We start from the raw sequence: 72,089 nt of genomic DNA, 5'->3' as shown, positions 1-72,089 counted from the left end.
ACTTTTACGTTTTCCTTTTGTACCGTTTACACTCCCTCGTCATCTGCCGTTACCAGGGCAGACATGATGCAACTTATTGCTCAGCTACCTGCACCGTTTTTGTTAACTGGAGACTTCAATGCCCACCATCCCCTTTGGGGTTCTCCAGCCTCCTGCCCGAGGGGCTCCTTGTTAGCAGACCTTTTCAACCAGCTCAATCTTGTCTGCCTTAATACTGGCGCCCCTACTTTTCTTTCGGACACATCTCATACCTATTCCCATTTAGACCTCTCTATATGTACTCCCCAACTTGCACGCCGGTTTGAGTGGTATGCACTTGCTGATACATATTCGAGCGACCACTTCCCGTGTGTTATCCATCTCCTGCAGCATACTCCCTCTCCGTGCTCCTCTAGTTGGACCATCTCCAAGGCAGACTGGGGGCTCTTTTCTTCCAGGGCGACCTTTCAGGATCAAACCTTCACAAGCTGCGATCGTCAGGTCGCACACCTCACGGAAGTCATTCTCGCTGCTGCTGAATATTCCATCCCTCACCCTACTTCTTCTCCACGTCGCGTACCGGTCCCCTGGTGGACCGCAGCATGTAGAGACGCTTTACGTGCTCGTCGACGTGCTTTACGCACCTTTAAACGCCACCCTACAGTGGCGAATTGTATTAATTATAAACGATTACGTGCTCAGTGTCGTCGTATTATTAAGGAAAGCAAGAAAGCCAGCTGGGCTGCTTTCACAAGCACCTTCAACAGTTTTACTCCTTCTTCTGTTGTCTGGGGTAGCCTGCGCCGGCTATCTGGCACTAAGGTCCACTCCCCAGTTTCTGGCTTGAAGGTCGCGAATGAAGTCCTTGTGGCCCCTGAGGCTGTCTCCATTGCCTTTGGCCGCTTTTTCGCCGAGGTTTCGAGCTCCGCTCATTACCACCCTGCCTTCCTCCCCCGCAAACAGGCAGAGGAGGCTAGGCCACCTGACTTTTGCTCCTCGAATTGTGAAAGTTATAATGCCCCATTCACCATGCGGGAACTCGAAACCGCACTTGGCCGATCACGGTCCTCCGCTCCAGGGCCTGATTCTATTCATATTCAGATGCTGAAGAACCTTTCTCCTGCGGGTAAAGGTTTTCTTCTTCGTACATACAATCGCATCTGGATTGAGGGACATGTTCCCGCATGCTGGCGCGAGTCTATTGTTGTCCCGATTCCTAAGCCGGGGAAGGACAAGCACTTGCCTTCCAGTTATCGACCTATCTCGCTTACCAGCTGTGTCTGTAAAGTGATGGAGCGAATGGTTAACTCTCGATTGGTTTGGCTGCTTGAGTCTCGACGCCTACTTACAAATGTACAATGTGGATTTCGTAGGCGCCGCTCTGCTGTTGACCATCTGGTTACCTTGTCGACCTTCATTATGAATAACTTCTTGCGGAAGCGCCCGACCGCGGCTGTGTTCTTTGATTTGGAGAAGGCTTACGACACCTGTTGGAGGGCGGGCATTCTCCGCACCATGCATACATGGGGCTTTCGCGGTCGCCTCCCTCTTTTTATTTGTTCCTTTTTATTGGATCGACAGTTCAGGGTACGTGTGGGTTCTGTCCTGTCCGACACCTTTCGCCAGGAGAATGGGGTGCCACAGGGCTCAGTTTTGAGCGTCGCTCTGTTCGCCATCGCGATCAATCCAATAATGGATTGCCTCCCAGCTGATGTATCAGGCTCCCTTTTTGTGGACGATTTTACCATCTATTGCAGCGCGCAGCGTACACGTGTCCTGGAGCGCTGTCTTCAGCGTTCTCTTGACCGTCTTTACTCCTGGAGTGTCGCCAATGGCTTCCGTTTTTCTGCCGAGAAGACGGTCTGTATTAACTTCTGGCGCTACAAAGAGTTTCTCCCACCGTCCTTACGACTTGGTCCCGTTGCTCTCCCAATCGTGGAGACAACCAAATTTTTAGGCCTTACCTTTGACAGGAAACTTAGCTGGTCTCCACATGTGTCATATTTGGCCGCCCGTTGTACCCGTTCTTTAAATGTCCTCCGTGTTCTCAGTGGTATGTCGTGGGGAGCGGATCGAACCGTCCTACTTCGTCTATATCGGTCGATCGTCCGCTCCAAGCTGGATTATGGGAGCTTCGTATACTCCTCTGCACGGCCATCCATCTTACGCCGCCTCAACTCCATACAACATCGGGGTTTACGACTTGCGATCGGAGCATTTTATACCAGTCCCGTAGAGAGTCTTCATGCTGACGCTGGCGAATTGCCGCTCACTTACCGGCGCGATATACTGCTTTGTCGGTATGCCTGTCGGCTACTGTCAATGCCCGACCATCCGTCTTATCGTTCCTTTTTTGACGACTCTCTTGACCGTCAATACGGGTTGTATGTCTCTGCCCTGCTACCCCCTGGAGTTCGCTTTCGTCGCCTCCTTCAACACCTTAATTTTTCACTCCCTGCAACCTTTCGAGTGGGCGAGAGCCACACGCCACCTTGGCTCCAGGCTCAGGTCCACGTTCACCTTGACCTCAGCTCGCTCCCAAAAGAGGTCACCCCCAGTTCGGTCTACCACTCCCGTTTTTTGGAACTTCGTTCGAAGTTCATCACCATGACTTTCATTTATACAGATGGCTCTAAGACCAATGACGGGGTCGGGTGTTCCTTTATAGTCGGGGCACAAAGTTTCCAATACCGGCTCCATGACCATTGTTCGGTCTTCACAGCTGAGCTCTTTGCCCTCTACCAGGCTGTTCTTTACATCTGCCGCCACCGACATTCTGCTTATGTCATCTGCTCAGATTCCCTGAGCGCCATCGAGAGCCTCAGTGATCCGTACCCAGTTCACCCTTTCGTACACCGGATCCAACGCTCTCTTCAGCGGCTGGTGGACGTCGGTCCGCCGGTTAGCTTTATGTGGGTTCCTGGCCATGTCGGTATCCCTGGGAATGAAGCTGCAGATGCCGCGGCCAAGGCTGCGGTCCTCCAGCCTCGGACAGCTTCTTGTTGTGTCCCTTCGTCCGATTTTAGCAGGGTCATTTGTCGGCGCGTTGTGTCGCTGTGGCATGCCGATTGGGCTGCACTTACCGACAACAAGCTTCGGGCCTTAAAACCTCTTCCCGTGGCTTGGACGTCCTCCTCACGCCCTTCTCGGCGGGAGGAGGTCGTTTTAGCAAGGTTAAGGATTGGACACTGCCGGTTCAGCCATCGCCATCTGCTGACGGCTGCGCCGGCGCCGTTCTGCCCATGTGGGCACTTGCTGACGGTTAGACACATTTTAATGTCCTGTCCCGATCTTAACCAACTGCGCCTCGATCTTAACCTGCCTAATACTTTCGATGACATTTTAGCGGATGACCCACGAGCAGCTGCTCGTGTTCTTTGTTTTATCAATTTGACACACCTCGCTAAGGACATTTGATGAAGTTTTTTAATCCTATGCCTGTCAGTCTGTCTTTTATTGTGTTTTTCCTTTTAGTTGTTGTTGTCAACTTGTGGCTCGCGGTGCATTTTTAGAGTAGTCAGGGCGCTAATGACCATTGAAGTTGTGCGCCCTAAAACCACAAAAAAAAAAAAAAAAAAAAAAGGGTATTCATTGGACAAATATATTATACTAGAATTGATATGTGATTACATTTTCACGCAATTTGGGTGCATAGATCCTGAGAAATCAGTACCCAGAAAAACCACCTCTGGCCGTAATAACGGCCTTGATATGCTTGGGCATTGAGTCAAACAGAGCTTGGATGGCGTGTATAGGTACAGCTGCCCATGCAGCTTCGAGGCGATACCACAGTTCATCAAGGGTAGTGACTGGCGTATTGTGGCGAAGCAGTTGCTCGGCCACCATTGACCAGACGTTTTCAAATGGTGAGAGATATGAATGTGCTGGCCAGGGCAGCAGTCGAACATTTTCTGTATCCAGAAAGGCCCGTACAGGACCTGCAATATGCGGTCGTGCACTATCCTGCTGAAATGGTTTCGCAGGGATCGAATGAAGGGTAGAGCCACGGGTCGTAACACATCTGAAATGCAACGTCCACTGTTCAAAGTGCCGTCAATGTGAACAAGAGGTGACGGAGACGTGTAACCAATGACATCCCACATCATCACGCTGGGCGATACGGCAGTATGGCGATGACGAATACACGCTTGCAGTGTGCGTTCACCGCGATGTCGCCAAACACGGACGCAACTCGAGAAGAGCAGAACCTATTCGATCATTACGAATGACGAGCCTAGATCATTCTATCAGTAGGATTCATGGCTTTCATGTCGTGCACTCTCGATTTTCTGGTTATGGTATAGTAACATCTTGGGTGTAATCTGTGTTGGCCTCACACTTGTTGCCTTACGAGAAGATGAGCAATCCGTAGGCACGAATAATGAAATTCACCATCACGTACTGAAGTCGCACAGCAGACAGTGCCGAGTGACAGTCCATAGGTCTACCAATGAATGAGTCTGACGGCCTGCCGTATGGCGGGCCAGGTTCAGCACGACATCACGGCATCCGACATCGCAGTCCACCTGATCCGGTAGGGGCTGAGTACCCCCGAAACGGAGTATAAATCAAACACATACGTCGCTGTCATCACTATCTCCAAGCAGTACTCCGGCGGGACGTGATAACCTCGCTAGCGGGCGGCAAAAGGCCGACTTCGATCCCGAGTTGAGGTAGTTTTTCCTCGGCAACCTTGAGTCCGCTGTTGGATTCCTGTTAACTTAGTCATCAGCCGTCGCAGAAGAAACGGCAACGACTTGTATTCTAAGTAATAAATTGAATACTCTTGGATACTGTTGTATTGCATCTAACGACGCCACACAGGTCTGCATCCTGACAGAACAGCAGTTGTTTCCAGCCTGGCAGCAGGCGTCCCTTAAACAGCACGGTTGATTTTTGGCCAAAGCTCGTGCACTCGGCTATTGGATATAGAACTGAGGAAGTGCTGATAGTACTTCTGAATTTTATTTGAATGTGGTTGAATAGAACTGAACACATACGAACTGTTACAGAACAAAAAAAATTCTGCACTCAGCAATCGATGGTGAAGCTTACATTTCATAATTGAAATTTTGCGTGCAAGGTGCGGGATTATTATTATTATTATTATTATTATTATTATTATTATTATTATTATTATTATTATTATTATTATTAGCGGCGGGGGGGGGGGGGGAGGGGAAGGGAAACTATGTGGTGACGTCCGAAGTACTCCATCGGCTGCAATATTTGCAATTATTAAGAGGCTCCGGAAAGGCTCAAAATCATGAAAAGTTCAATTTTTACTTTTTTGCGTTTTCTGAATCTGCAGACTATTACCTTTTAATAGATATATAATTTATTCAATTCCGAAGACCTCAACTATTTTTAAATTTTTTTTGAAATGTGTTCTACATGGGCGTGACCCACTGTGGCGCTGTTAAACTGCTGTCAAATGGTGTTATTATTAACGTCCGTGTTCATCAGGTACATTTTAGTGATGTGAGATAAAGTATGTGTTGTGGCTAACCTGTGATGGTTCAATATATATCGCTGGTGTGATTGTCGATTGTTTCGTGTTTATTTACTCTGTCGTTATCTCGAAAATATTCGTAATTAATTCTGTTTCTTGAGTCTCTGTTTTGTTGAAGTATAATAATGAGTAAAAGTAAAGTTATTAGAAATCCTCTGAAGGCTTTTAAGAAAAGGAGAAATGTTGGAAAGCCAAAGGTATGTGTTATTACTGTAAACAATAAAGACGATAGGTTCTAACATGGTAGGAGCGATGCTTGCTTTAGACAAGGAACGCCTTCGGGCTGCAGACAGGGCTGTATAGAGTCTAGAAATACAAGCAAGAGTAAACAGGAGGAGGAACAAGAGGAAGCTGGAGGAGTAGTTTGCAGAGGATGAAGATAATCCATCCTATGGACCTGGAATGCACTAAAAAGTTAATCCAATCTTTGTCGCTCGATTCCCAAAACTTTTATTTTCTCATACTAATTACATGTTTTCTAAGGATCTTCCAAACATATTTGTTTCAAACTTTCAGTAAATGTTACACAGTACCTTCTGCATAATTTAACACAGCCTTTTTCCAAAAAAAACTGTATATTTTTGAATATATAAATAAAAAATTGCAAAAAAAATGTTGTGAATTTTCATTACAATTGAAAAAAATCATCTTTAATAACTGAACTAAAATTTTGTAAAATCCCTGTGTTAAGTTGTAGCCCATATTCCAATAAATAATCTGTAAAAAGTTCAACTTCCTACCTCAAATACTTTGTGAGGAAAGATGTAATTTATAAGCGTTATTTTAACATTGCAAGTATAGGGCGTTCCGGAGCCCCTTAAACGACAAAAAGAGTAACTTTGCAACATCTGAGCACAAGATAAACACCAAACAAAGCTGCGCCAGTAATATACACTAATGTTCAATGGATGGCTTAGGAAAATAGAAATGAGTAATAACATAATGCAAAAATATCTATTCGCACCTAAACAACAGTGCACACAATTCTGTTTTCTGAGTTAGAGAAATGTTATCCAAGCACGGATCTTTGTTCTGTCTAGTTCCTAGAATCTCTGTATGCTCGAAGAGCAAGTCTCATGAAGTTCGCGAGGAGACACCGCAGATCATTCCAATATCCTTTTAGGGATCAGGAATGTTAGAGATTACATAAAATGCTTAAGTCCGAAATCTCTCTGATAATGAGTGAATGGTGATCCTATTGTCGAATAAGAGCTACATTAAAGTCTTGCTGGTACTTTTCGAGACTAATAGACTACATAAAAGAACTCGGCCTCGGCCAGTCCATTCTCCTCATCGCTTTAAGCTACGCATGTAAGACGTGAAGTATCGTTAGTGAACGATCTTAAGGAAACGGAAAAAATTGAACAAAATCTGTACTACGGGCTGTAACTGTGGATAATTGCGATACAATTTTTAGACAAAGAGGAACAACTTCATAATATCCAATAGAATGATGACCGGTGAACTTGTGAAGTCAACAGTATTATATAAATATTTAAGGCTTAAATCTAAGAAGTGAAGCGGGACGAACACATTACATTTGTGATAGGAAAGGCGAGTAGAATACTTCGAAAAGTTGAAAGGGTTCTGTAGACGTTACAACCTCATACTTCTAGCGACGATGTTTCAGAAATTTAGATATTACATTCATCTAGCATCTTTAATTCAGAGTTACTACAAAGGAAAATCTAAAATCAAGTAAGTCACTTAGCTTATATGCTCCCTGAGATCTTCTCGAAGATCATGTATATTGGCTCAAATTCGAGGAATGTTCCAGTTTTACCAGGAGTAATCAAGATTTTTGCTTATTCAGATGTTTGCTATTATTTTAAAAGCAAAATATAGCAAAGCCTTTTTGATCGTCATCAGTCATATAATTCACAGTTTCCTTAACAATTTTCAGCTTTGGGTAGTATATCACTTGAACTTGCATATAACGGAACAAAACGCATCATCATAGTACCGGGCACTACATTACAGATCAGAACAGAGTTAACACGCCGTACCTCATTACACAACAGTACAGTGATGACTCGCGAGAAAATGAGACACTAAACTGACCAGCGACGCTCAACTCGCAATACAAAGATATTTATCGCTATTTTATCGAAAACTAACTTTTAGAAAACCGTTGCTGTAATACTGTAAGGTTTATGATTGAAACATCAGACACAAATGGGATTTCGCTAAGTTTATTTGGATCAAACCTTAACCCATTTCGGATTTGTTTCAAATCCATCTTCAGATGATCGTGACACATTTCGTCGTTTTCTTGTCGGGGTCTCGTTTTATATCCGTTGTTCGTTTGCTACAATAGGACACGAAGGCTGTTTGGTAATGCTTAGGAGAGATTTAGTTCTTATGACATTTATCAAAGTATTTTTGAAATGGTTTTAGTTAGCTAAATGTGAATTGTGGTGAGAATCTCGCAGAATCAGTAACGTAACATCTTTACGACAGTAACGTCTTTGGGAACATCGTTTATATTACTCACGTGAAGCTGGGCCACGCTTTGTAAATGTGTATTGTGATGATATGCAACAGAGAATTACGAAGTGTGTAAGGTGTTTTCTAGTGAATTTAACAACTCTCGCATAGTGCATGTCCACAAATATGCTGATTTCAAAATTAACAGCAAAAACACAGGGTGATTTTGTCATACAGAATCACACGGCACGTAAGTTTTCACTATAATTCAAGCGTTAATAAATTTAAAACCATTTCATAAGCGCTGAGATAAGATGATGGGAACCAAATCTCTCGAAACTTTATCAAATAATGAACAAAAAAACTTTTTTCCTAGCCTAGTACAGCAAACCAGTAAGAGATTCCAAACGAGGCCCCAGCAAGAAAACGGCTATGTGAAAGTGGATTTGTAAGAAATCCGAAACCGTTCATGATTTGATCCAAATGAACCTTATTAAACTCGATGCTATTCAAATTGTAATCTAAAAGTATTATTATGATTATTATTATTAATTAGTAGTAGTAGTAGTAGTAGTAGTAGTAGTAGTAGTAGTAGTAGTAGTAGTAATACTAGTAGTATTGATGTTGTTATCATTATTATACCAGACGATTTCCTCAAAATTAAATCAAAATTTGTTTAACACAACTTTAGTAGTTCTACTTTTATCTTGAAATAATTTCTATCTGCACATTTTTATATTTGTGCAGAATTAGAACATTATTTAACTTTATCACAACCAAGAACCAAAATTTTTGTGACGTGAAGGATGTCAAAAAAATGGTTCAAATGGCTCTGAGCACTATGGGACTTAACTGCTGAGGTCATCAGTCCCCTAGAACTTAGAACTACGTAAACCTAACCAACCTAAGGACATCACACACATCCATGCCCGAGGCAGGATTCGAACCTGTGACCGCAGCGGTCGCGCGGTTCCAGACTGTAGCGCCTAGAACCGCTCGGCCACTCCAGCCGGCCGTGAAGGATGTCCATGTATCTAGTAATACATGCAGGATGTATCATAATTAATAGCGTAAACGCATACAGTTAAAAGTACACGATACTAGAAGCAAAAAAGCATCAGTATACATAGGGTAGAAAATGCATGCCTTAAGGCCTACGAGCAATTTTTCATCTTAGATACTATGAAGGAAATATTTTCTACTGAATTGTGAGAAATGGTAATGTGGGCCAAAACAAGAAGAAAATGTCCAGTAAACATGTGCTCCAAAATGCATACCTTAAGAGCTATGATCATGTACTCATCTTCACTACTTGGAAATACAACTCTTCTAATGAACAGATGCTCATAACTTTTAAGGTATGCGTTTATGAGCAAATGTTATTTCTTGGTTTCGTCCATACTAGTACCTCCCAAAATTTGGAAAGCAAAGAGCTTGCAGTAGAAGAGATTTGCTTCACAGTATCGAAGATGAAAAATTGCTCGTAGCTCTTAAGGTATGCATTTTCCACCCTATGTTTACGGAGACTTTCTTGCTTCTAGTATGGTGTAGTTTCAACTGTATGCGTTTACACTATTAATTATGACACACCCTGTATATGTGAGAGTATCGAACAGAACAGTACGTAGCGAAAGTAAGCCATTGACCAATTCCATTGCTAGACTGAAAGGTACAAGTAAAGAAGATCCTATACAAGACCCATTCCAGAACACATCGACTTTTATCATGTTGTGATGACAGCAGAAATTCAACAAATTGAGGAGCACGCAGATAGAATCGCAAGAGAGATGCTCAGGAAACGTAAATGGAATCTTTGCAGGAAAGAACTAAACTCCTTCTGAACTTCTGTCGGAAGACCCTAAGATTCTGACCGACCACCGTGTCATCCTTGGCGTATAGGCGTCACTGGATTCGGATATGGAGAGGCACGTAGTCAGCATACCGCTCTCCCGGACGTTTTCAGTTTTCGTGACCAGAGGCGCTACTTGTCAGTCAAGCAGCTCCTCAATTTGCCTCGCAAGGGCTGAGTTTCTGCCGCTTGCCAACAGCGCTCGGCGACGGACGGGTCACCCGTCCCAGTCTTACCCAATCCCGACAGCGCTTAACTTTGGTAATCCGATGGGAACCGGTGTTATCTCTGGGGCAAGGCTGTTGGCTTGGAAAAAAGGCGATTTTTTTATCTCTAAACCATTTTGGGTAAATGTAGAGAACAAGCATTTGACGAAAAATATGCGACAGTTCTGCTACTCCCATGTATGTGTCACGTAGTGAACATGAGAGAGATCAGGGAATGTGCAGAGGCAATAGCGACTGTATTGACACGAAGGTCCCCGCGGCCACTTGGCGGTCTTTCTGGGAGTATATGATGATGCAGGTCAAGAAATTAGGTACGTTCCTGCCAGCAGTGGTATGCAGCTTCACGTTTTGCCTTGTTAACACAGCTTATGTTCACTTAGAGCGCAAATCTGCGCACCAGGATGTCACGCGTGCTTGTTAGAACCTCCTGCACATCAATCTCACACTTCGACGCCATCAACAGCACCTATTAGCTGTCCGCGGACAGACGTCACGCTTCGATTACTGTGAACAAACATATCGGCTGCTCTTGTGTAGACACACAACAGAAAGTCAGCACTGTTGATCCGTTGAATGCTGCTGTTTACTTGTCTCCTACCAGCTGCATGAAGTCGTTTATACGGATATTTCCAAGTAAATGTTTATACTGATTATTAGCACCTTAACGTTTGCGACAGGAAGGGCATCCGGCCACCCCTTACAATTAACACGTCAAATCCGGTTAACCATAACAGCAGACTCCGCAAGTCGGTATAATTCCTTGGAAAGAGAGAGGGATTAGCAACTTGTTATTTAGTGCAAAATAAGCCTATGAAAGTTAATATTTAGAAATACATTATAAGAGAAAGTTTAATACAACAACAAGGAGTAATTAATAGTTGAGATCAAGAGAATAAACTAAATATGACTTTTATAATTTACATTTTTTTTTTTTTTTTTACTTTCCACTGAAAACGAAAACAAACTTCTTTATAAAAGAGACAGCAGCGACTGTGGTGACTCAAGAATAAAAATAAACCAAAATTAGCCGTTATTTTAATGTTTTAAGGAATTTCATCCCGAACAATGACCTTATCAGGCTTGTTAAGCAGTTGGACACAGTGAACTAAATATTAGCTTCCTGAGTGTCGACGAAAGATTGTGGTTAGATTCAAGATTTCATTAAAGTTACGAGTCCCCGTTCGTAACAGGATAGATTCAAAATATGTAAAAGTAACTTCAGGAGGACCTCAAGAGAGTGATTGGCGGCCACTATTGTTCAAAAAATATAAAAATGACATAGCGGATATCATAGGAAGTCCCATGAAACTGTGAAAGTTAACTGTATAGCTGGGAATTGTATGCTGAAACTGCGTGTAACTGAATTTCGCACTAACAATTTGTAAAATGACTTCCAAGATTCCGATTACAGATTCAGATCTAGAATCAGCGTAGCAACCCTAATTTTGAAATTAACTAATTTAGCATATTATTTTCTTGAAATGTGGTTTTAATTAGTCTGAAATGCATCTGTCACTCTGTAAATTAGATCACATAAAAGAATGATTGACAAGAACACTCAGAATGACTGTTACGTAATTTAAGTGTGCCCTATCACAAAAAGGCGTCCATTGAATTTATTTACATGAAATTCCACTAGCTGAAAACTCTCTAATATTATGTCAAAAATGTTCATTCAGGTCCTACAACAAATTCTCACCTCGCAACGGGTAACTTGACTGCTCCGGCTGTACTGCAAGTGAGATGAGCTGAAATAGATCACTGCACGGCAGGATTCCTTCTTTTCTATGTTGATATATTAGCAGATTAGTTTTTAGAGTCTCTTTTCAAAACGATTGATTATTATTAACTCAAAAATGTAAGACGTGACAGATCAAATTTTACCGAACATATTTCTTCGAATAGTGAGGGTACGATTTGTGAAATATTTGTTGTTGTTGTGGCCTCCCGTCCAAACGCTGGTTTGATGCACCCATATCCCTCTTAATCTGCTTGCTGTATTCATCTCTTGGACTCCCACGCTTCTCTCCAGTACTAAATTGGAGATCCTTTGATGTATCAGAATGTGTCATACCAACTGATCCCTTCTTTTTGTCAGGTTTTATCACAAATTTCTCTTCTTCCCCAATTCTATTCAGTACCTACCGCATTAGTTATGTGATCTAGCCATCTAATCTTCAACATTCCTCTATAGCACCACATATCAAAAGCTTCTATTCTCTCCTTATCTAAACTGTTCATCGTCCATGTTTTATTACAATACAAAGCTACACTCCATACAAATACTTTCAGAAAGGACTTCCTGATACTTAAATCTATACTCGATGGTAACAAATTTCTCTTATTCAGAGACGCTTTCCTTGCCATTGGCAGTCTATATTTTATATCCTCAGTAATTCGAGAGTCATCAGTTAATTTGCTTCCCAAACAGCAAAACTCATCTACTTTGTGTCTCATTTCCGAATCTAATCCCTCTCCTGATTTAATTCGACGACATTTCATTATCCTCGTTTTACTTTTGTTGATGTTCATCTCATATCTTCTTTTCAAGACACTGTCCATTCCGTTCAACTGCTCGTCCAAGTCCTTTGCTGTCTCTCACAGAATTACAATGTCTTCGGAAAACCTCAAGGTTTTTATTTCTTCTCTCTGGACTTTAAGTCCTACTCCAAATTTTTCTTTTGTTTCCTTTACTGCTTTCTCAATATACAGGCTGAATAACATGGGGGATAGGCTACAACCCTGTCTCACTACTATATAGCCGTAAATGACAAAAGAAAGTAATATGAAGTTCTCTTAATAACACAAAAGTGAACTATAACACGAACAATCCGCATTCTATCCTTTCTCTCTCTCTCTCTCTCTCTCTCTCTCTCTCTCTCTGTCTCTTTCCCTCTCCCTCTGCATTTTACATTGTATTACTAGATAATGCCTGCTTCTACAAAATATTTCCATTACAAAATTTGTTTTCTTCAATTCCTGATACAATATTATTTAACAAATCTAAATGGGGGAGCACTAATTAGAATACTAAACGCATGATTGATAGTTCTCCCTGACTACCAACACGTGGGTATTACCGGATGCAATTAAAGTTTTGCATAGCAGTTATTACTGAATTCGCACTTGCACGAAACGAAGTCAAAATAAGTTACCTTTATCTGAAGGGCTGTCCTTTTATACAGTCTTCTTAAAAATCACCCCCCATGTTCAGGTTACACATCATGGAAAGTCTTAAATATAAATCTCGGCTGTCGAAGCTGTTCGCTTCACCATGAAAAAACAGCCTCTCTTAACGACTCCACAAACATCGTTAGGTGTAGGGAGTGCCTATATTGTTGGCGACACCCCAAATCGCTTTCGGCTTCCCGACCAGTGTTCGGTTTATACTGCGGAGCTTTACGCTGTTCTCCAGGCTGTCCACTACATCCGCCGCCATCAACGGATACAGTACGTTATCTGCTCAGATTCTCTCAGCTCTCTCCTCAGTCTCCAAGCTCTTTACCCTGTGCACCCTCTGGTCCACCGGATTCAGGACTGTCTGCGCTTGCTCCACCTGGGGGGCGTCAAGGTGGCGTTCCTCTGGCTCCCGGGACACGCTGGTATCTGTGGGAATGAGGCGGCCGATATAGAGGCCAAGGCTGCAGTCTCTCTTCCTCGGCCAGCTATTCAGTCGCTTCCCTTCACCGATCTACGGAGCGGTTTATGTCGCAAAGTTGCTCATTTATGGCATGCGCATTGGTCAACACTTCCCCGTAATAAATTGCGGGAAGTGAAAGCCCTTCCTTGCGCTTGGACCTCTTCATCCCGAACGCGTCGTCGGGAGGAGGTAATTTTAGCTAGACTCCGGATAGGGCACTGTCTTTTTAACCATCGACATCTTTTAAGCGGTGATCCTCTCCCACTCTGTCCCCACTGCTCTCAGCTGTGGACGGTAAGACACCTTTTAATTGAATGCCCCTATTTTAATCCGTTACGCTCCCGTCTACAGCTATCGCCTGATCTATCGTCGATTTTAGCAGATGACACGCGCTCAGCCGACCGCGTTCTCCAGTTTATTAGTGACAGTGAAATGACGTCAGTCATTTGAAGCTTTTTTTGGGGACAACCACCCCCTTTCTGTAGTGGATTTTTAAGTATTCCTTCTACTTTTAGTTTCTCCAATTTTATGACTTTGTTCCCATTGCTGCTGGTTTTCAATTTCGGTTTTTTATTGTCTTAAGTCACGGGCTGGGCGCTAATGACCATAGAAGTTTTGCGCCCTAAAACCACAAAAAAAAAGACTCTACATCTATTACTGTGCAAGGCCGCCACCCGACTGGACTCGATTGTTACCTATTAGCTCGTACGCACTTTTCTCAATAATTTAACCACAGGAAACCAGACATTGTGTATCGCTCATATGTTCAGCATGCAAAGTTATTTAAAGTGGCAGTATGCGGAATAAACGGATAATTTTAATTATATCTGCATTCAAAGTTCACCAAGTGGTAATACATGAAAGTAATGGTGATTTACTAGTGTTTCATTCAGTGTACAAAATTTCCAACTGTTGCATATAGCAAAGCTAGAGAGCCAGAAAATGCTTGACAAATGCAAGAAGATTTTCAGAAGATTGACGATTGGGCATAAAGAGGCATAAATACCCACTACTCTTGGATTACAGGACTGGTGACAACTCAGTTGAAACAATAACACCTTTAAAACACTACCTGACCAAAAAAGGAAAAAAAGCGGAGCACCCAGAAGACGAGGAGTATGTGATGTAATTTCTGTGATTACATAATCGAATTAAATTTATAAAGAACTTGGCAGTATGAGCTCACTTAACAGTATAATGTTGCACCCTCTCTGGCCTAAATGTTGTCCTGATTTGGTTCGGAATGGAGTCATAAAGCCGCTGTATTCTCATCTTAGGCAAGGCGGTCCGTAACTGTTGTTGTCTCTTGGACACTGGCATTGGGACCGAGTTGATGTCAGGGTTGAAACGACTGAAGTGGGGATCTTGCTGGTCACGGGAGTACCTCAACATCAGCAGACACACCCAGGAACCAAAGAAATTGGTACGCCTCCTTAATGTAGTGTAGGGCGCTCGCGAATAAGCAGTAGTGCCGCAACACGACGTGGTATGGACTCGACTAATGTCTGAAGTAATGCTGGAGGGAACAGACACCATGAACCCTGCAGGAATATCCATACATCCGTAAGAGTACGAGGGGATGGAAATCTCTTCTGAACAGCACGTTGCAAAGCATCCCGGATATGCTCAATGATGTACATGTCTGGAGAGATTGGTGGCCAGCGGAAGTGTTTAAACTCAGAAGAGTGTTTCTGGAGCCACTCTGTAGCTATTCTGGATGTATGGTGTGTCAGTGTCCTTCTAGAATTGTCCAAGTCCGTTGGAATGCACAATGGACATTAATGGATGCACTTGATCAGATAGGATGCTTACGGTAGTGTTGGGAAGTGCGGTCCGTCTGTCAGCTCGATTTCGACGCATGCACGGAAATCTCACAGCGTCCTATATATTGCGGAACGGAGCAAATTTTCGACATATCACTCTCCTCTCCGCAGGTTACAATCCTGACCTGTGTAAAACCTCTAAAATCCTGCTTTTCCTCAAACCAAATAAATCCCCCACTGATACCTCCTTGTAGAGCCACAGCTGCCTCACCTGTGTTCAGAAAGGTCCTTGAATCCGCCCTCTACCCTTGCATCTGCCACTATTTGCTTCCATTTACTCAGTGTGGCTTCCGTCCCTCCTCCTGTGCTTACGATCAACTCACGCACTTCCAGTCACAACAGCTCAACAATGGTACATCTGCCATATGTCTCCCCTTCGACCTAGAGAAAGCATACGACCGCTTATGGCATTCTGGTTTCCTTTTCAAACCTTGTACTTATGCACTTATCATCAACTATGTCCTCCTTATTGCATCCCTCCTTTCCAACCGCACATCCTATGTCAATGTTAACACCACCAATTCACATAACCTCCATCCCACTGCCGGAGTACCCCAAGGTTATCTCCCCCTCCTTTATCTCTTATAGACTGCTAATATGCCCATACCTTTTCCCTACAATCCAGTTCCTTCAGTACGCTGATGACACTGTTTTCTTCGCTCTCTAAGCTCCAGAAATCCAAACGCTTCCTCGAAATCCACTTCACCCAGTTTACCGCCTGGTGTAAGCAAAAGCTCTTTGAGATTAACCCTTCCAAAACTCGGGCAGTAATTATGGATTGTACCACTGGCGCCTTCTGTCTCCATGACATCTACCTCACCATTTACGACCGTCCCATCCTGCTAGCTAACACACTAAAATACGTTGGACTAACCTTCAACCGACAACTAACGTGTAAAGCTCACCACCTAACCATCCAACAGAAAGCCCCCAACAGACTAAAAGTGTTAACTGGCCGAACATGGGGCTACACCCTTTCACTGTCCTCCATAATTACAAATCTCTGATCGACCCATTCTTTGCAATGCAAATGTTGCATGGATTTCCGCCTCTCCTAAGCTCCATATGTCCCTCAACCTCCTCGAACGCCATGCTCTCTCACTTCCGACATCCACATACCTTCCTACACAACAGTAACTCATTAACTTCCCACCGCTTCTCGCGCACATTGCCCGCATCTCGTGGTCGTGCGGTAGCGTTCTCGCTTCCCACGCCCGGGTTCCCGGGTTCGATTCCCGGCGGGGTCAGGGATTTTCTCTGCCTCGTGATGGCTGGGTGTTGTGTGCTGTCCTTAGGTTAGTTAGGTTTAAGTAGTTCTAAGTTCTAGGGGACTTATGACCATAGATGTTAAGTCCCATAGTGCTCAGAGCCATTTTCTCGCGCACATTGAACACCTCCATATAACCTACACCATCTATAAACTTGACTCTAGTAATCCTATTGTGCCCCCTCTTCTTTGCGATCCTGGTGTGCTGCCGCGTCTGTCCCTACACATCCCACCAACCGTACACTTGCGTATCCAGCACGCCCTCTTCCAAAGAAATTTCAACCTTGTCTCGGACTTCGAACTCGGCCCCGACGTATACCCGCCGTACAAGCTCTGAATCCACACCACACTCTCCGACCCCCCCCCCATCCTCCTCCTCCTCCTCCTCCTCGTCCTCGTCCTCTCCCCATACTACACCACCTCTTTTCCCCTTCCCTATTGCCTCCCACCCCCTTTTCCTCTCAAATCTATAGATTCCAATACCAGCTATCCCTCTCTCCCTGTCCTCCACAGCCACCTCTGTCTCATCAGCACCCCTTACCAGCCATCAATCCTCACCACCACAAATCTCCACTTTCTCTGTACTCGCCGTCCCTTACCCTTACAACCTACTGTCCTAGGGCAGTTACTGTTCCAGTTTTAGTGAATGTGCTCAGTGCTCCGTTTCTAATGGTCAGCGTATCTACTGTCATGTTCATTGTTTCTATTTCGTTTTTTAAAGCGTTTTTCAAGAGTTTCTCAAGTGGTTTTAACTACGCTGTCTGCCCACGTTTCTATCAGTGATTTTAAGCAATTAATCAAGACAGCGTTATATCACATATATTGTCCCATTAAATAAGGAATTTTAATTCATAGTACGTGTCTCTCATGGCAAGGAAAGCGTTTCTGAAGAAGAAAAATTTGTTAACATCGAGTATAGATTTAAATGTCAGGAAGTCGTTTCTTAAAGTATTTGTATGGAGTGTAGCCATGTATGGAAGTGAAACGTGGACGATAAATAGTTTAGACAAGAAGAGAATAGAAGCTTTCGAAATGTGGTGCTACAGAAGAATGCTAAAGATTAGATGGTTAGATCTCATAATTAATGAGGAGGTATTGAATAGAATTGGGGAGAAGAGGAACTTGTGGCACAACTTGACTATATGAAGGGATCGGTTGGTAGGACATGTTCCGTGACATCGAGGGATCATCAGTTTAATATTGGAGGGCAGCGTGGAGGGCAAAAATCGTAGAGGGAGACCAAAAGATGAATACACTAAGCACATTCAGAAGGATGTAGGCTGCAGTAGGTACTGGGAGATCAAGTTTGCACAGGATAGAGTAGCATGGAGAGCTGCATCAAACCAGTCTCAGGACTGAAGACCACAACAACAACAACAACAACAACAACGTGTCTCTTTGTTTTGTTTTTGTTTTACCATATACATTAGAGACATGTTAAACTGGTTGAAGAGTGGGTTGTTTGTACCACCGCCAGCCACACCTTCGTCCATATGGGGCGAGGGTATGCCAAAAACAGAGGCTCATCTGACGACGACAGGCAGATGACCAGCCGAAATATCGTTGGATGAATTAAACAGATCGCTGCAAGCCCGAAATTTGTTGGAACATCAAGTAGTTATCAACTTCGTACGGGAGGTGAGGAGTGAAGATTGTAGAGTCGGCCGGTGTTGCGGAGCGGTTCTAGGCACTTCAGTCTGGAACCGCACGACCGCTTCACAGCCATGTGAACCATTTTGAAGTTTGTAGATGGCTCCGAAAGTTGGACTTCAGCACGCAAGTTAAATGGATTTCAAATGAAATCGTTATGCAGAGGTGAAGAGGCTCGCATAGGATAGACGAGCGTGGAGAGCTGCATCGGAGCAGTCTTCTAGCTGACGACGAAGACGATTATGACAAAAAAAACCAATACTTGCGGTATTTTGCCGCTTATGATTTATCTGCATGTAGACATATAAGCAACAAGCAAGGCGTTTATTGCCTCAGATTGAATACTTTTACGATCCACAGTTTAATTCAGTAATGAAGAAGTGAATGAGCCTCAGATCTCACTTGACACACGCGGAGGTTTGTTTGCCGTACGCTCCGATGCAAATAAGGGACGTCGGCACGCCGAGTCAAAACAGGATTGGAATGTAAATGAGATAATACGCGCTACGGGAAAGATTCCGGAGTAAACAGATTAGTTACTGTTTTCAGAAAGAACGTGTACGTGACTTCGGAACCGGTAAAAAGCCGCTTCATCAATGACAACACGGAAAACACTAGCCGGAAAGTCAAGGCCAAATCTTCAGGCGGATAGGTGGAGTATATCAGCTGTTAAGCGGCAGGCATGATGTCAATTTCTGGCCTCGAGTAGTTGAGATGAACACGCGACTTATTGCTTTCAGTAAAGTACACCGTGCTTCGTCTCTACTCTGCGCAATACTTATACATACCTCTGTTGATGATAGTTTTGATTACCTAATAAAAGCGAATCTCCTTCAAGGGTCGTAGATCATATCAACACACAGTAAAGACTCAACTGCCAAGATTATGTTTAATACAAGTAGTCGCTGCGTCGTATACAGCTACTTACAGGGTGTCCAGCGGAGTCTTTGATTTCAAAATTAAATACGAGGGTTGTCGAGAAAGTAAGTTCCGATCAGTCGTGAAACGGAAACCACAGTGAAAACCAGAAACTGTTTTATTTGCAACAGTTAGGTACACCTTCCACCTACTTCTCTAGTCGTCGCTCCAACTTCGAATGTTGTCGTAGTGTTGTATCAACTTTCCAATGTCCTCATCATAGAAAGCAGCCGCCTGTGCTTTCGGCCACTTATCTGCAGCTCGTAGTCTGTGGAAAAATTTTGTCTTCATAGCCAGCGGTTCTTGTGAGCAGAGATGAGACTCAGGGGGAGCCAATTACGGACTGTATTGTGGGTGATCAAACACTTGTCATAGGAAACGTTGCAGGAGCGTCTTCATTGCCCCTGCAGTGTGCGGCCGAGAACTGGCATCAAGAGGGAACTGCTCCGTAGTTTTGTTATGTGGGCTGCATGACACAGGCGAAATCTCTAACCAGGCCCTCATACTTGGCGGGAGACGCTATTCCCTATGAATCTTTACGTGCTCACTCTTCACTCAAAACTAAAAAGAGCGACGCGACACGATCGACGGGCATACTACTGATACTGCCCAACACATCTGTGCAAAGTTTTACCGGATTTTCGCAATGGTTTCCATTTCGCGACCGATCGGAACTTACTTTCTGCACAACCCTCGTATTTCGAAAACTAAGACAGACGAATGCTACAAAAGGTCTGTTTACTGTGAAAACTGTCAGAATTTTATACAGGAGTTATACAGAAGTTTCGAAATAGTTCGAGAAGTTGCTAACATGGGGACACAGTTTGCTGAGCAGTTCGTGCAGTGTCAGCTGGGAAAATTAAACTCGCCTTCTGCAAGTAGTCTTTGCAATCACATCGAAACCTTTCGGAATGTTCACCACTCCCAGTACGGAGGTGGTGCAAACGAACAATGAAATTTGCCATTACGTCCTGTAGTATCTCAGCGGAAATGAATTCCGATGCCACACAGTTCGCCGATTCAGGCTCGTCCAGCGCGGTGGGATGGTTCCGGTAGACAATGACTTTAATGTGCCCCGCAGAAAGTAGTCACAAGGAGTCAGAACGGGCGAATCTGGAGGCCAATCCATCCCTGTGCCAGAAAATTTCCAATTATACGACGCAATGAGTCTGTTCCCGAAATCTTCATCAAGAAAGCGGAACATGTGCCATATGCTCCGGCCCCTTCTTTTAATGAACCACTCGGTGCCTGGTAGATGTTCCAACGCTAGCTGTGTGGCGATAAACTCTTCCAAAACTGCAACATAACGTTCACTAATTTTGGATACCGCAGCCCGAACAGTAACTTCGGGTAAATGCAGTGGTTTCGCTTCAACACATAGGGGTTTTCGGATCCCCAGAATCGCCAGTTTTGTTTATTGACAACTACACTGAGGTCGAAGTGGTACGTTATCCGTGAATCATATGCAACCAAGGTGGTATTTCATTATCAATCATTATGAGAACATGGTTTGCAGAGTGGGTGTCTTGTCGCGCACTTCATACAGGTATGACCTGGTGACTTCGAATTTTGAATAGAAAGATGTGTAGTCTCTGTCTCAACATTCTCTGCATACTGGACTGCTTCAAAGTAGTCTCTGCTGCAATTCTTTTGACAGATTTCCTCGGAATTGCTGAAACCGTGGCGACATTTTCAGGAGTAACTATAGCGGGAACTGTTGGCCCAGGAAAACTACATCATCAGACAGGCTGCCTGTCCATTGGAGTTTGGCGAAGAACTTGCGAATAGTTTTCGCATCGTCTTTTTGGAACACTAAATTGTGATTGCGCCTTGTTGCCATAGGGCTGGTACCGGAAACCCACGTCGTTCACTGGAATACGTGGTTTCAACCTCTTCTTTCGGTACGCTAACCTTCTTTCACCTTTCTACTATGGAACTGGTCTCTCTGAACTGCGACGCACTCATTGTAGACACTACCTATTGCGATTACAGCGCCTTCTGTTAGCAACTTTTCCAACTATTTCGAAATATCTGTATAAAATTCTTACAGCTTTTAGAGTAAACATACAGTTTGTTGCACTTGTCTATCGATCTTAGTTTTCGAGTTATTTAATTTTTAAATCAGGGTTTCCAGAACACACACTACAAAGTGTGCAGGAGAGCGCTTTGAACTACTGACAGTAAACTTCCTGGGCGAAATACGAGGGGCGTCCGTTAAATAAAGTAACATTGTCTTTCTGAAAGCAGGTTGGTTTTATTCAGTGTTTCAATACACCGTGTTGTTATTCCCCACTCTTTTGGCCACAAAATCCAATTTTTCAACACAATCTACGTTCAATGAAACGGCCTTTCGCCGCCTTGCTGGGAGGGACTGTATACCTGTATAGTGCTACTCTACTGGTCGACTTCGGAACCAGCGTCGTGCTGCAGCAATAACCTCCCAATTATCCACTTACTGCTTCCCGAAGAGTGCACCCTTCATTGTGCCAAGTAGATAGAAGTCGGAAAGAGAGAGATTCAGTCTATAGGGTGCGTGAGGAAGAACAATCCAGTGATGTTTTGTGAGCTGCTCTCGGGTGTACAGGGTGTGTAGGTTCAAATGGCTCTGAGCACTATGGGACTTAACAGCTGTGGTCATCAGTCCCCTAGAACTTAGAACTACTTAAACCTAACTAACCTAAGGACATCACACACATTCATGCCCGAGGCAGGATTCGAACCTGCGACCGTAGCAGTCGCGCGGTTCCGGAATGCGCGCCTAGAACCGAACGGCGACCGCGGCCGGCACAGGCTTGTGTAGGCTTTGCACCGTCACGCAGAAGTTCTTTTGCATTTTTGTGGCAACGAACAGGCTGAAGTCGTTTCTTTAATGTCTTGATGGTAGTACAATACACCTCAGAGTTGATCGTTGCACCGTGAGAGAAGACACCAAACAAAACAACCCATTCAGAGTCCCAGAAGATCGTCGCCATGAAGTTAGCGGCTGAGGCTGCGGCTTTGAACATTTTCCTCGGAGAAGAGGTGGTATGGTATCACTACACGGATTGCCGTTTTATTTGCATTCGAAGTTATGAACTCATGTTTCATCGCCTGTTGTCGCATCTGTAGTTTCCTGCGAGCGGATCAGGATGGGAGCTAGACGCTAAATCCAGTAATGAGGTGGCTCGTCCAACTCGACGTCCTGGTGCTGGAAAACAAGCTGGAAATTCTTTGCAGATAAGGGAACTCGGTGGGATAAAGGACTTACACTTCTGATGAAATAACTGAGATGAAACACGAGGTAGGATAAGTCCACTGTCGAACCCTAAGGGGCACCAATACATTGAATGTAAGTTGGGCAGTCCTGCATGTACCCTGTGCAGCTAAGTGCTACGAGAAACTAAGTTAGGCTGACGTTAGGTTGCTTTCCTACACGTTCATCTTATGCAATAATGTATTTCTACTCACATCCTCGACCCATTTGCGACACTGTGACGATGTTGGACAAAAAATTGTCACGGCCAGCTTCCTAACGCTCAAAGTACTCGGCACAGATGTTCCTTCGTTGCTCTTTGTGATCCTTTGTCAGGTGGCGAGGTACCCAGTGGACACGCACCTTTTTGGTACCCCAAATAGTGGACGAGTGAGTCAGCACTACCAGTACAGATGTTCAGCTGAGCAGGGAGGTATTTCATTGTGATCCGTTAATCACTTCGAATGAGTGTTGCATGGGGGCTTAATTAAATATTATGCAAATAATTTTAATTTTTAGTCGCTGTCTGTCCGGCTACGCAGTCTCGTAACCGGTTGGCCCTGACTAGTATTAGTACGCAATCTGACTGCATAGAATAGCAACAAAGAATGAAAGAAAACTTCCGTTAACGCAATTAATTAATTAAGTCCCCAGCAGCTATAATAGCTACGAAACAACAAAGCACAAGTGTAACTGTTCTGTGTGTCGAAGTGTGATTCAACGTACACATCTGGCACGGTTCTTCCTCAATAAGACAAGGTATTTTAAGCACCATTTACACTGAAGTAATTAAAAAAAACAGAAATACTATAATTGCATATAGAAACCAGAATAGCACTCTAATACATGAACTCAAGCCAGATGCTTTGTTGACTGAACCTGTGACCAAGAGACATTGTTATTTAGGACATTTGAGATAAAAATAAAAAAAATTTCTTTATCTTCAGATATATTGACGAAAAATACACTCTGATCATTACAACATCCGCAATCGAACAGCATCGGCTGTGTAGCCCATCAGAACAACTGCACACATGCTCACAACTAGTACTGCAACTACGGCTACCTCAGAACTACAACTGCCCACGGCAACTTCTCAACAAGCACTCTCCACGACGACTTCTCAACAAGCACTGCCAGTGGAGGCGGCTGAATAATACTCTTTGGCGCAATCTCTGGCGCTGTGACTCAGTGTAGCCACCTTTCAGTGTGTCCGCACGTCCCAACTGCGTACGATCGGCCGAAAACCAGGTCAGCGCGACCTTATTGCGACGATGAAAGACGCCACGCCCAACGGCTCACCGTGCTTTTGTTCACTGCCATGTCTCCGTAGACATTTTGCAAGCGCCTTTGAATGTCTGAGATTCTTTGGCTTTCTGCTAAGAGAAACTCGGTGACACCTCTCTACCAGGGACGCACCGCCGTTACGGACGTAGTTTTGAAGGCTACGTACAGCGCTGCCACTCATCGGAACTCCTTCAAATTATAGGGGTTGACGCGGAAATATTGTGTGTCACAACAAATTCTACGTTTTTTTCCAGTCGAAACTGGCCGAGAAAAAAAAGGTCCTCGTGTTAGTCAACTCCATACGAAAGCACACTAGTCAGTATGGAGCGCTGTAGATGGTGCAGAACTGGTATCAATCTGTCACGTGACCCTCCACTGCTAACGTATGTCACGGCACTGAAGTGGAGCGTATGTGCCAGTCGGATATATAAATCACAGCAGGGTGATGGGTCGACGTGGAAACGTTTCGGAATGGCAGAATGACCATAACCACATTGCGAATGGATTTTCCCGGTTTGTTGGTGTGAATAATGTACGAAGACTCGCAGCCAAGTAACACGGCAAAAGAGCAGTGATCGTAAAATGAAACTAACTGCTAGGGACTGAAGTCGAGTAAACTGAAATGTCGGTGACAGCAAGTTTGAAACCAGGTAGGACTTGCAGCTCTCAGGGGCTGCACTTCGATCACAGTCAGTTTCCGAGTGAACAATGCAAAGGCAGATGCAGGCAATGAAGATTTGAAGGAAGATGTCTTGGGTCACAATAGTATATTAATTTGCAATCTTGAGTTGGTCAGACAACACAGAAACCGAGCAGCGTATGTCTGGAGGTGTGGAGTATAGTCTGATGCGTCACTACATTGTCTCTTTCCAAATGATACAAGATGCAGAGTGCACCGACAGCTCATTGAAGCATATAATCGGTAGTCTGTCTGGAGGGTGCGTTTAAGACCAGACATGGTCCTATGATGTCTTGTGGGTGTTGTTCGTACCTTGACTCGAGCCAACTAATTTATGTTACAGTGAACAGATGCTAGCAAGTCTATTTCAACATTATAGGTGACCAGGTGAGTCCTTCTCCTACAGATTCGTAGTGAAGATGCTATTGACACTCCCGTGTACGGTGGCCGCGGTGGCCGTGCGGTTCTAGGCGCTTCAGTCCGGAACCGCGCGACTACTACTGTCGCAGGTTCGAATCCTGCCTCGGGCATGGATGTGTGTGATGTCCTTAGGTTAGTTAGGTTTAAGTAGATCTAAGTTCTAGGGGACTGATGACCTCAGAAGTTAGTCCCATAGTGCTCAGAGCCATTTGAACCATTTGAACTCCCGTGTTCCAATACGACAATTGATGAGTTCACAGGGTTGCACTCATACATTTCTGATCCGACGACCTCTCTGGCACCCTACTGGACCTCTACTCATCCGCTAAATCGCACGACCTTAACCTGATAGAAAATCTCTGAGATTACATTGGTGAAACGTATCAATTTACATTCCCGCTATTCGGAAGCTCTATTGGATCTAAAAGCGATGTGATTTTGCTATTTTGTTGGCAAAATGACTGACTATGGACGAAGTAGAGAGGATAAAAAAATCAGAGTGGCTATAGCACGATAAACATTGCTGAAAAAGAGGAATTTGTCAACGTGTAGTACAGGCTTATGGAAGGCTCTTCTGAAGATACACTGTCCAGTCACGTTATTGTGACCACATGTCAAAAGTCCGAATAACCATTTTTTTGCAGCGTGGACTGCTGCGAAACGTGCAGGAAGAGTGTTAGTGAGGTTCTGGAAGCTACCGACTGGGCTGTGGAATCATGCCGACTCCACTGCTGTGGTCAGCTGCGCTAGGTTTCTCGTTTGAGGATCCATGGCGTGAACAGCCCGATCGAGGTGGTCCCACCAGTTCTCGACTGGCTTTAAATCCGGGAAGCTTTTTGGCCAGGAGAATACGGTACGCTCACCATCCTGCCGTTCGAACCACGTACACACACTGCGAGCTGTGACACGGGACATTGTCCTACTGATAGGTGCCGTCGTGCAAAGGATAAACAAACTGCACTTAGGGGTGGACATGGTCCCCATGGACAGATGCAGACTCGAGTAGATATACACTCCTGGAAATGGAAAAAAGAACACATGGACACCGGTGTGTCAGACCCACCATACTTGCTCCGGACACTGCGAGAGGGCTGTACAAGCAATGATCACACGCACGGCACAGCGGACACACCAGGAACCGCGGTGTTGGCCGTCGAATGGCGCTAGCTGCGCAGCATTTGTGCACTGCCGCCGTCAGTGTCAGCCAGTTTGCCGTGGCATACGGAGCTCCAACGCAGTCTTTAACACTGGTAGCATGCCGCGACAGCGTGGACGTGAACCGTATGTGCAGTTGACGGACTTTGAGCGAGGGCGTATAGTGGGCATGCGGGATGCCGGGTGGACGTACCGCCGAATTGCTCAACACGTGGGGCGTGAGGTCTCCACAGTACATCGATGTTGTCGCCAGTGGTCGGCGGAAGGTGCACGTGCCCGTCGACTTGGGACCGGACCGCAGCGACGCACGGATGCACGCCAAGACCGTAGGATCCTACGCAGTGCCGTAGGGGACCGCCCGCCACTTCCCAGCAAATTAGGGACACTGTTGCTCCTGGGGTATCGGCGAGGACCATTCGCAACCGTCTCCATGAAGCTGGGCTACGGTCCCGCACACCGTTAGGCCGTCTTCTGCTCACGCCCCAACATCGTGCAGCCCGCCTCCAGTGGTGTCGCGACAGGCGTGAATGGAGGGACGAATGGAGACGTGTCGTCTACAGCGATGAGAGTCGCTTCTGCCTTGGTGCCAATGATGGTCGTATGCGTGTTTGGCGCCGTGCAGGTGAGCGCCACAATCAGGACTGCATACGACCGAGGCACACAGGGCCAACACCCGGCATCATGGTGTGGGGAGCGATCTCCTACACTGGCCGTACACCACTGGTGATCGTCGAGGGGACACTGAATAGTGCACGGTACATCCAAACCGTCATCGAACCCATCGATCTACCATTCCTAGACCGGCAAGGGAACTTGCTGTTCCAACAGGACAATGCACGTCCGCATGTATCCCGTGCCACCCAACGTGCTCTAGAAGGTGTAAGTCAACTACCCTGGCCAGCAAGATCTCCGGATCTGTCCCCCATTGAGCATGTTTGGGACTGGATGAAGCGTCGTCTCACGCGGTCTGCACGTCCAGCACGAACGCTGGTCCAACTGCGGCGCCAGGTGGAAATGGCATGGCAAGCCGTTCCACAGGACTACATCCAGCATCTCTACGATCGTCTCCATGGGAGAATAGCAGCCTGCATTGCTGCGAAAGGTGGATATACACTGTACTAGTGCCGACATTGTGCATGCTCTGTTGCCTGTGTCTATGTGCCTGTGGTTCTGTCAGTGTGATCATGTGATGTATCTGACCCCAGGAATGTGTCAGTAAAGTTTCCCCTTCCTGGGACAATGAATTCACGGTGTTCTTATTTCAATTTCCAGGAGTGTATTACGCCATCCAGAATGACGAGATCGCATAGGGAATGCTACGAAAACATTACACAGACCATAACGCTCCCTCCTCCGTCCTACCGACGATTGTTGCAGGGCAGCACACGCCGAAGTCAACTGTCCTATAGAGCATAAAATGTGACTCATGTGTAAAGGCCACCTGTGGACGTCCATTTGTGGTACTAGCCTGCAAATGTCAGCCTTCATCGCCGATGGATAGCAGTCGGCATTGATGCATGAACCAAGCGCCGGCCCATACGAGGCAGCGTTCGCTGAACGGTCGTTGAGGAGACATTGTTGGTAGCCCTTTGGTCCGCCTGGGCGGTTCAGCTGCTCAGCAGTTGCACGTCTCTTCCCCTGCACACATCTCCACTGCCGATGTTCACCCCTGTTATTTACGACCCGTGGAAAACCAAAGATGGCTTGGCGCAGTTCGGGATAGCGCAATTCTGTAAATAAATGTCGTATGACAAGGGCCTCTAGTCGGGTAGACCGTTCGCCGGGTGGAAGTCTTTGGACATGACGCCACTTCGGTGACTTGTGCGTCGATGGGGATGAAATGATGATGATTAAGACAACACCCAGTCTCAGATTTAGCCGGGAATCGAACCGGGGCCCTTAGGATTGACATTCTTCGCTCTGACCACTCAGATACCAGGGGCGGACGCCATTCTGTCATTCACGGTATACTTTAACCCCGATGCTGTGTCACGCGAATACTTCACAAAGTTAGCCATTTCGGAATGCTTCCATCCTTGGTCCGAAAACCAATGATCATCCTCTTTTGGACGTCCGTTTCCGTATTACGACAACGTCTGCACGATTTACACACCCTCCACTGCTGCCACATGCCATCTGTGACTGGTCACTGCACGTGGACGTCGAATGTAGGCAGTGGTCACATTAATGAGTCCGGATCATGTTTGTCTGGAGTGTACTCTTGTGAGGAAATGAAACGTGAACGAGTCAACAGTTCAGATAGGATGAAAATAGAAGCTTTTGAAAAACGGTGCTTCAGTCAAGTGCTGAAGATTAGATGTGTAGATCGAGTAAATAATGAAGAGGTTAGAGAAAGACGAATTGGTGGAAAACGAAATTTGTGGCACAACTCGACTAAGAGAAGGGATCACGTGATAGGACAATGTTTGAGGCATGAAGGATTCGTCGGTTTGATAACGGAAGGAAATGTGCATGGCAAAAGTTGTAGACGGAGACCAAGGGATGATTAACCAGTTTCATGTGAATTGTAGATAGTCGGAGTTGAGGAGTCTTGCACTGGACGTACCCGAATAAACTTGTGGGCCCTCTTCTTCGCTGAATGGAAACCATTACCAACGTCAAAGGTGGTTTTAGAGTGATGTCTTCTGATGAGGGGCGACTAATTGCAAGGTGGGATTACGTAATTAAATTTCCTCTCGAAAATGTAACAAAGAGAACAACATTGCTCTGAATGAGACCTACCCTCCTCCTTTCTACTCTTACGGTTTATACGCTACACTAATATTGGAGGCAGTAGAGTCGTTTGCAGTCTGTTGCCGCTACTGAATCTCTAAACTTCCTCAACGTCGTTTCATCAAAAGATGTTCTTCTTTCCTTCGGGGATACCCAACTAAGCTCGCGGACCAACGTTCACGCTGAACAAAGCGGCGTTACTACAGTAGCACTACAATTTTGAATTGCTTAGATGGCTCTGTTTAATCCGACCATTTCTGGCTGCAGCACTCTTGGAAATGGGATGCACAAGAGTCTTGCATGCAGAATCGGTTATTGGTGACATTCATTTTCCCAGCTCATAGTCTGTAATGAACATGCTGTCAGTGTAGCCGTTACATCAGTATACAGAACTTGCTAAACTTAGGAGTGCGACACACGTACGACTACTTACCTACATTCACACTGCGCAGAGCCACCAAAAGAGTGTAGCTGAGGGTTCTGTGTGCTAATACCACTCAGTGAATTATTATCGAGTCTGTGTCATCACGTCTGTCTCGTCACGTTGATGTCACTTTTCTTCTACTTTCTCATGGTCTTGATTTTTCTATGGTATCTTTTTCCAGGTTTATTCCGTCTTGCTTCATTAAATCACTCTTTTTTGTGAACTTCGAGTCTATTTTTCCCCCCTTTTAAAAAAAGATCGCGTACATTATATTAAACAAACACTGGCTCTATTTTTTGTAATTGTTTCAATTCATTTGGTAAGACTTATATTTTACTGCTTCTGTATGATCTACGTTCTGTAGAGGAATGCGCTGCTAAATCACGTATACCAGTTTCTGAGAAGACTGTGTGTGTGTGTGTGTGTGTGTGTGTGTGTGTGTGTGTGTGTGTGTGTGTTACTGTCGTTTTAATAAATTTCTTTGAAAACTCTTCATTATTTGTTCTGTGAATAATGATATAAAGAAACATGTGGTATCAGTAATCATAAATTAAAAAAAATAATACTCAAAAGAATTACAGACCTTGGCTGCGAGTGGGCATCCATTGCAATCAGTGAGGTAAGGTGAAAATTTGTGCCTACTGGCATTCGACCCCAGGTCTCCTGCATACTAGGCAAATACTGTGACCACTGAGGCATTCGGACACAGTGGTCATTGCAGTTGTACGGGCTACCCTAGCACGCCTCCACTCAGACCCAAATTCTCAACTTACCCACACACTACAAACGTAGTGCCCCATCACCCTCATTACTCGCGGCATTTCACCTAGTTCCATAATGGCTGCTGGGCCACAAACAAAAAAAGAAGTGTCTGTTCTGTCGGAATGTTTCGTAAACGTTATTGAAACTTTTTTTTCTTTGATATTTCTACGAAATCGAGTTTACTTTTATCAAGCTTGTCCCGTGGAATTTGACTAAACCGGAATATTTTTATGGATGTTAATCTAGGTCAGACATAAACGTAATTGTATGGTCTAAACTGATTAAAACATCGATAGTTGACTACGTGAAGAGCCATTTATTTTGGTGCGGTACACGTGACTTACGAACCCACACACGGAATCTTTGTGGAACACCGCACATCAGAGAACACTACAAAGAACTACATTGGAACGCCTAAAGCCATGCACGGCGGCAACCCGCAACCACGCACTGCTCTGTGGTATCTCAACTTGTAGGCGAGAGCTGTCAAACTTTTACTGTTAGACGTTTGCTGCAGTTTGCTTATACAGGGTGATGTTATGAGCCATACGCTAAATAAAAATAAATAAATAACAGGGTGTTCGGAAATTCCCGTTACAAACTTCTAGGACTTGTTGATTGGAGTGAGTAGGTAATATTCCGAACTGGAACCCATGTCCAGAAATGTATCGTTTCCGTGCTACAACGATTTGAAAACATGTTGGTAATGTGACCACTTTTACAAGTAATTGATTAGGCGTGACGCAGCACATCAGTCGTTTCACTTGTTTCACAAATAAATGGCTCTAAGCACTATGGGACTTAACATCTGAGGTCATCAGACCCCTAGACTTAGAGCTACTTAAACCTAGCTGACCTAACTACATCGCACACATCCATGCCCGAGGCAGGATTCGAACCTGCGACCGTAGCAGCAGCGCGGTTCCAGACTGAAGCGCCTAGAACCGCTCGGCCACCGCGGCCGGCAGTTGTTTCACAGTTCCACTCATTAATAGGGAAACAAATTACTCGTGTACCATCTATTCAATGTCTTCCAGTTCGGGTGTGCGGCGTCTCCTTGGAAGACCACAGTCAAGCCTGTTGACGGTGAAGGTATCCCTTCTTGAAGCCGTTGTGTAATTGCGGCGAAAACGGTATGCGATGGAGTGGGACGTTGTGGAGAAATTTCTTAATAAAGGCGAGCTTAGCAGTTCAAAAGGATCATGTCGGTGTATTTTGCAAAGATATACTCAACCATGTTCCACTAACACTCACAGACGCGGGAATGAAGGTCGACCCAGGTCAGAGATGTAGGACAGACGTCAAATGACATCAGCCGATCCGACATAACCACTCCTCACCATGACTACACTGCTGGAAAACCTCCCTAGCAAACATGTTTTCGCGGTGGTCTAGCGCTTCTGGCGCTGTAGTCCGGAACCGCGGGACTGCTACGGTCGCAGGTTCGAATCCTGCCTCGGGCATGGTTGTGTGTGCTGTCCTTAGGTTAGTTAGGTTTAAGTAGTTTTAAGTTCTAGGGGACTTATGACCTAAGATGTTGAGTCCCATAGTGCTCAGAGCCATTTGAACCATTTTTGAAACATGTTTTCAAACGGCTGTAACACAGAAGTAGTACTTTCTGGATACGGGTTCCTATACAAAATATTATGTACTCACTCTCCTCTACTGTTTCACAGTTTCCCCACAGTATTTCTTTTCAGATAGTAAATACCATGTTGTAACGGGAATTTCAAAACGACCTGCGATTTACAAAACTACAGCTTCTACGTCCATGAAGATATAAGCGTAGGATAAGATACATTTTAAGTTGTGCATAGATCTACAAAGTTATTTCCGCGAGAATGACCCAATTTCGTAACTGTATATATTTTACGTGCTGGCACATATAGTTTTGGGATATTTTTGCAACTACGTTTAACATAAAATTTTTGAGAAACGCTCAATGTGGCCATACACAGGATGCACGGCAAACATCCAGTCAAAATAGGTCCTACATTTTCACCAGCTTGTCTGTACTTACTATTTTTGCGATGAGGTATAGCAATACAACAAACGTCTTTGAAAGGGGAAGCACGTAGACACAGTGTTTCATAAAGACCTACAGATAAAAGGATGAGATCTGGCGACCTAGGAGGTCAGTGGAGTAATGAGAGATCCGTACGCCCTTTGTGGCTGATCCACGGTTCAGGCAGGTTATCGTTAAGAAATACTCTTACGTACAAGTGCCAGTGTGGTGGTTCGTCCGTCTCTTGGAAACTGAAATTTTCGGCATGTTCTCGCAGTTACGGAAAACCCGCAATGACACAACGAGCAAGGAGGCTAACAACAATAGAAAGACCATAACCAGCAACCGCATGAACTGGAACTTATAGCTGGCACCAAAGTAAACTTCTATTTCAGACGTACCTGGAATTTCCCGGATACATATTTATTTGCTTTCTATTAGTCCAACTTCTCCCCCCTAACTTTCTCTTTCTGCCCAGCTCTTCGTCCATCTACCATTACCCTCTTTCCTTGTCAATCTGTTCCTCTCCGCCACTCTCTATCCACCTCCTCCTACCCCCTCCCTCTGCACATCTCCGTTTGTCCCATTCTCTGTCCATCTTTTTCTGCCCCCCCCCCCATCTCTCTGTCCTCCTCCTCCTCCTCCTCCTCCTCCTCCTCCTCCTCTTCCCACCCCCCCTCCATATCTGTATCCATGACTATCTTCCCCCTCTTGCCTATCCGTATTTTCCTCCGCCTTCTCTTTACTTTATCACCCCCACAGTTGCTAGTTCTTGCCGCCACAGTATTTCTTTCCAGATAGTAAATAATACGTGCATCATGTTTGGTTGAAGTCGATCCAGGGGCTTAGGAGTTTTTACCTGGGGTTTTGCCCACATGCGCACATCTCATATACAGGGTACGTCGCTAACTATTGTCACCAAGAATAACTCCGAAAGTATGATTGGAGCTGACACGTTTGTGGGACAAAAGTTGCATGGGACAATGGGGGCCATAATATGACGTTGGTCTTTTTGTTGCTAGGTGTGGTCGCTTCAGAGACATGAAAGTCAACTTTATTTTTTAAAATGGGATGCTGTAGTTTGGTCCTTATTTTCTGATAGCGGCTATCGAGACGAATCCAATGATGTGTAACAGTAAGATCTTTGAAGCCACAAAGGTGCATGAAAATCCATTTACAGAAGGTGTTCGAAGTGATGACCGTTGGTATCAATGCAGTGCTGCAATCTTCTTATCATGGAATGAGTGGCATTCCTTATCACATCAGCACTTATCGAAGCACATGCTCTGACAATTCTCTCTCGCATATCTTCAGGTGTAGTTGGAACATCTTTATAAATAATGTCTTTTACGAATGCCCACAAGAAAAAAATCCAGAGGCGTCAAGTCTGGCGAACGAGCCGGTCATGATACATCTCCTCAGCGTCCAATCCAACGATTTGGAAGTTCTCATTTATAGCCATCAGCGAAAAATGTGACGGTCACCCATCGTGTTGATACCACATTCTGTTCCTTGTTCCTAAAGGTATTTCTTCCAATAACAGACATAATGTTTCTTGCAGGAATGTGGTGTACTTCCTACCATTAAGATTTCCTTCGGGCCGACAATCCTGTTCCCCAGAATCCCACGCTATACATTCACCGACCACGGTTTTCGCAGCCAACATGGATTTTCAGTTGCCCAATAATGCATGTTATACAAATTAACATTTCCATGGTTCGTGAACGTAGCCTCATGAGGAAATAAATTCAAGTTAATAAATAATAACTGTGTCATCGCTCTGAATCTGAAGTTGAGCCCATCGGCAGAATTCAATATGACGCATATAATCAGTACCAGTTAATTCTTGGTGGAGACTGATATGTTAAGGATGATATTCATGGCGATGCAGAACACGAACATCCCTACTCTGGCTCTTGCCAAATTCCCTTGCGATTTGATGCGAACTAACACAAGGATCTCGAACCACAGTGGCAAGAGTGCCACTTTCCGTTTCCTCGTTAGTAACTTTCCTTTGCCGGATACGTTTCCGATGCGTTACAGATCCAGTTGGTCTCAATTTATCATGATAATGATGATGATGATGTCCCATACTCAGAGGAGCATAGGGGACGATGCGGGAGACCCGCACCGCCTTACTAGGCAAGGTCCTAGTGGAGGTGGTTTTCCATTGCCTTCCTCCAACCGAATGATGACGATGCAGACGACACAACAACACCCAGTCATCTCGAGGCAGGAAAAATCACTGACCCCGCTGGGAATCGAATCCGGGACCCCGTGCGCGGTAAGCGTGAACGCTACCGCAAGACCACGAGCTGCGGACAAATTTATCACACACACATTTAAATGTACGACGTGTAGGGTGAGTACGTTGAGAATATGTTTCAGACTGTAAGTCTCTAGCTCTCACTGAATTTCGTTGGCATTCTCCGTAAATGACTAGCATATCTACTTTTTCTTCGAAGTAGTACATCATTCACATTTGCTCAATTCAACGACACCAGTCTTACCGTTCCTATTAGTGTAGTATTGCGAAACCATCGAATGGTGTTTACATGTCAGTGGCACGTTACATGGATACGCCGTATTCGGCGAATATTTACTATTTGCACAATATACGAGAGAGAATTGTCAGAGCATGTTCTTCGATAAGTGTCGAAGTGATGAGGAATACCGCTCAATCCATGATAAGATTGCAGCACTGCATTGGTACGTTCATGCCACGTTTTTGAGCTTCGTTGACCTTCAAAGACCTTACTGTTACACCAAATTGGATTCATCTCCATAGCCGCTATCAGAAAATAAATACCAAACTATAGCATCCCATTAAAAAAAAAGTTTATAACACTTCCGTCTGCTACTGCTATACCATAACCTCGGAACTGGAGGCAGTTTGCAAACAGAATTATTTTGTTAGAGTAATAATGGTATAAAGCAACAGAGCAGTGCTACCCTCTGAGAGGAATTTTGTTAGGTTGACCATGTTGTACCTAACGGGAATGGCTTATCGGAAATGAAAGTCAAAATTACGTAAATATTCGAACAGTAACAAACAAAATGTTGCCTATCTGCACTGTTCAACAGATAAAGAAAACGGTCGCCAGCCTAACTAGGCAAGAGAATGATTAACATTCTCGTTCAAGAAAATAGTTATTAGTAACTTTAATGGGTAAACACAACCTATACTTTGTCACGCGAGTGCAGTGAACTCTGACACATACATATGTTTACGGTAAGAATGAAACTAACAGAGCAGCACAAACTATTTGCAAAATTATAACAGATACCGAAACACACTATTACTTTCAGGGCTTACACAAAGTGAATGGTCTTTATAACATTACTATTAATATGCACTTCTAATACACAAGAGAGACAAACACTTAGCGATCATGAACATATAATTTTCTACTATTGCAGTTTCCCACTTTTATTACAGCGAAACACAAAATTAACATATATGTAAGATACTGACTCACCTTCTGCGATTTACAACAGGCAGTAATGTGATCATTTACTAAGCAAAACTTTATAAGCCTCAGTCTTAAGAACTTTTAATTTTGAAGTTGGCAACAGCACTTTAATAAGCAGTTTTAATAGGAATACTTTCAGCAAACAACATTTACTTTAACTCACTCTCTTGCCACATTAACTTTAACTTTCTTTTTACTATGTTGAAGAGGCATTAATGAGCAAAATACTGGGCTTTAACGTTCTTTTAGTAAGGACACTCGGATATCACTTTAGCTCAAACGGAGAGGAACCTGAGAGGTGTTATGATGAGGAGAAAAATCAGGGTAGGTACATAAATTCAGATATAAATTACCTTATATTTGAGCACACTAACACATCCATTAAGCTGATCCTTCACTGTACATCATTGTAGTATTCCGATGCAATGATTGCGCAATGTGGTGGCAACTGCATGTTGTTAGGTGGAATTGCAGGTAGAATTGCGTCCACTCTGTCATTTCTTGGTGGCGATGATAGATAAAAATTCCAGAATAGTTCCAGCTATTTATCCATCCATCCGAGGCATTGGAAGGTAGCAGAAAAAGCCTCTCTCGGAACCAGCACAATATGCATCCTTTACATGGCAGTGCACAGTTTGGTAGCTTGTCCACGACTCGTAGCTCGTCCCCGACTCGTAGCTCGTCTCGTCCCCCACTCGTAGCTCGTCCCCGACTGACTATCAGTTCCACCTTTTCTACCTAGGCCAACCACAATTTGCGCGCGCTACACAGTTCCGTTCCCGAGGGGAACCACTACACCTTTTACATACAAATTAACTAAGTGAAGGTCAGCAGTTTACATAACAGCAAACAAACACATTAAATAAAACAGAACATTTTCACATATTGACACTTATACAAAAAATTATTCACACAAAATTACAATCATATACAGTGAGTTTTGTCCCCTCCAAATGGGACAAAGCATTTAAATGACAGATACACTAATTTGCATAGAAACAAACCATGACATCAAAGTTTGTACAAAGAAAGGAGTATACAATTTAATGTTATCGATTCAAACAAACACATTTACAGAAGCACAGCAATGTAACATTAAATGAAACAAAAGCAAAATAAATCAGTACAGCATTAGAGCTATGGTGTTAAAAGTTGACCTTCATATCTCTGACGCGACCCCATCTAGCAACAAAACACCGTCGTATTATGGCCCTCGTTGTCCCATACAACATTTGCCCCACAGACGTTTCAGCTACTATCATACTTTCGGAGTGAATCTAGGTGGCAATAGTTAGTGACTCAGGCTGTATATTTCACAAATATCAAATATGATTCACACATATTTGTACAAATGTTTCATCTGTATCTCCAGCGAATTTCGCCCAGAAGTTTCGTTTTACACGCACCTCAGTGTTTATGCCCTCAAATCTCTTGAACTGTGTGTCGTATAGTGATATAAATTTTGTAGGTTCAGCAGCATATGCGTATACTGCATGCGAAATGTGTGGCGAATAGAGAAGGTAGCAAAGAAGGAATAAATTTAAACATGGTACATGATGTGACATTTTTCTGCACGAACAAGGAAAATATAGTAAGCGATAGACTTTCATCCTTCCATCATTTTGTGGAGGTCGCTAGCGGAGAAAAAATTAGTAAAGAAACTAAATTACGTATAAAGTTTGCTGCAAGTCACTAAATTCTCTCATTTTCAAATACTCCAGGAATAAATTCTAGGTATGCGCTTGTGGTGAGTTACACTTCTTCTCACGCCACCCTACACCGTTGATAGGTAGGTGTTTCTTACCACCACAGCGTTTCTTTCCAGACAGTAAGTGATACGTGTACCAAATTTGGTTAAAACCAGTCCACTGGTGTAGGAATTGATGCGGAACATACAGGCGTATATTTTTATGTGCCCATGGATTTCATTTCTATCTTCATTCATGTAGAAGACAGAGTCTTGAGAAATCAGAGGAATGATTTTGGAACACCCTGCAGTTAGAACATTGAACTGTCTTTTGTGCATACTACTTAGGCTACAAATGGCAACCATTTTACTACCCCAAATATCTTTTCGATTAGTTATCAAATCTGTTTTCAATCTCTGTTGTTCGAGAATTACGAAACGCAAGTAAATTCAATAATCTTCCTATTTACTACAAAATAGATTCGTTTTTTAGACGTTTGCCTATTAGTTACTGTTTGTAATTAGTGAACTACAATCTAAACGCTTTGTCTTTTTGTCTGTTTCAGAAACCGATTCACGGTAGCATCTGCGAAGGTTTTTGTTCCAAGTAACGTCGTGAGAAACCAGGAAGTAGCAGGTGACAATCACAGAAGACACGTCGCTGGATTTCATTCAAGGCGACAACTACTGTAGGAAGTATCTTCGTCAGCCCAACAAAAAAGTTCGATAGACACACTGAGAAAATTACAGAAGTATCAATTACAACACAGTACACTTGCCTAACTGAAGCTTGCTTTACTTTTCACAGACTTATTCAAGTATTTGATCACTTTGACTTTTATGTTTTACATCATATATCTTGGTAGAATTATTCGTCAGAAAAGAATTCTAGTATCAAGAGGTTTCACAGTGTTTCATAAATTTCCTTTATGATAATTTTATGTTTCTTCAGAATGGCCTTTTATCCTTAAAAATTTGAGTGTCATTAGAGAGGAGAAATTCTAAAATTTCTAGCTACTTACGGAGCAGGAAAAATTTCTTAGAAAAAGAAATAAAATAAGCAAATATATCTGAAGGAGACTCTGTAAAGACACAGATCAACACACGTCTCTTGCGTAAAGTTCCTGTTATTGCAGTATTCATAGTTTAATATAATAGTTCCTTTTGTTTCAGTATTACTTGTGTTTAAAAGCATAGTATGTATGGTTCGTACTTGTATACAGTATTGTATTGCAACGCCGACATTTACTGACAGGAATCGAGTGAATTTTCCAAGAAGTATATTTTCAGTTTGATAATACATTCTGAGGTATAAACAGAGGAACAGTGAAATAAAGTTGAAACCATCGTCACGAAAACGTAGGAAGAATTACCCAGATTGTGCGAACCAGCCCAGCTGCACTCAGAAGAAAATTACAGAAAAAAGAAGTAAAGAATAGTGTGAAGAAACTGTAGAAAGGAACTGAACGTTTGGAACCGTTACCAGATTTAAGGAATCTGAGTTCAGATAACTCCAGGTTGCCACAGATTGTTTCCATAGCTGTTCAGGAAAATGGGCGGATTGTACTCAAAACATGGACCACAGCGCGACACGTGCGTGACCACTAGTGCCCTGGCAGACCGCCAGGGGCAGCACCAGTGCTCCGCTGCCACGGCCGGCCTGGACTACGCAAAGCCCCCGCCAGAGGTCATCAGTGTGCGTTGTCCGCCAACTCTCGCCGATGGCCAGAAGACGCCACGGAGTGATGACGATATACCGGTGGATCCTTGCTGCGAGATCATCGTTCATGGTACGTGTCCGTAAAAATTTTAGTACAAAGATTTTAGGAGGTGGTGGTATAGATTAATTCAAGTAAAGGTGTCAAATTTTTATTGGTCGTTTCTTCCACAACACTACACCATCCGTACTCCTTCCTGTGCCCTCCACTGCTCTTATAACCCTCTCCTCTGGCCATAGGTCAAGTAGCAATTGGCCATCGAAGGATCACCTCTGTTTGGACAAAATAGTTGCTCAACAATCCCTTTGAGCACCTTATCTTTGGCCTCTTCTTCAAAGCCCTAACTGTTACCTGTGCTACTATCTACATCTGAGCTAATAATCCCATCCTCCATGATTTCCCCACCCACATCAGCTCTCCTATATTATTACTGCTGATCACAATATCCATAACAGATCCTGTGCAGAACTCCAGTGGTGGCTTCAGTTTACAGATTCCCTCCAAGGTGACATTGTCCCTGTACTACAGCACACATGTTCTGAAAGCAACATCACCCTAATGTCACCCTAGCATCTCCCAACCTCCTTGGACACCTCACTGCAGAGAACCTCATTCGACTTGAAAGTGAGCGCCTACCTGTCCTCACCATATCCTACACACTACCCCGTCCCCACACACCCCATCCCAATCTTCATCTAAAAGCTGTTCACAACTACTCCTATGCCTACTGAGAATCCATAGATACCCAGATAGGAAATCCTAATCCAGTGATATTCTCCATTTCACAGCCTTCCTGCAGCACACATTATAAGATGCTATCCCTGCCTATATCCATACGAAAGCCATGCATCTTCGTCACCCCACTCTCACACCACAAGCTGCACTCCTTCGCTGTGAATCCAGTCAATTATATCGCTCCTTCCCATGCGCTCATGACCATGATGCACTCACATGCCACCAGCAAATACAGTGAGACATTAGAAATTTACCCAATGCCAGAAAACACTGGGACTGGCGCCAGACATGCTTCAGACTCACTACTACACTCCCAGTTACATCTTTCAAGTACTGGAAAGCAGTCCACTGACTTACTACCACCCATCCAATTCCCCACTACCCAATCCTTCACAACACAGGTCCCTTACCTGCCCACTGGAGCAAAGCCAATCACTTTGCATCCTATCTCTCCAACCTCCTCTCAATCCTCAATGATCCTCACTTTGACTATCCCAAATTCCCTGCTGTCTACAAAGGCACAGTTACCACAGTCCTATGTGCCATAAAACAAAAAAAAAACAGACCACAGTCCTACCCCTGGCTCCCAGCTTGGGTACCTGAACAAAACATCAGAAACAGAATTAAATAGCCAATCACAGCACAAGTCATGAAACAAGTATTTCACAGAAAACACAACACATGCCCTGTTCCCGAGCATATTAACTATCGACACCTCAAAGAATGCCTTATCTCCTGTCTCATCAACCTTGCAATACCGTATCACTATCCTCTGCACAGGCTACTACCTCGGCCTGTAGAAAACCTCCAAAATCATACTTTTCCTTAAACTAAATAAACTTGTCCCTCCAATCTGCCTCATCTCAATGTTTAGTGAGGTCTTTGAATCCACCCTCTCCTGAACCATCCACTGACATATGCACCATCTGCTTCCTGCTACCCAGTGTGGCTTCTGTCCCTCCTTCTCAGCTGATGAGCTGATGATCAAATTCTGAATCTCGCCCATCTCCTATCCCAACAGCTGTTAATCTGCCATACTTGTCTCCCTTGATCTAGAGAATGCATAAAACTGCATTGGCATTCCAGTCTTCTTTTCAAACTCCAGACTTATGCACTTCTAGTCAACCATATCCACCTTATAAAATCCTTCCTACTCAACCATTCATCCTATGTCATTGTTAACACCTCCAACTACCATACTTTCTATGCCACTGCAGGCATGCCCCAAGGTTCCTCCATCTCATCCCCCACTATCTGATGCTTCACACCATCCCTTACCTGAGACCTGAGCAAAGCCAGTCCAGCGGAAAGTCCACATAGACTAAAACTGCTAAAACGACTAAGTTGCTGAACATAGAGGTTACACTCCTTCACTGTCCTTCATGCATACAAACCCTGAATCTACCCCACCGTTTGCTATGCAGATGTTGCATGGAAATCTGCCCCACTCGAGTTCTGTAAATCCCTTTAGATCCTGGAATGCCATGTACTCCGGCCCACTTTAAGCATGCTGTTGCCTTTCATCACAAGGATCCTCTATTAACTCCTCAAATTCCCACCTCTCCTCACTCACACTGAACACACATGAGTAAACTACACCATCTGCAGACTCAACCACAACCACCCCTATTGTGTCCCCTCTTCTTTCTAATCCTAGTGTGCTGCCACTCCTCTGCGTTCTCAGCATCCTCCGAATTTCTTCACTGAACCATAGTGGGTCGTTTCCATCCTTTATCCTCTCACTAGGCACATAACTCTCCACACTATGATTTACAATCTGCTTAAACTTTGCCCATAATTCCTCTACATTCATCTTACTGGAACTAAGTGACCTCAGTTCACTGTCTAAGTGAGATGTTAATAAATGTTAATCTGCTCTATCTAGCAGAAACACTCTCCTAGCATTTTTGACTGATTTATTAACTTTCGTAATCGTAGTTGCTACAATAACATCACGATCGCTATTCCCCCTTTCTATACTGACTCTGCTGGTATAGTCCGGCTTATTTTTAACTAATCATCTTAATATTACTTTCGGTCAGAATAATTAGCCAACTATTCTTCTTCCTTTAATTAAAATGAATAAAACTTCCGTTTTTTTATAGTTGGTAATGAAATGGTACACATAAACTAGTTGATCAATTTTCAGTAAAACACGTGATCACTAATTATTCACGGCACTTTGTACGCTCATGTTGTGTCATGCTGAAATGCTGTTGACTGTGAACTATTTAACAGCCAAGACACACTCCACAAAATAAATGGCTGTGTAATGCAAGACTCAAATCTGGACTGAATACAATTTTACAATCTAACGATATTTACAGTATCCGTTCAGTTTTGATATTTTCACATCTCAATGCTCATAGCATGTTTTGAGTAGCTTCGTTTTCTGCCAAAGAGCTATGATTTGCATCTGGTTGACGTATAATGCTCAAGCAGCGTGAAATTTAGTTGTCTGGTCTTCTCAGATCTCCACGAGCTTATGGGCAACAAGTGACACAAACACTTTGTATTACATATTAAACAAATAATATTACGCTACTGGCCATTAAAATTGCTACACCACGAAGATGACGTGCTACAGACGAGAAATTTAACCGACAGGAAGAAGATTCTGCGATATGCAAATGATTAGCTTTTCAGAGCTTCCACACAAGGTTGGGGTCGACAGAAACGTCCGATCCCACGCGTCGGCTTTGACCCGTGCTGTAAGGGTGTTGTCGTGTGTGACGTCATGACGGCGTGGAGTTTGGTTTGAGTGTGGCTGTCTCCAGTTCTGTTTTATCTTATTTTATTTACTTTTCTGATCTGTTCGTTCTATCTCGTGAGATTTTTTTTAAATTTAAAAACACTTATTACTTATTTTAATTATCTGTTTCCTCCAATTTCTGTTTTAGTTTACTATATTTATCTTTCTGATCTGTTCGTTCTATCCCGTGAGATTTAAAAAAAAAAAAAAAACACTAATCAGCTACTGAAGCATCTTTATCTTCTATGGGTTGCAGGGGTTACGACCCCTGAGGAGGTGGGTGGGTATTCATGCATGGCTGTCTTCACTTAAACGTTGTAGCTACGCAAGGCATCTAAATTTGTTTGTATTTAGTTTGCCCCCCACCCAAAACACCCCATTTCCCACACTTGTCCCGTTAGTGTCATTAGGCTTCTTGTGGAAAGTGTGTGTGTGTGTGTGTGTGTGTGTGTGTGTGTGTGTGTGTGTGTGTGTGTGTGTGTTTTTTTCTTTCCGCCATATTTGTGACGTCATGGGTCAAAGCAAACGGGCGGAATCGGACGCTTCCGTATTTCCCAAGGTTGGCGCGGGTGGCGACACCTACAACGTGCTGACATGAGGAAAGTTTCCAACCGATTTCTCATACACAAACAGCAGTTGACCGGCGTTGCCTGGTGAAACGTTGTTGTGATGCCTCGTGTGAGGAGGAGAAATGCGTACCATCACGTTTCCGACTATGATAAAGGTCGGATTGTAGCCTATCGCGATTGCTGTTTATCGTATCGTGACACTGCTGCTCACGTTCGTCGGGATCCAATGACTGTTAGCAGAATATGGAATCGGTGGGTTCAGGAGGGTAATACGGAACGCCGTGCTGGATCCCAGCTGCCTCGTATCACTAGCAGTCGAGATGACAGGCATCTTATCCGCATGGCTGTAACGAATCGTGCAGCCACGTCTCGATCCCTGCCTGAGTCAACAGATGGGGACGTTTGCAAGACAACAACCATCTGCACGAACAGTTCGATGACGTTTGCAGGAGCATGGACTATCAGCTCGGAGACCATGGCTGCGGTTACCCTTGACACTGCATCACAGACAGGAGCGCCTGCGATGGTGTACTCAACGACGAGCCTGGGTGCACGAATGGCAAAACGTCATTTTTGCGGATGAATCCAGGTTCTGTTTACAGCATCATGATGGTTTGGAAGCGAGTATTCATCATTGCCATAGTGGCGTATCACCCGTCGTGATGGTATTTGGCGTGCCTTTGGTTACACGTTTCGGTCCCCTCTTGTTCGCATTGACGGCACTTTGAACAGTGGACGTTACATTTCAGATGTGTTATGACCTGTGGCTGTACCCTTCATTCGATCCCTGCAAAGCCCTACACCTCAGCAAGATAATGTTAGGCGCCCCAGTGGTCCCGGTCGCCTACAGTGGCCTAGATGGCCGAGCCGCGACCTCTCCAGTTGTCAGGATGCTAGGAAATGTCTGTGGACGCGTCAGAAACGCCAAAGAAACATTATTAATTCATAACACCTTTATTCCTGCCGAGTACAATGTGGCTTGGTGATACCAACGACCTTCCCCGAGTCCTCGGACTGGTAGCGATGACACTAGCTCCAGGTCGCACAGTCTTGCTAGTGCAGCGCCGCATGCTGTGACGTAGTGAAGGAATGTCCTTACTTCGTACTTCAGCCGCGCGTGGCTGGTGGCGCGCAGCTGGCCAGCCAGCCCGGCTGCAGACAGCTAGCCGCTGCACGTAGGAGGCTCCGGGTTGGAGTCCAGGTGCTGTCGGCACGAGAGGCGTTCTCGTAGTGCTGAGTGGACTCCATCCCACCCCATCTTCTCCCCTGCTCCTCCTGGTGGCTCGCCCGCGGTGGACGGACGGAACGGGCTGCAGTCCCCCAGCGTCGTCGGCTCACCCGGTTGTGACGGAGGATGCACAGGGTGTAGGCCCCGCACGATCTCGACGAAGGCTCACTGATGTGGTCAGCATTGGCGGCGAGCGAGTCTGCTAATCCTGGGTTGATGATTGACAGCGGCAGTAGAGAGGACCAGAGGTGGTACTGTCCCCTCACGTCTGCTGCTGGATGGGCCGCCCTTACTGCAACATCTCCTTAATAAAGATTAACGTGTCGATCACCGAGCTGAGCGCTACGCAGCGACCCAGTACACATCTAACTTCAAGTCTAACTGCGATTGCCCTGTTGCCGAGGCTATCAAAGCTGGCGTATTTAAAGGAAGCACGAGCGACGCCCTGACGTCGTGCTCGTTTGTAATGAACGCATTCGTTCCACTTATACTGCTGATTCATCTGTCGTACTCGCCCCTTAGGTGTTCTTGCGACAGAGTTACGTGTTGTTACGGCAGACTTAACGTGAAGTTGTGAAATGCAGTACAGCTGATGCTATACCTCTGTCTTACACTCTACGAAAGTCTCTGCCTGACACAAACCCCTGTGCTAAGCAATTCTCTCTTGCCTGTTGTGTGTAACCAGGCCATTGCCCCTGCGTGACGTCGCATTCCGATATATGTGCAATTCTCCTACCTCTTGGCTAACCTACTGCCTCTGGCTCTCGGCATAGGCAACGAAACTTTGACAATATTCCACGTTTCCAACTCTTTACTATTCCGCGAAACTACAATAATGCACGACCGCATGTTGCAGGTCCCGTACGGGCCTTTCTGGATACTGAAAATGTTCGACTGCTGCTCTGGCCAGCACATTCTCCAGATTTCTCACCACTTGAAAAGGTCAGGTCAATGGTGGCCGAGCAACTGGCTCGTCACAATACGCCAGTCACTACTCTTAATGAACTGTGGTATAGTGTTGAAAATGCATGGGCAGCTGTATCTGTACACGCCATCCAAGCTCTGTTTGTCTCAATGCCCAGGCGTATCAAGGCCGTTATTACGGCCAGAGGTGGTTGTCCTGGGTACTGATTTCTCAGGATCTATACACCCAAATTGCGTGAAAATGTAATCACATATCAGTTCTAGTATAATATTTGTCCAATGAATACCCGTTTATCATCTGCATTTCTTCTTGGTGTAGCAATTTTAATGGCCAGTAGTGTATTACAAATGTAAACCAAATACAGTTCCTGAAAAAAAGTAAAGCACTCAGGAAGGGATGGGAAAAGGAAATGAAACTTCACGGATTGTGAGAACATATGTGAGTTTAATTCAGTTACTTCGATTTCAAGTCAAATTTTTATAGAAATTGGCAATATGAGCCCAATTAACAGTTTCACTTTGGATCCACCGTGGCCTGGATGCATGTACTGATTAGACTGGGGAAGGTGTCATACAGTCATTCTATCTTCTCCTGGATACTCGCTGGTACTGCACAGTGCCACCAGGGGCATCCAACATCGCGGAAGGCAGTGTTCACGATGTTTTGCCTTATCAGTGTGTAGTGTAATATAATGCTTGGCGGATTCCAGGAAACGAACGTGTCGATCGGTTGGCCAAGCAGGCCATCACTTCGCCACCCCTTGAGCTTGGTCTCGTGGAAAGAGACCTCCGGTCAGCCCTACATCGCAATGTGCGCGATGTCTGGAGCTCTGAATGGTCTGTCTTGAACACGCCAAATAAGCTCCGCATGGTCAAGTCGTCCACGGCCGTATGGGACTCATCCTTGAGGGGCACGCGTAGGGACTCAGTGGTTCTCTGCCGTCTCCGAATTGGACATACGCGGTTGACCCACAGCTATCTCCTCCGTCGTGAGAACCCGTCCAAGTGTCGCTGTGATGCAGGGCTGACAGTGGTCAAACTTCTGATATACTGCCCCCTTTTAGCCCCCTTGCGGCAGTCCTTTGATTTACCAGCTGCACTTCCTTTAGTTCTACGTGACGATGCCTCTATAGGACTCAGTTTTACGTTTTATCCGTGTAGCTGGATTTTATCACTCGCTCTAGTGTGGGTGCTCTCGCATGATTTCTCAGACTACGTCCACTCCAGTGCCTTTTAATTGTGACGTGGATACCAAAATAGTGTCTTTTATGGTAACAAGTTGTGTTGGTACCTCTATCAACGCTTTCCAGCTGTTCTTCATTTGTAGTTGAGAGGTTGACCTTTTATCTGATCTATCAACCACTGTAGTCTGTTTTACTCTGGTCAACTATTTGCTCTGCTCCTTTTAAGTGTCCTCTATTTTGTATTACTGCGGTGTTCATTTTAGCTCTGTAGCCCTTGGTGTTCCCTCCCTCTGGGTGCAGAGGTTACGCGTTTACTGTATAGGCCTTTTACAAGTGTGTCTGTTTGGAACTGGGGACTGATGACCTCGATGCTTAACCCCAATAAAACCCCAAAACCACCCACCCACCCAATGCTTGGCGATACGATATAATCCCTTTGTCAGTGCAGTGTTCACAACTCGCTACAAAAACTTTGCGTGCTGCAGGTGTGACGACGGCGTTCCGGCGGCACCCCGGGACGGGCTACCCGTTCGGGCAGCTGTCGCCCCAGCGCATGCTGGTGGTGTTCTGCGCCGAGCTGCTGGGCACGGCTCTGCTCCTGTTCATGGGCTGCATGGGCGGCGTCGCAGGGCTCGCCGGCCCGACGCACCAGCCGCACCCGCTGCAGGGGCCGCTCGTCTTCGGCATGACCGTCGCCTCCATCATACAGGTCGGTGGCGTCGTCCACATCGCACTCGCGCAAACGACATGCCCGTTATAAACTGCAATACCATCGAGACAACATACAATAAGCGTCAAACTGTACTGAAATGCAGGAGGATCTGCAACGAATTGACGCACGGTTCAGTGAATGGCAATTGAATCTCAGTGTAGACAAGTTTAATGTGCTGCGAATACATAGAAAGAAAGATCCTTTATCATTTAGCTACAATATAGCAGGTCAGCAACTGGAAGCAGTTAATTCCATAAATTATCTGGGAGTAGGCATTAGGAGTGATTTAAAATGGAATTATCATATAAAATTGATCGTCGGTAAAGCAGATGCCAGATTGAGGTTCATTGGAAGAATCCTAAGGAAATGCAATCCGAAAACAAAGGAAGTAGGTTACAGTACACGTGTTCGTCTACTGCTTGAATATTGCTCACCAGTGTGGGATCCGTGCCAGATAGGGTTGATAGAAGAGATTTTACTAATCATGAAAGCGTTACGGAAATGATAGATAAACTCCAGTGGAATGCTCTGCAGGAGAGACGCGCAGTAGCTAGGTACGGACTTTAGTTGAAGTTTCGAGAACACCTTCACAGAGGAGTCAATCAGTGTATTGCTCCCTCCTACGTATATCTCGCGAAGAGACCATGGGGATAACATCAGATAGATTAGAGCCCACACAGAGGCATACCGACAATCTTTCTTTCCACGAACAGTACGAGACTGGAATAGAACGGATGAACCGATAGAGGTACTCAAATGCCCTCCGCCACGCACCGTCGGGTGGCTTGCGGAGTATGGATGTAGATGTAGAAACTGGCTCAAAGTGTACTACAAGCCTTGAGGATGGGGGGAGGGTGCAAATTTTAGCAATTCAATGCAACTGCACAACGTAGGAAAGAGTAATGCCATGACGCGCTGTACATTCCGTATAAAAGGAAAGACTACGCAGCGGGTTTCAGATTCAGAAGAGGCATTTGAATTGTTGGTTGGTGGAAACATCGTCTTACGTATCTAGTGACAAGAACAAATGACTATGAACACCAAAGTTTTAAACATGGCAACATGTGGCTGTGCAGGTATGAGTAGCCCTTAGAGGCTCGCCTTCACACATTCCTTTTGAATTTTCGTGACTAAACCCCTTCTGGCTTGTTATTTATGTTACACTTGATACGTGAATACTGTCTCTGTCTAGTTTTGTCAGTACTTCCACTTTTCTATCTATAAAAATTTTTCTTCCATAAATTTGTTATTATGTTATAAACCACTCTTAGAAGCGTTGAAACCTGGTCAATTAGACTACAGAAAGTGTGACCGAGGGCTCATTTGTTTCATTTTCGACAGTTTGATAGCATCAAGATCCTGGCCTGTCGAGAATGGAGTTAACTGTTCTAGATACTGGAGTTTGGGTTGCCATGTGTATTTGATATCAATGCGTTTAGGAGGGCTATAGTTAATGTCATGCACAGTATTCACTGTCCAAGGTGACTAGCGCTCGAGAGGACGTTCTTTTCTCCCAACTGTGCAATATCATACATTGAATCAGGAAATGAGCTTGTTTGTAGGAAGCTTCCCTTGACACGGCAGCAGAGAGAGGCGCTGGTAGTGGTTCAGCCACCGACAACACTGGAAACAACAGTGGCATACCGTCCCTTCAGATCAGTCCCACTTCTGCGATCAATGTGCTGTGCGCCAAAGTAAACGTTATTGGATTACATTCCTCTTTGTTATTGAAACGTAATACACAGTCACAATCTGTGTCACTTAACTTGGGCAGCACACCCACGAATGTCCCATCTCGTTGCACGCCATTATTTCAGTTTCTGATAGATGCATCTTACGTCAGTGGGAGACTGGATGGTTGCAGGTGTCGGACAACAAACTACGATCGCTCAAACCGACCACAAAAGCTTGGCGGACTTCGTGTCAGCCTCGCCCCTGGAAGGAGATTTTGCTTACCAGACTGCGCATCGGGCATAGCCCTTTCACACATGGCTTCCTCCTCCGGGGAGAGGATCCACCTTCCTGTGAAGTTTGTGGCGTGCCGCTTTCAGTTCAGCATACTGTGGCTACGTGTGTCCTGTAACTGATATTAGGGCAGCCCTTGGTCTCGCTGGAGATCTACCCACCGTCCTCGCAGATACCGATACCAGTGTTAAGAGTGGAGAAAATTTGTGAACTATCAGATCTCATCCCTAAACTGGTGGGGAAGGACGGCAGACTTTAGTACGTTATAATATGCTCTGCATGTGGGGACAGCCTTCGTCCCAACCCATGTGATTTCATGTCGACTTTTCGTCAGGGCGCTGATGACCGTGATTCGAGCGCTCCCCCAACCCAACTCATCATCATCATCATCATCATCTTGGACAGCACATGTTACATTTGTGACGTGTTAAGGGCAGTGGCTGACCCCTAGCTTTAAGGTCTGCATGCTGTTGTCTTTCAGCAAGATAATGCAAGACCGTACCTTGCCCGTGTTGTCCTGGCCAATCACGATGCAAAGGTTGTTTGACTGCTGCCCTGGCCAGCACACTCTTCAGGTCTCCAAGAACTTCAAGTCACGGGTTGCCGAGAGGCTTACACGCCACCACTTTCCATCTACTACGACATGAAATTGAAACAGTATGGAATGAATTACCTATATGTGTCATCCAAACTCAATTCGACTCAGTGCCAATACACTGTCACTACCAAAATCAGCAGGATTTTGTACTATATTTTACAGCTATTCTATCATAAAATCATCAGAAAATATAATCATTTATTCGTTGTAATATACACAAATAATAAACAAAATTTCGTTACTTCAATGATTCTTGATGCTGCAGTGGGCCAGAAGCGTACCAGACACCATTTTCATCCCTGATCTGCTAATACGTCACCATTTCGACCAGTTCATGTAATGTTATGCATGTTTTCGTGTTAAACCATTAATGATATGTGGTTAGATTAATGGTCATAAAATTGGCAAGCGGAATAAGTGCATAAATAAATAACATCGATGTTTATTGGACGCTGCTTGCTCCACCTACGTAGTGTTGTGCCCGGCTGTGAATGTCTTTCACATACGTTTGTGAGTCTGACATGCTCCCCCGCAACAAGAGGCAGCGCTGTAGCCTGGTGGTGTTGTGTGACGTCAGATGGTGGGCCACATCTCGGTGGCGCACCTCAACCCCGCGGTGACGCTGTGCGCCGTGCTCAGGGGTGACCTCACCGTGCCCGCCGCCGCCCTCTACGTCATCGCACAGCTCAGCGGCGCCCTGCTCGGCTTCCGCCTGCTGCTGGTGAGTACTGCTTTCGCAAATGTGTTGGCGTTGGCACTAGTCCGATGATGGGTTTCGTGCGGCTCCTCAAGGCAGGCTATCCTCTGCGAGCCACCTCTTCCCTTCACAACCTGTACGTTCCACGAGTGCTTCTACACTGTACTCAATTCTTCCTCTTCCTCTAAAGTTGTTTACCGCCCCCACCACTCTAAACTTTCCTCTGATTACAAAATTGACAACTACTTTGATGTCTCCATACGTCCTATCAACAGATCCTCAGATTTACTCCAGCTGTGCTATAAATTTATTTTCTCACTAATTCGGTTCAGTATATAGTCACTAATTATCAAATCTTCTCATCTGATCTTCACTATTCTCCTGTAGCACCTCATTTCAAAACCTTCAATTTTGTTCTTCCCTGAACTTTTTATCGGCCAAATTTCACTTCCGTACAAGGCTACACTTAATAATAATACTAATAATAATAAGAATAATAAGATCCCAATACCACAACGGATAAATGCAGACTTTTCAGACAACAAATAGAAACAGCAGATCACATAACAAGCGGATGTACAATACTAGCAAATACAGACTACCCCAGAAGACATGACAATGTAGCAAAAATAATACACAACAACTTGCCATACAACATAAACTAATAAAACAACACGTTCCCACATACAAGTATGCACCACAAAATGTACTGGAGAATGATGAATACAAATTATACTGGAACAGAACCATTATAACAGATAAAACAACACCACATAACAAACCTGACGTCATACTCACCAATAAAAAGAAGAAATCAACACAACTAATTGAAATATCCATACCCAACACAACAAATATACAGAAGAAAACAGGAGAAAAAAATTGAAAAATACATCCAACTGGCTGAGGAAGTCAAGGACATGTGGCATCAGGATAAAGTTGACATTATACCAATTATACTATCAACTACAGGAGTCATACCTCACAATATCCACCAGTACATCAATGCAATACAGCTACATCCAAACAAATATATACAACTACAAAAATCTGTAATTATTGATACATGTTCAATGACCCGAAAGTTCCTAAATGCAATATAACATATACCGTACAGTTAAAAGGAAGTCACGCTTGATCAAGGTCCGCGTCACTGCCCATTTCTGACCTGACATAACGTCTGAGAATAGAAAGAAATAATAATAATAATAATAATAATAATAATAATAATAATAATAATAAACCAAAAGAGATTTTACCAAACAATGGATAACACACACATTAAAATAGACAATCCACCAAACATAACAGACATGGAACACTTCTGGAGCAGCATATGGTCAAACCCGGTACAACATAACAGGCATGCACGGTGGATACAAGCAGAAACAGACACATACAAGATGATTCCACAAATGCCTGAAGTGATAATTTTGCAACATGAAGTCACCCGAGCAATTAATTCTACACACAATTGGAAAGCCCCTGGAAATGATAAAATAGCAAATTACTGGCTAAAGAAGTTCACCTCAACACATTCACATCTAACTAAATTATTTAACAGTTACATTGCAGACCCATACACATTCCCTGATACACTTGCACATGGAATAACCTATCTGAAACCTAAAGATCAAGCAGACACAGCAAACCCAGCTAAATATCGCCCCATAACATGCCTACCAACAATATACAAAATATTAACTTCAGTCATCACACAGAAATTAATGACACATACAACACAGAACAAAATCATAAATGAAGAACAAAAAGGCTGCTGCAGAGGAGCACGAGGATGTAAAGAGCAACTGATAATAGATGCAGAGGTGACATATCAAGCGAAAACTAAACAAAGGTCCCTACACTACGCATACATTGATTACCAAAAAGCCTTTGATAGTGTACCCCATTCATGGTTACTACAGATTTTGGAAATATACAAAGTAGATCCTAAATTGATACAGTTTCTAAACACAGTAATGAAAAACTGGAAAACCACACTTAATATCCAAACAAATTCTGATAACATCACATCACAGCCAATACAGATTAAGCGTGGAATATACCAAGGAGACTCATTAAGTCCTTTCTGGTTCTGTCTTGCTCTGAACCCACTATCCAACATGCTAAATAATACAAATTATGGATACAATATTACTGGAACATACCCACACAAAATCACACATTTGCTATACATGGATGATCTAAAACTACTGGCAGCAACAAATCAACAACTCAACCAATTACTAAAGATAACAGAAGTATTCAGCAATGATATAAATATGGCTTTTGGAACAGACAAATGTAAGAAAAATAGCATAGTCAAGGGCAAACACACTAAACAAGAAGATTACATATTGGATAACCACAGCGACTGCATAGAAGCGATGGAAAAAACAGATGCCTATAAATACCTAGGATACAGACAAAAAATAGGAATAGATAATACAAATATTAAAGAAGAACTAAAAGAAAAATATAGACAAAGACTAACAAAAATACTGAAAACAGAATTGACAGCAAGAAACAAGACAAAAGCTATAAATACTTATGCTATACCAGTATTGACCTACTCATTTGGAGTAGTGAAATGGAGTGACACAGACCTAGAAGCACTCAATACACTTACACGATCACAATGCCACAAATATAGAATACATCACATACATTCAGCAACAGAAAGATTCACATTAAGCAGAAAGGAAGGTGGAAGGGGATTTATAGACATAAAAAACCTACATTATGGACAGGTAGACAATTTAAGAAAATTCTTTCTAGAACGAGCAGAAACTAGCAAAATACACAAAGCAATCACTCATATAAATACATCAGCTACACCATTGCAATTTCATAACCACTTCTACAACCCTTTAGATCACATAACATCAACAGATACAAAGAAAGTAAATTGGAAAAAGAAAACACTACACGGCAAGCACCCGTATCATCTAACACAGCCACACATAGATCAAGACGCATCCAACGCATGGCTAAGAAACGGCAATATATACAGTGAGACGGAAGGATTCATGATCGCAATACAGGATCAAACAATAAACACCAGATATTACAGCAAGCATATTATTAAAAATCCCAATACCACAACAGATAAATGCAGACTTTGCAAACAACAAATAGAAACAGTAGATCACATCACAAGCGGATGTACAATACTAGCAAATACAGAATACCCCAGAAGACACGACAATGTAGCAAAAATAATACATCAACAACTTGCCATAAAACATAAACTAATAAAACAACACGTTCCCACATACAAGTACACACCACAAAATATACTGGAGAATGATGAATACAAATTATACTGGAACAGAACGATTATAACAGATAAAACAACACCACATAACAAACCTGACATCATACTCACCAATAAAAAGAAGAAATTAACACAACTAATTGAAATATCCATACCCAACACAACAAATATACAGAAGAAAACAGGAGAAAAAAATTGAAAAATACATCCAACTGGCTGAGGAAGTCAAGGACATGTGGCATCAGGATAAAGTCGACATTATCCCAATTATACTATCAACTACAGGAGTCATACCTCACAATATTCACCAGTACATCAATGCAATACAGCTACATCCAAACATATATATACAACTACAAAAATCTATAATTATTGATACATGTTCAATTACCCGAAAGTTCCTAAATGCAATATAACATATACCATACAGTTACAAGGAAGTCACGCTTGACCGAGGTCCGCGTCACGTTCCATTTTTAACCAGACTTAAGTCTGAGAAAAAAAAAGTCAATAATAATAATAATAATAATAATAATAATAATCCCCGTGGAGGCCCGGGAGAAGAATAGGCCTCCGGTATGTTCTGCCAGTCGTAAAAGGAGACGAAAAGAACAAACCACTAATAGGGCTAACCCCCCTTTTAGTGTGATTATTTGGTTCAGGACAGAACTAAAGAAGCCTTGGACAAGTGCCGTCATGGTCGGGGACGACGCTTGAACCCTATGCCCGCCCACAATGGTAACGACACTGCTAGCCAACTGGAAAAGGATTTAAATCCGAATAGAGGTGTTTTGCAGGATATGCTTCCTGCAACCACCCTAGAAGGAAAACAAAGACAGAGGATGAGATGGTCAGATGAAGTTAATCGACACCTCATGTTCTGTTATTACCAAGCAACAAACCTAGGAACCAACACAACTGGATACAGATCACAAGTATACACAACATTTATTACCAGATACCCAGAATTAAAATTTTTAATAGAACAAAGACTAGCTGATCAGATCTGTGTAATAATCAAAAATAACAGGATACCCCAGTCAGAATTAGAAAACATCAAACAACAAGTACAACAAATACTGGAACAAAATAATGTGCAATTAGAAGAAGAAGAAGATGAAGAAGAAAATGCAGTAATGAACTCAAACATCCCAGTGAAAACAAACAAAGAACAAAACGCGTCAGTTAAACAATCAGAGGAAAACGAAATCTTAAGACAGCCACCAGAACAAGTGCAAATAGAACATGAAGTGACACACATGTTAGATATAGAAGAAAAACTTCAGTTGACATATATAGAATACAAAGACACAAATACAGACATTAGACCATTCTTGCATAGACCACCAAATAACCCACAAGTCGAAACAACAATAACAACTATCAACACAATCATACACAACAAAATAAATGAAAACACAACCATGGAAGAGTTACAACTACTGGTTTATGTAGGAGCACTCACTACACTAAATATACACACTAGGCAGAGATCAGAACCAACCAATACACAGAAGAAACCCACAAAACCAGCATGGCAACACAGGCTACAGATCAGAATAGAAAAACTGAGAAAAGACATCGGACAGCTAACACAATTTATAAGAAATGAAATATCAGACAAAAAACGAAAAAGGTTAGGTAAAATCTCACAACAAGAAGCAAAAGAGCAATTAGATGAAAAGAAGCAGAAATTACAAGCATTGGCCAAACGACTTAGAAGATACAAAAAAAGTGAAAATAGAAGGAAACAAAACCAAACACTCAACACAAACCAAAAGAAATTTTACCAAACAATAGATAACACACACATTAAAATAGACAATCCACCAAACATAACAGACATGGAACATCTCTGGAGCAACATATGGTCGAACCCGGTACAACATAACAGGCATGCACGGTGGATACAAGCAGAAACAGACTCATACAAGATGATACCACAAATGCCTGAAGTGATAATTTTGCAACATGTAGTCACTCGAGCAATTAATTCTATGCACAATTGGAAAGCCCATGGAAATGATAAAATAGCAAATTTCTGGCTAAAGAAGTTTATCTCAACACATTCACATCTAACTAAATTATTTAACAGTTACATTGCAGAACCATACACATTCCCTGATACACTTACACATGGAATAACCTATCTGAAACCTAAAGATCAAGCAGACACAGCAAACCCAGCTAAATATCGCCCCATAACATGCCTACCAACAATCTACAAAATATTAACTTCATTCATTACACAGAAATTAATGACACATATAACACACAACAAAATTATAAATGAAGAACAAAAAGGCTGTTGCAAAGGAGCACGAGGATGTAAAGAGCAACTGATAATAGATGCAGAGGTGACATATCAAGCTAAAACTAAACAAAAGTCGCTACACTACGCATACATTGATTACCAAAAAGCTTTTGATAGTGTACCCCACTCATAGTTACTACAGATATTGGAAATATACAAAGTAGATCCTAAATTGATACAGTTCCTAAACATAGTAATGAAAACCTGGAAAACCACACTTAATATCCAAACAAATTCAGATGATATCAGATCACTGCCAATACAGATTAAGCGTGGAATATAGCAAGGAGACTCATTAAGTCCTTTCTGGTTCTATCTTGCTCTGAACCCACTATCCAACATGCTAAATAATACAAATTATGGATATAATATTACTGGAACATACCCACACAAAATCACACATTTGCTATACATGGATGATCTAAAACTACTGGCAGCAACCAATCAACAACTCAACCAATTACTAAAGATAATAGAAGTATTCAGCAATGATATAAATATGGATTTTGGAACAGACAAATGTAAGAAAAATAGCATAGTCAAGAGAAAACACACTAAACAAGAAGATTACATATTAAATAACCACAGTGACTCCATAGAAGTGATGGAAGAAACAGATGCCTATAAATATCTAGGATACAGACAAAAAATAGGAATAGATAATACAAATATTAAAGAAGAACTAAAAGAAAAATATAGATAAAGACTAACAAAAATACTGGAAACAGAATTGACAGCAAGAAACAAGACAAAAGCTATAAATACTTATGCTATACCAATATTGACCTACTCATTTGGAGTAGTGAAATGGAGTAACACAGACCTAGAAGCACTCAATACACTTACACGTTCACTATGCCACAAATATAGAATACATCACATACATTCAGCAACAGAAAGTTTCACATTAAGCAGAAAGGAAGGAGGAAGGGGATTCATCGACATAAAAAACCTACATTATGGACAGGTAGACAATTTAAGAAAATTCTTTCTAGAACGAGCAGAAACTAGCAAAATACACAAAGCAATCACTCATATAAATATATCGGCTACACCACTGCATTTTCATAACCACTTCTACAACCTTTTAGATCACATAACATCAACAGATACAAAGAAAGTAAATTGGAAAAAGAAAACACTACATGGCAAGCACTCATATCATCTAACACAGCCACACATCGATCAAGACGCATCCAACATATGGCTAAGAAAAGGCAATATATACAGTGAGACGGAAGGATTCATGACTGCAATACAGGATGAAACAATAAACACCAGATATTACAGCAAGCATATTATTAAAGATCCCAATACCACAACAGATAAATGCAGACTTTGCAAACAACAAATAGAAACAGTAGATCACATCACGAGTGGATGTACAATACTAGCAAATACAGAATACCCCAGAAGACATGACAATGTAGCAAAAATAATACATCAACAGCTTGCCTTACAACATAAACTTATAAAACAACACGTTCCCACATACGAGTATGCACCACAAAATGTACTGGAGAATGATGAATACAAATTATACTGGAACAGAACCATTATAACAGATAAAACAACACCATATAACAAACCTGACATCATACTCACCAATAAAAAGAAGAAATTAACACAAGTAATCGAAATATCCATACCCAATACAACAAATACACAAAAGAAAACAGGAGAAAAAATTGAAAAATACATCCAACTGGCTGAGGAAGTCAAGGACATGTGGCATCAGGATAAAGTTGACATTATACCAATTATACTATCAACTACAGGAGTCATACCTCACAATATCCACCAGTACATCAATGCAATACAGCTACATCCAAACTTATATATACAACTACAGAAATCCGTAATTATTGATACATGTTCAATGACCCGAAAGTTCCTAAATGCAATATAACATATACCGTACAATTAAAAGGAAGTCACGCTTGATCAAGGTCCATGTCACTTTCCATTTTTGACCAGACATAACGTCTGAGGAAAGAAAGAAAGAAAGAAAGAAAGAAAGAAAGAGAAAGAAATAATAATAATAATAATAATAATATACAGTTTTCATTTAGGCGTCCTTGCCTGTCCCAATTTCAGGTAGAATGCTGCTGATGTTTCCATCTCTTCTTCTGACGGTCATGATTCCTTTTCCCTTGAAGCGTATATTTGTTTCTCATTTCAGGTATTCGTTCTTCTGACATGGTATTCGTTCTTCTAACATGCTTCGAATGTACACACACGCGAAAGAACCACTCCCCCATCACACACAGAGACATAAATAATGAACAGAATTCGTCGTAATTCGCGCTACAGTTTTTCATAGGCTTTCTCGTCACATGCGATACGACTCTCACGACACGTACGAACAGCAAGATCGCGAAATATTCTGGATCAGAAACAAAATGCGAAAGTTTTGTTTTTCTGTGTCTAAAAGCAGCCACATACCATCTAACGAACGATAGTACACGAATAGCTAAGCAACAGCTCAGTACACACCAAATAACTGCTTTCCACAACACTACCACAACCCCAAGTATATACTGATGACATACGAAGTTCACCTTTTAGTATTTGATTACTAATAGCCGCTCACATGGTTGCAGATGACATGATGCTCGCTAAGTAAAAAGAGGGCAACAGAAAAAAAGAGCACAGAAAATATGCCTTAAAACATGCTGTAACATACAATAAATAAGGTAGTATGAAAGTATCAATAGAAAACTATATTTCAAATGACGAATTGTAAAAATGTAATAATGTTTTACTGTGTTTGTATAACCATGCCATTTTCTGCATGTTTTAGATTGAAAAAAACCACTGATGATGGTGATATTTATCGCCGAAACTAGTTTGGGATGAAAAACAAATAAACGAATAACAAGGTGTTTTGCATCAAGGCGGACTCAATTTCTGATATTACTGTTTTTCTGTGCAAACACGGACCAAATGGAAGAGTTCCAAGATAATATTATTATTTCTTTCTGCACTCTGAAGTATGCTTTTAACACCCAGTTCATTTCTTGTTTCACTATCTTTTATCCGATTAATGAGTTCGTAGCAAGCTAGAAGACCTAGGAGTTTCATATCTGGTGCCTCAATCCTCCTCCTTTGACTGGCGGTTCGAGTGCAAGTCTCTGACCCATACATTAAAACTGGCACTGTCATCACATTGAAAAATTTTAGTATTGTCCCATTTCTAACTTTATTGAGGAGAGTGCTATTTGTAGGACCTTTTAACTGCTGGAATTTTTGCAGTTTGTCTTGACCATTGTGTGTGATACATTAGACCTCACGTCCCTGGTATTTAAAAGCATTTATTTATTCTAATGCCTTATTATCAATTGTTTTTTTGCTCTTAATTGCTCATTACCATGGAACGCCAAAATCTTACTTGTTTTAGATATTGTCATATTACAATCATTTGCCACTTTGTGAAACAACCAAATTGTTCTCTGCAATTAATCTTCTGAGTCTAGTTTCTTCTGTCATGTCTTTATGACGTCTATGTACATTTTAAATAAAGTGAGGGATACAGAACCCCTTTGTCAAACTCCTTGAGAGATATTTCTCGCAAACGGATTTCCTTTTTGTGCTTTGATTTTAAGTACATATTTCGAATTGTAGTTATTAGATGATGGGGCATGCCATTCTTTTCCAGAACTTGCCATAATTTAATTGTTAACTTTATCAAAAGCTTTCTCACAGACAATAAAGGCCATGTATGTGGGATGACTGTATTCTGTTTCTCATTAATCTGGCAGAATGAAGAAACACTCTAAACAAGATCTTGCCATCCGAAGCCCATTTAGTTCTTTCCGAATGTACCTTTATTCTATTTGTTATTGGTTTTGCATACATTCTTTATTCAGTTGTCACATTTCCTGCTATCCTCCTTTATTTTTAATAATGGGATGCTGTTTGCCTATCCTCTGGTATGTCGCTGTATTTCCAACAAGCATTTGCAAAACGCAGTAGCTGTATGAGTAATGATTGCGAAGCATATTTAAATAATTACACATTGAGGTTGTTCCACGCGGGGATTTTCTGTTTTTTAACAAATCCTTTAGTTCTTCCGTAGATATAATATCAACATGCTCGTCATTATCTGCATTTTTCATATTGTAACACCAAAATAAGTGAATTTACATGACTAAAAATGGTGCAAAAACAAATCTCCACACTACCTGACATAATATTGTATAATTAAATCAATCTTTATGCAAGTAATTAATCTCTGCTCCGACAACTGCATGCCTGTAAAAACAATATGGGTCGACACATTTATTTTCAGTCTTATGAGCACGTTCTGTGTCCTGATTTCCATTTCTCACCCTTCATGAAAGCGTGTGGTCAAGTGTGAATGAATTAAATGAAGTAGCAGACGGACCAGAGAAGTGGTGGGTTTCCTAATCTTCTACCAACTTAAACGGTGTCGGTGGAAGGCAGATAGCAGGAACAGGAGGGCTTGGCCAAAGATGAGTAAAGCAAAAACGTTTTTCGTAGCAGAAGTTGGTCTCCCCCACCACCTTCAGAACGTCTGCGTCGAATGAAGGACAAAAAGCTATTTGAATGCCTTAATAATTTTTAATCTCACTTCTCCTAGCTATTTTGAATCACCATTTAGGTTCTGGTTACAATTTTGGTTCAGTTAATCAGTGGCATAATAAGATGATTTCCGTTAGTCGCGACCATGCGGTCTCTAGATTCAAATCGTAGCCCAAGCCTTAACAATTTCGACTTGCCATATTATTTTATTTGTGGTGAACTTTTAAATTATCAGTAAAATTGCATCGAGCGTACATTTGGCAAAGAATGAATAGATTTGATTCGAAGCGCTTCACGCAAGGGTATGCAGCCACGCAAAATCCTTCTCGATGCCAATCACGAGGTACATACAACTTACAAAAATGCTATCAACATTTTGTTCGGAATGTGGATTTCGTGCACGTGAGTGTTTGTGTTTCGAATCTGAGCAGTGACCACAGCTACTGGTTGTTGCCTCAGAGGCCTACAGCGACTCTGTGGAAATGCTCTATGAATTTCCATTTCACACAAGAGTGCTAGTAGATAATAATTCGTTTCTTTTAGTGGGTCGGCAGTAAATTAGTGGAGAGTTTCTCCACATGTTTAGCAGTGAATGAATGCCTGTAATTTTACAACACATTGTGGATACTGATGGTGGGTGACGTTTCGGCAGAGTGTGACGCCATCTTCAGCGGTGTGTGACTGCACGACGACGCCGGCAGCGGGGCTGTCTACAACGCAGGCGCTGCTCGTGGAGACGGGGGCGACGGCGATGCTGATACTCCTGTGCCACGGCTCGTGGGACGCGCGCAACTGCCACAACTCGGACTCCACGCCGCTCAAGTTCGGCTCCTACATCACCGGCATCTCCATCGCTGCGGTGAGTCCAGCACAGAGACTGCTGTTATTTCCACTCTTGTGGCATCAGTTTCGTGTTTACTGGTCGCCGTAAACTATTGCTGACGTAGCTTGCTGTTTATGCCGAAATCATACTGACTGAGGTGACAAAAGTCATGGGATAGTGATACAGACATATACAGACGGCGGTAGCATAGCTTACACAAGGTATGAAAGGGCATTGTATTGGAGGCGATGTTATTTGTACTCTGATGATTCGTGTGAAAAGGTTTCCTATGTGATCATGACCGCGCACCGGGAATTAACAACTTCGAAAGCAAAATGGTAGTTGGAGATCGACGCATGAGAACTCCCATTTCGAAAATCGTAGGGAATTCAGTATTTTGAGATCTACAGTGTCAAGGGTGTGCCGAGAATATCAAATTTTAGGCATTATCTCTCACCATGGACAACGTAGTGACTGAAGGCTTCACTTAACGACCGAGAGCACCGGCGTTTACCTACAGCTGTCAGTGCTAACAGACAAACCAGATGCCTCACCCCCACAGAAATCAATCTCGGACGTACGACGACAGTGCAGCGAAATTTGGCATTAATGGGCTGTGGCAGCAGACGATTGACGCGAATACCTCAGCTAATAGCACGACACCTGTCCTGGGCTCGTGACCACATCGATTGGACTGGAAAACCTTGGACTGGTCAGGTGAGACCCGATTTTAGTTGGTAAGAGTGTGACGCAGATCCCACAAACCCAGGAACCCAAGTCGTCAACAAGGCACTGTGCAAGCTGGTGGTGACTCCATTATGGCGAGAGCTATGTTTACTTGGAATGGACTGGGTCCTCTGGTCCATCTGAACCGATCATTGACTGTAAATGATAATGTTTGGATACCTGAAGACCATTTGCAGCCATTCGTGGACATCATCTTCCCAAACAGGATCACAATGCACCGTGTCAGGGATGACAATGCACCACGTCAGCAAGCCGCAATTGTTCGCGATTGGTTTGAGAACATTCTGGACTACTGGAGCGAATGATTTTCCATCCACATAAAATTTTTATAACATAATCGAGGTATCAGTTTGTGTACAAATCTTGCAACGCAACACTTTCGCTATTTTTGATGTCTATGCCGGCCGGGATGGCCGAGCGGTTCTAGGCGCTACAGTCTGGAACCGCCCGACCGCTACAGTCGCAGGTTCGAATCCTGCCTCGGGCATGGATGTGTGTGATGTCTTTAGGTAGGTTAGGTTTAAGTAGTTCTAAGTTCTAGGGGACTGCTGACGTCAGAAGTTAAGTCCCATAGTGCTCAGAGCCATTTGACCCATTGATGCCTATAGAGGCTCAATATTTCTGCAGGAGGCTTCCAAGACTTTTTGAGTCCATGCCACTTCCAGCTGTTGCTCCAAATGGAGGTACGAAATGATGTTAGGACGAATCCTGTGACTTTTGTCACCTCATGGTACTCTTATCTCTAATATAGCTGAAATACAATAATTTCTTTCACACTGTGCCTGCCATGTTCGGACATTGTGTCTAACGTGATCAGTCCTCTCACTGGACTTACGCCCAACTAAACGTACATGAGAGACATTACGTGAAGGACTGCAACGATTACTGACCATTTTACCCTTCTGAAAGTCATCTGTTGAACGATGGTATGGTGGGTGGCCTGATCCATGGTTAATTCCCTGTTACTGTTTCGAGGCACTGCTCCCCGTTATGGCGGTCTAGATGCTATAATTGCCACGCACGGCAAATAGTTGTCTGCCCAGTGCACCTTGAAGCCACATTACTACGGATCATGTTATAATATTTTCAAAGTATGTTTGGTCACATTATGGCCATGTCTCATGTTCTTTCGTTGCCTCTGAAATCACTAAATTTTAAGACAAAAGTGGCTAAATGGAAACTATTTGACGCACTGATAAGATACGTGTGGTTCAGTTCCTTATGTGGCAGTTATTATTTAATAATTTCTTGATTTCTCTAAATTATTTCATGAGAATACTGAGATGGTACTTCCAACAATGACACAAGTGGTTCTTTCCCCATCTGCAAATGGCTCTGAGCACTATGGGACTCAACTGCTGTGGTCATAAGTCCCCTAGAACTTAGAACTACTTAAACCTAACTAACCTAAGGACATCACACACATCCATGCCCGAGGCAGGATTCGAACCTGCGACCGTAGCGGTCGTGCGGTTCCAGACTGTAGCGCCTTTAACCGCTCGGCCACTCCGGCCGGCCCCCCATCTGCAATAGAGTTGATAATAGTGACTGTATTAACACTGACGGCCTTACTCTAAATGTATGTTAATAATATCACTAACACTCTTCCTTCCATATTCTGAGTGAAATGATCCTGCAGCAGAGGTCATTGGCACAGTGAAACGGTTATCTTACAGACAGTATGCGATCAATTCTGGTGGTGTTTCTGTTGTTCAGTTAAATTAATTACTCTGTTATCCATTTAAAAATCAGTAATACCTGAACCAAATCTCTTCATTTTGTAAAAATGCCAGAATAAAAAATATGTCTTTCGCAGATATTTCTAAGTTAAGAATTCTTGATCGTGGTAGCTATTAGAAATTATAATAATTATTATTGTAAAAAGTTTTTTGGTGAATAATAATTAGATTTACAGTGACTGTAGCAGCATCTTCTTAGTAGTTTGGTTAGTGTACACTGTTACATCTTGGTGATATTTTACTGATTACGCTTCTTAATATCATCGCAGGGTCCTTTCACTGGAGCCAGCATGAACCCTGCCAGGACACTTGCTCCAGCGCTCTGGAAGGGTGTTTGGAAATGCCACTGGGTACGTCTCCTGAGAATTTTATGCAATCATGTAACAGTGAAACTGACATCTGTATATGTTGTATGAAGATTGCCAGGAAATTTTTGTCACATGCAGTAAAAGGGATTTGTTGTGCAGTGTGAAGGACGATTTTGCAATGAGTGACATTATTCGCAGTGGGGTGACTTTGCTTAACCTCTGTTTTCATGAATGTGTTAATGCAGGCACCACGAATTTTTATGCACTAAAGTTAAGAGAATTATTTCATTGCGAATGCACTGCATGCATTGTTTTTACCTTACTGCGATGCTTTAACTTGTGCGTGAATATACTCATAATCGAGAGATATTCTTCAAATACTCTACCAGAAATACATTTATAGATTTTATGTTATTGTTTTTTTGTGTTTATGATGATGGCTCAGATGAGGTTTGTTCAAAAAATAACGGAAATTTCGTTTTCGAAGAAGAATGTTACTTATTAGTTTCCATTGATATCCCCTTAAAAAATCCCAATTCGTTGCTAAACATTTTTGACGGGATGTTTTCTAGGCAAGGAAATACTTCACTAACTCGGTCTTCAGGATAGCTCTTAGCTATCTGATGTGTTTTTAATCCATCCTTCTAAAACGAGTGTGCTTCATGGATTTCTTTATTTTTGGGAACAGAGAAAAGTTACAAGAGGCTGGAGCATCATTCAAATATTGTTTTTGATAAAAACTGACATCTAATCTACGAAGTTTGAATAGGTGAATTAACGTAGTGAAAAGCACAAAAAAAAACAGTTTTATGCAGATTACTTTACGCAAACGGTGAACCTGTACGTAATATGTAATCTTTACTGCTCGTTCGACCTTATGGGAAGAACTCATGTTGTTCTACACCATTAGAACTGAAGAACACAGTGAGAATAGCCTTCACGTTTGACCGCACTTGTCGAGATTTCCATTGTCTTGGAGAATTAGAACGACTGGAACGAATGAGCACTACTTTCGATGATACATCCACAAAAATCATGGTTTATCACCTGTTATGAAGTTCTGCATTGTTATTGACTTCATCTAGCGTCTCCTTAGCAACCTGCGTTTGCCACTGTTTTTGTTAAAAATTCAACAATTCAAAAAACATCCGAAAATGTTTCATGGAATGACTGAAATCAATGTATCATTATCAGGTTAATGATTCACCTGACTGATAATGATTCACCTGACTGATAATGATTCGGCACTCGTTCATAATCATTTCCTCCATTGTTTCCATAATTTTCTAGGGGGTTCAGGACGCTGGTCACCATCTTCCGCATGGCCTTCTTAGGAACGCAGATGCCACTCGTAAACCTACCTTTTAGTCGTATAAGGTTGACAGAAAATAATGTTTATAAGAGTTCGCTGCATTTTATCCCGTACTTAAAGAAATATTTGACACACGTTTCGGATCCATTTTGACACCAAATGAAGAAAGACATATAATATGGAAACACATGAAACATTTTTCACAGCAGACAACAACTGAATATCCGATATGACATTTTTGTAAAAAAAAAAAAAAAAAAAAAAAAAAAAAAAAAAAAAAAAACGAAAAATATCGCGCGCTCCGGACTAATAAAACGTGCGAAATTACAAAATCGCTTTAGTTTTTGAACATGCTTTATATACAGACTTGGTGAAAGTCTGTGTATTTGCAGTGTAAATTTATGAGAACTTTTGAATTTGTACGACGCAAGTTTCTGATTGATATTTGTTGTCAAATAATAATACCACAGGTGGTACTTTGAGGGGTATTGACACTGCGAATCAAGAAAATTGTTTCCTTTGTCCACGCTTTCCAAGCAATGTGCCCTGTAATGAATATCTACACGAGGCACTGGGTATCGTAGAACGAATGTTCTTAAGATATGTGATGATTTAAGATGAAACAGACTTCTGCCGCAGCGGGAGTGGTCCAGTTGCAACTTACGAATGGTTTGAAGTATTGTACACGTCAGCTTTCTCGTGTTGCGAGTAAAATTCTACTGAAGAAATTTGTTATTTGAACCGAAGCCATTCCATAGGATTGCCACAGGGTATACCGTGATTCGTTAAATCATTCGTCACTGTCCAACACACTCGCTCTTTACACCATCTCAAGCGTTGCTTACCACTGACTGCGGAAATGTATGGGTAATGAGGAGGTGCTCGAGGCACGGTACCCCATTCTTCTTAACTCCCTACACAGTGTCATTGAGCCGACTAGACTTCTGGTACCATTTTGTAAGTCACGAATGATTCCTTGCTCTGATTTTGAACTAGTTTTTACAACCTTCCTCCGCATTGCTCAACAGTCTTTGTCCACCAGTAGATGGGTCCTATCTGGTTTTGTTTTAGCTGTAATTGTTACTTCGCGTTTACGATTCACAATGACGTCACCAGTGGTCGCCTTGGGTAGCTCTAGAAGTGTAAATATGCCCCTGATGAATGTGGTACTTAGGTAACATTCATTGACCAGCCCAGGTTCGAAAGGACTAAACACTCCTGACGGACCCATTCTGTTGTTACTGCATCTCTACTGACGACATTGTACTCCCAGCATCCATGTATAATGGCGGGTCAGGTTCTCATGACATCAAGTGGCCAATTTCGCATTACATAAAGTTGACCAGATACTTTTGATCCAATAGTGTACATTGGTGGCTGTACGATAATTCTGTAGTCTGTATGTTCTGTAAACTTTCTTGGCAGCGTGTCACGAAAAGAGCGTCTAATTTTCTCCAAGGATTTTCATTTGCTTTCCGAGCATTTCCGTAATACTCGGGTATTGTTACAAATCTAGGAGTTGAATTGCTTCGATGTTTTCATATGATCGGACTGGAGCGGAACCCATCCTTTCGAGCAGTACTCAAGAAATGGTCTGACAAGTGTTTTGTACACGTGAGGCATTACAAATGAGCTACAATTTCTCACACTTCTCCCAATAAACCAAAGTCGACCATCCTACAACCTACCTTATGTGCTAGTACTGTTTCATGTCCCTCAGCAATGCTACTCTCAGATATGTTTACTGATGGGTCAATGTATGTTGGGAATTACCGAGAGAGACAGGTAAATCAGCAGATGGATGAGGGAACACGTAGAAGTGGAAGATATAGTTACACATGTACGTGTCAAAAATGAAATGTAAGGAGAGCGGGTGGTAGGTGGTTGATGGACGTAGTTCTGAATTGCAAGAGATAAGGTGTCCTAATGGAAGAATGGTGGAGAAAATTAAGAAAACATGCAGAATTAGGAGATACATACAGAGGTTGGACAAAAATATGGAAATACCGTGAGAAATGCATGCTTCGATGTAACTAGATAGTAGCCGAGCCTGGAGGTTGTGCTATTGCATTTGGACACAACGCTGCCCGTGTAATGTCCGCAATACATTGCAAGTGTCACTCGTGGTCGGAACGATGTTCTGTGTACTTTAAAGCGCATTATATCGGAGCTATGTAAATTCGATCGTGAGCAAACAGCTGGTGTTTGTGTGGTGGGTGCTTTCGTAGCTAAGGGAGCCGAAATGTTCGGTATTCAGAGAGACATCATATCAAATTTTTATACCGCATACAGGAAAGCAGAAAATCATCGGCCAAATCACAACATGGACGAAAGTGTGTGTTGAGTGACCGAAACAGACGTTCATTGAAGAGGATCGTGACAATGGTAACGGGAAGACGGCTGCAAAAGTCGCTGTAGAGCTGAATGTCACATTTGCGAGTCCCACCAGCACCAAAACAGTATGAAGGGAGTTTCTAGACAAAGAATTTCACTGAGATCTGGGATTTCAAACCACCAATGCGTGATGCAAAGGCTAGTAACAGGAAAACTTGGTACTCGGGTCGTAAGGCTTGGACTATGGAGCAGTGGGGAAAAAATCATTTAGTCGAATGAGCCTTGTTTCAGACTGTCTCCAGCTTCTCTGAGTTTATGTCAACAGAGTGAAACTTGCTTCGTTGGTAATTTGGACAGCCATATCGTGGTGCTACATGGTACCCATGGTTACTCTGGAAGGTTGTGCTACTGCCAATGATTACGTCAGCAGTTTGGCTGATCAGGTCGATCCCATGGTACAATGTTCTCCAATGATGATGCTGTGTTCCCAGTCCACACAGATCGCATCGTCCAGGACTGGTGTTGTGAGCAAAAGGATAAACTGTCTCATCTAGCCATGCCATTACAGTCACCAGATCCCGGTGACGACATTTTCCACTTTTGCGTATTAATTTTATTTGCTCACATCTAGTTTCAGCAGTCTAGGTCATTTCCAAGCTGTTAAACCAGCAACACAGCGTTTAATATCCACGCAGAACAGACACCTAAGGCACACTTTTCAATTGGAGAACCATAAAAACACTTGCAAATGGCCTGCAAACCGGAAACTAGTTGGCGTCAAATAAAATTAAAACAGCAAAAGTGGAAAATGACATCTTCCTTTAATAAATTGATTACTGTGGCACCTGATATGAAAAAAAAAAGATTCGAATATTATTGAGCTTGCACGGAGAATGGTATAGGATTCCCTCGAAGACCACGCATGATCTGTATTTATCCATTGTGAGACGACTGGAGTTGTTTCAAATGCTAACGGTTTTCCTACACCACATCAGGCTTGGTAATATGTTGTCTTTTTGGTGTTTCCACATTTTTAACCAACTCCTTTTAGTCGGATATGTTAGTGCATAGAGTTTGCGGAAACTGGCTAATGATGAAAGTCTAATAAATGTTCCAGAGAAATAAAAAAAAACGATTTTGTAATATTTTGGTGTCATAATGTGCTCATATCCCTCTCAGAAAATTTTATACTAACTCCAGTGGGTAATAACCCCCGCAGATTGGGAAGCACTGCTTTAATAATGTCTAAACCATAAGTATATGTTATTAAATGTGTACTGAGCGTGCCTTCTGCCTAAGTCTGCACCACGTGTTTTGGTTGCAAGTGTGGAATGTAGACTCTTCAGCTGTTACTATTCCGTGTGTTTGTGTTGTTCCGAGCGTACTATGTTGTGAGTATCCATTTAAAGAAATAGCTTTAGCCAGCACTACACCATTTGTTTGTACTGATGTGCATCCACGCGGTGGGCTATTTAACAAACTCCACAGCACATGTTTGAGTTGTTGGAGGTTTGCTATGTGTTTAACAGGTTATAGACAGTGTGTGTTGGTTTGTGTGACTGTGTTATTGCAGAGGCGGAGCACTAATATGAGAACATGTAGACACGGAGGTCATTTCAGTAGGCTCTATACGGCATGTGTGTGTTGTTGCAGGTGTACTGGGCTGGTCCTTTAGGAGGCTCCGTCCTGGCTACTGTGATGTACATGTCGGTGTTCACAGAGAAAACAACTAGATCAGCTGCCACAGAAGACAACAGCTCTGTAGACAAGTTCAAAGCAGACGTCGACGTCGTGGAAAGCATAGAAAAGTTCCCATTCAGCCAGCTGCCAGACAACTGTCGTCAATGTCATCCAGTGCATTCCCAGCCAGAGATTTACAAACAGACTCTGCCTTGAAGCTGATGCTACACCACTGAAGCAGTAATCCGATACTTACACATTTTATTTACTGGTGGCAGTCGTAACAAAATGTGCTGAAGACATTTAGCTCTGAAATAGCGGTATACGTCTGCAGTGTTGCATTTGAGTGAACTGTTTACAATAGTTATATGTGCAGTGTTGAATAGGTCGCATGGACATGAAAATAATTCTAAAGATTGAACCTGGAATTGTTTTAGCAGCAGTCATGTGATAACTAAAAACTAGCACCATAGCTAACCGATAGTGTCTCAAAGACCAGGTACGTGAAAACGCTTGACAGTTGTTTACAACGTTCGTTTCAGTGTGCAGGTTTATAGGACCAATGCAATCAGTTTATTGAGAAGGAGAAAGAACAGCAAGCGACACTTCTCTGTAGAAAAGTGGACATTGTGTACAATGGGATATCCCAATCGTTACTATCGTTGGAATGTGAACGAAATTCGATTTCCACTGCCAAACAGACTGAAAAGGGTGGCGACACAGACTAGTTTAAAAATGAAAAGTTAATTGTGACATGCTTTTTTTTAAAAAAGAGCTGTGGTGTTGTCAGTATTAGATAAGTGCCCTAAGTATGAGATCTGCGTGTTAGCAGTATGTGGTAAATAATGTGGTGAATATAGATTTATACACGTTGAAGCGGGTTCTCGCAGATTTTGTACTGTGCCATGAAAGTTAATAGCGAATAGTGTGTTTCCACCAATGACTTTAATACCGGACTTGCAGAGTTTGTAGGCAACGTCTTTGTGAATGGAGCTAACTCGCAACATTTGGTTGTGTCTTGGTCCTAATTTTCCAATTTTGGGCTCCAAACTGGTCTTGGTTTAGAATAATGAAAGATAATATCACAGGTGGGAAAGAATTTACGGTTTACCAGTGCTTGTTTAGGAAAAAGTAGTGTTGAGGATAGGAGTGTCTAACTCTTGTTTATACTTTATTCATCCATGAATAAAAGTAGCAATTCAGGAGCGGGGAAACAGTGGTGGAAACGACATATGGAGTCAACATTACAAACCTACAGCTGGCATGGAAAATGTTAAGAAATATGTTACGTGCTCGCCTTAACATGTTTGTCAGTCGAAAACAATGCTAGCCTGGCGGTTGCAACCATCATTACATTCCCAGGAGATTAGCGTGCTACAAGAATTGTATTTACACGCAAGTCTTCAGCCATGCTGTCATGGTCAGCATGCGTAGAAGGAGGCAGATATGTACTTTGATTCCTCTTGGAGAAATGCTCTCGAGAACTTAACGTTCAACTGGCACCCAAGCACTTTCCTGTAGTGTCTCCTTCCAGACGTTGTTGAACATCTCAGAAACACACTCGGTCTGCTTATACAGATCCTTTCTGAAAAGTACCTTTTTGTTTCTTTCATTCAGCCCCCTGAGAACATCATAATCAGTAACAATACTGAAGAATCTTTCAGAAGGACTCTTTGTGTGATTTACATTTCATTAACATTCTGGTTTGGCATCTCCCTTACACACAACTAGATTTATCACCAAATCACATTGTAATCTACAATGAACGTTTCCTTACTATGCCTCTGAATGTTACTAAGGAAATGAACAACGATAGCACTGTATTCAGCTTGTCACAAGATTTTCCCAAGAGCTGTTTCTCTATCTCGAACTTCATTTGTTATCACAATAACCATAAACATCTGGAAAATAAGTTAAGTCAGTCCCATTGTGAATCCTGAATCGGCTCCAGTAATTGAAACATAGTTGAAGAAGTAGCTAGCTACACTGCTCATATAAATGTTACTACATTTTTTAACAGTCTATTTCTTAACAACACCAATAACAGTACTTCGGTGATAGAATGGCAATGTGACACTCAAATATTGCACTTATATCCTCGATTTACACAATTTTCTCGCTCGGGTTTTATTTAGACTGTGTCCTACTAGCGATTTACTTATTCTATAGATACAGTTTTAGTGTTTGATGTTGTGGCTCTGCATATATTTGAGAGACTGACGTCATGAAAGTTCCTGTTCGTTTGTAGTAGTTTTCTCTGCCTTGTAAGCTGGAGTCTACTTTTTAAAACGCTATGTTTATGGAAAAATGTTAAGTTACATGTTTCTTCGGTGTCTACTTCAAAACATATGTTGCACTCTAATGACTGTCAATAAATCAGAAGGAAGACAAAAGCACACACTATACTTAGTAGCACCACATCAGTAAAGCATGGTGGTATTCATACTAGCCTTACGCTTCGTAACTATTTTACTGCAGATTTTTTTCCTGTTTCCCACAAAAAAATCATTATCATTTCGTTCATATCCACGCACTTAACTTTCTGTTGTCAGTCTCCTGTCCTTCGAAATACATTCAGATATATTCTATAAAAAAGTTTCTCATCTAATTTCGCACTCTTTTTTTGTCATGTTGACATGCTTTACTGAACTATACGCATTAAAAGATATGTAATTCTCTCTCTCTCTCTTTCTCTCCCCCTCCCTCCCTCCCTCCCTCCCTCCCTCCCTCCCTCCCTCCCTCCCTCCCTCCCTCCCTCCACATACGTCATATATGAGTA

General features: G+C 42.9%; 1 protein-coding gene across 1 annotated transcript; it reads left to right on the top strand.

The window, feature by feature from the left end:
- The first annotated feature begins 38,701 nt into the window (after nt 1–38,701).
- LOC126101463 (aquaporin AQPAn.G-like) lies at nt 38,702–71,873 on the top strand. The gene is made up of 6 exons (XM_049912115.1): nt 38,702–38,939; nt 46,745–46,968; nt 50,112–50,255; nt 61,020–61,226; nt 63,946–64,026; nt 69,284–71,873. The coding sequence occupies exons 1-6, from the start codon at nt 38,702–38,704 to the stop codon at nt 69,524–69,526; spliced, it is 1,137 nt and encodes a 378-aa protein (XP_049768072.1). The 3' UTR covers nt 69,527–71,873.
- Nucleotides 71,874–72,089: the final 216 nt, after the last annotated feature.

The sequence above is a fragment of the Schistocerca cancellata genome, chromosome 9 (genome assembly GCF_023864275.1).
Source record: "Schistocerca cancellata isolate TAMUIC-IGC-003103 chromosome 9, iqSchCanc2.1, whole genome shotgun sequence".
Taxonomy (NCBI): domain Eukaryota; kingdom Metazoa; phylum Arthropoda; class Insecta; order Orthoptera; family Acrididae; genus Schistocerca; species Schistocerca cancellata.
The sequence above is the reverse complement of the archived record's forward strand: the minus strand, read 5'-3'. Positions and strand labels throughout refer to the sequence as shown.

Bases quoted from the DNA above. Each gene is read 5' to 3' on its own strand.
- LOC126101463 (XM_049912115.1), top strand. From the start codon at position 38,702: ATGGGCGGATTGTACTCAAAACATGGACCACAGCGCGACACGTGCGTG. The intron at 50,256-61,019 runs GTGAGTACTGCT...ACGTTTCGGCAG, and splicing joins TCGGCTTCCGCCTGCTGCTG to AGTGTGACGCCATCTTCAGC. The intron at 64,027-69,283 runs GTACGTCTCCTG...GTGTTGTTGCAG, and splicing joins GTGTTTGGAAATGCCACTGG to GTGTACTGGGCTGGTCCTTT.